The sequence below is a fragment of the Oncorhynchus clarkii genome, chromosome 28 (genome assembly GCF_045791955.1).
Source record: "Oncorhynchus clarkii lewisi isolate Uvic-CL-2024 chromosome 28, UVic_Ocla_1.0, whole genome shotgun sequence".
NCBI lineage: Eukaryota > Metazoa > Chordata > Actinopteri > Salmoniformes > Salmonidae > Oncorhynchus > Oncorhynchus clarkii.
This window is the reverse complement of record NC_092174.1, coordinates 14889036-14961124: the sequence shown is the minus strand read 5'-3', so window position 1 is coordinate 14961124 and position 72089 is coordinate 14889036. Positions and strand designations below refer to the sequence as shown.

General features: G+C 42.7%; 2 protein-coding genes across 2 annotated transcripts; both read right to left on the bottom strand.

Moving 5' to 3' along the window:
- Window positions 1-19749: 19749 nt before the first annotated feature.
- Window positions 19750-24262, bottom strand: LOC139387602 (alpha-tocopherol transfer protein-like). Its single transcript, XM_071133969.1, has 5 exons — window positions 23898-24262; window positions 22875-23028; window positions 21217-21410; window positions 20652-20762; window positions 19750-20421 (listed from the first exon to the last, which is right to left on the bottom strand). The coding sequence occupies exons 1-5, from the start codon at window positions 24114-24116 to the stop codon at window positions 20179-20181; spliced, it is 921 nt and encodes a 306-aa protein (XP_070990070.1). The 5' UTR covers window positions 24117-24262; the 3' UTR covers window positions 19750-20178.
- Window positions 24263-27349: 3087 nt separating this feature from the next.
- LOC139387601 (xenotropic and polytropic retrovirus receptor 1 homolog) lies at window positions 27350-60986 on the bottom strand. Its single transcript, XM_071133968.1, has 14 exons — window positions 60495-60986; window positions 51867-51918; window positions 39370-39471; window positions 38768-38988; window positions 36933-37082; window positions 36602-36767; window positions 36278-36465; window positions 35621-35800; window positions 35121-35283; window positions 34282-34476; window positions 33795-33961; window positions 31768-31904; window positions 31414-31635; window positions 27350-31258 (listed from the first exon to the last, which is right to left on the bottom strand). The coding sequence occupies exons 1-14, from the start codon at window positions 60561-60563 to the stop codon at window positions 31204-31206; spliced, it is 2067 nt and encodes a 688-aa protein (XP_070990069.1). The 5' UTR covers window positions 60564-60986; the 3' UTR covers window positions 27350-31203.
- Window positions 60987-72089: the final 11103 nt, after the last annotated feature.

Below are 72089 nucleotides of genomic sequence, written 5' to 3'. Positions count from 1 at the left end.
CTATGGGATTAAGGTCTGGAGACTGGCTAGGCCACTCCAGGACCTTAATGTGCTTCTTCTTGAGCCACTCCTTTGTTGCCTTGGCCGTGTGTTTTGGGTCATTGTCATGCTGGAATACCCATCCACGACCCATTTTCAATGCCTTGGCTGAGGGAAGGAGGTTCTCACCCAAGATTTGACGGTACATGGCCCCGTCCATCGACCCTTTGATGCGGTGAAGTTGTCATGTCCCCTTATCAGAAAAACACACCAAAAGCATAATGTTTCCACCTCCATGTTTGACGGTGGGGATGGTATTCTTGGGGTCATGGGCAGCATTCCTCCTCCTCCAAACACGGCGAGTTGAATTGATGCCAAAGAGCTCCATTTTGGTCTCATCTGACCACAACACTTTCACCCAGTTGTCCTCTGAATCATTCAGATGTTCATTGGCAAACTTCAGACGGGCATGTACAGGGGGCAAAAAAGTATTTAGTCAGCCACCAATTGTGCAAGTTCTCCCACTTAAAAAGATGAGAGAGGCCTGTAATTTTCATCATAGGTACACTTCAACTATGACAGGCAAAATGAGGGGGACAAAAATCAGAAAATCACATTGTAGGATTTTTAATGAATTTATTTGCAAATTATGGTGGAAAATAAGTATTCCATTTGCAAATAATCGCACCAACTGTTGTCACCTTCTCACCAAACTGCTTGGCGATGGTCTTGTAGCCCATTCCAGCCTTGTGTAGTTTTACAATCTTGTCCCTGACATCGTTGGAGAGCTCTTTGGTCTTGGCCATGGTGGAGAGTTTGGAATCTGATTGATTGATTACTTCTGTGGACAGGTGTCTTTTATACAGGTAACAAACTGAGATTAGGAGCACTCCCCTTAAGAGTGTGCTCATGATCTCAGCTCGTTACCTGTATTAAAGACACCTGGGTGCCAGAAATCTTTCTGATTTAGAGGGGGTCAAATACTTATTTCCCTCATTGTAAACGCAAATCAATTTATAACATTTTTTACATGCGTTTTTCTGGATTTTTTGTTGTTGTTATTCTGTCTCTCACTGTTCAAATAAACCTACCATTAAAATTATAGACTGATAATTTCTTTGTCAGTGGGCAAATGTACAAAATCAGCAGGGGATCAAATACTTTTTTCCCTCACTGTACTTTTGTACCTGTTTCCTCCAGCATCTTCACAAGGTCATTTGCTGTTGTTCTGGGATTGATTTGCACTTTTCGCAACAAAGTACGTTAATCTCTAGGAGACAGAATGTGTCTCCTTCCTGAGCAGTATGATGGCTGCGAGGTCCTAGGGTGTTTATACTAGCGTACTATTGTTTGTACAGATGAACAGGATACCTTCAGGCGTTTGGAAATTGCTCCCAATGATGAACCAGACTTGTGGAGGTCTACCATTTTTTTCTCAGGTCTTGGCTGATTTCTTTTGATTTTCCAATGATGTCAAGCAAAGAGGCACTGTTTGAAGGTAGGCCTTGAAATACATCCACAGATACACCTCCAATTGCCTCAAATTATGTCAATTAGCCTATCAGAAGCTTCTAAAGCCATGACATCATTTTCTGGAATTTTCCAAGCTGTTTCAAGGCAAAGTCAACTTAGTGTATGTAAACTTCTGACCCACTGGAATTGTAATACAGTGAATTATAAGAGGAGTACTCTGTCTGTAAACAATTGTTGGAAAAATGACTTGTGTCATGCACAAAGTAGATGTCCTAACCGACTTGCCAAAACTATAGTTTGTTAACAAGATCATTTGTGGAGTGGTTGAAAAACGAGTTTTAATGACTCCAACCTAAGTGTATGTAAACTTCTGACTTCAACTGTAGTTTGCCCCCGGGGATGCGTTGTGCAAGGGGCAGGTTCATGCATTTGGTGCATTACTGATGTTAGAATGCTTTTCAGTGAATGTTTTCTTTTACTTTCATATTTTAGTCATTTAGCAGACGCTCTTATCCAGAGAGTGCATTCATCTTCAGATAGCTAGGTGGGACAACCACATATTACAGTCATAGTAAGTACATTTAGCCTCTATCAGCAAAGTCAGCGCAACTAAGGGTGTTGAGGTGTAGGGTTTGAATATAGCCTGAAGGTAAGGAGGGGCAGTTCCTCTTGCTGCTCCGTATTTTATTTTTTAATTTTATTTAACCTTTATTTAACTAGGCAAGTCAGTTAAGAACATATTCATATTTACAATGAAGGCCTACCTCGACCAAACCCTAACCCGGACGACTGGGCTAATTGTGTGCCACCCTATGGGACTACCAATCACGGCCGGTTGTGATACAGCCTGGAATTCAACCAGGGTCTGTAGTGGCGCCTCTAGTACTGAGATGCAGTGCCTTAGACCACTGCGCCACTCGGGAGCAAGTACCATGTTCTTGTAGTGGATGTGAGCTTTGACTGTAAGCCAGTGGAGTGTCCTGAGGAGCATGGTGACATGGAAGAACTTGGCAAGGTTTAACGCCAGGCGGGCTGCAGCGTTCTGGATAAGTTGCAGGGGTTTGATGGCACAAGCGGGGAGGTAGTGTCATACTCTACGGATGTTGTAGAGCATGAACCTGCAGGAGCGAGTTACTGCTTTGATGTTTGCAGAGAACTACAGGATGTTGTTCAGGGTCACGCCAAGGTTCTTTGCACTTAGGGAGGGGTCACTGTGGAGTTGGCAACCGTGATGGAGAGGTCTTGGAGCGGGCAATGCAGAGAGCCTCCGTCACATAGAGAAGAGTGGTTGCGGTTGAGTGACCCGTCTTGAAGCCTGACTGGTTAGGGTCAAGAAGAATGTTCTGAGAGAGATAGCGAGAGAGTTGGTCAGAGACAGCACAAGAAAGCAGGGGTACTGGTCTGTAGTTTTTGACGACAGAGGAGTCAAATGTTGGTTTCTTGAGGAGGAGAGCGGCTCGGGCCATTTTGAAGTCAGAAGGGGACGCAGTCAGTGGTCAGGGATGAGTTGATGAGGGTAGTGAAGAATGGGAGAAGGTCTTCAGAGATGGTCTGGAGAAGGGAGGGGGGGTGGGGTCGAGCGGGCAGGTTGTCGGGCAGCCAGACCTCACTAGTTGCAGGATTTCATCTGGAGAGAGAGGTGAGAAAGAGGTCAAAGCGTAGGGTAGTTCAGTGTGAGTGGGATGGACTCAATAGGCAGAGTGAATGAGGAGCAGATGTCGTCAACCTTCCAACCTTCTTTTTAAGGTGGCTGACAGTCGTCCAAGGAGAGGGAGGGGGTGGAGGATTAAAGAGGGAGGAGAAGGTGGACCGTTGGTGCAAAAGCTTGAAATTTAGAGTGATAGAAAGTGGCTTTAGAAGTGGATACAGGGGAAGAGATGGGGGGGGACAAAGTAGTGATCAGAGACCTGGAGAGGGTTGCAGTGAGATTAGTAGGAGAACAGCCTCTAGGAAAGATGAGGTCAAGCGTATTGCCTGCCTTGTGAGTGGGAGGGGTCTGGGGAAGGGTGAGGTCAAAAGAGGCAAGGAGGGGAAAGAAAGAGTTGCAGTCTTATCACTCATATTTTCAATCTTCAAATTATAATTTATTTCTCAACTATTGCAGAAGATGGGATCCCCAAGTGCAACCAGTGAGTACATATTCAGTCAGTTGTGTGTGTCAGGATTTAGGTTCTGTTGTCAATGTAAACCAAGCCCTGGTGTGAATGAAGCTAGTTGAATGTAATGTATTTTGGCACCTCCATGTCAGTTTTCATAAAGACCCCTACCAAACTATCCCAACAGTAGACCCAGTAGTGAGATTCCGCTTGCTTGCCTGCTTATCCAAACAGTCCCCAGATTCACAGATAATGCTGCCCCAGGCAGTGGCCTGGGGGGAGTGGGGTCGGGGTGCGGAGGACAGGGGAGGGGGTCAGGTACGATGTTGGGGAGGGGGCTGATATGGTAGTGGGTGTGGGTTTGTCACATACTGTATGAATGACAGAGACAACAGGAAGGACAAAAGGCTTTGGTATGTCCTGATCACCTCACCCACTTTTGTATTTTGTTGGGGTGTGGACAGGGTGTTGATGAAAGTGCTAGAGGGATGATCCAATCACCTGGATGGAATGTTGGAGGGGGGATAGTGGACTATAGTGGGGACCTCTTTGGCCCTCCCTGCCTGAGTTTTGTAGTCCCGTTTCCAACACCCCTGGCTAAATACTGTACAAATAGGCCAAGTCTATGTCTATTCCTCCCGAGTGGCGCAGCGGGCTAAGGCAATGCATCTCAGTGCTAGAGGCGTCACTACAGACCCTGGTTTGATTCCAGGCTGTATCACAACCGGACATGATTGGGAGTCCCAAAGGGGGGCACACAATTGGCCCAGCATCGTCCAGGTTAGGGTTTGGCTGTGGTAGGCCGTCATTGTAAATAAGAATTTGGTTAAATTAAATAAAAAAATCGAATTGTATGTGTCCTAAGGGGTTTGAGCTGTAAATTAGTATACAGTATCAACAGGTGGATGAGATCTATCAATGGTTTACAGTTGCTGATCAGACTGAAAATGCACATGACAGATTTACATTCTAAGTAATTGAAGCATTCAAGTTCAATGTCCAATTGACTGTATGGACTGGAATCAGTGCCCAACACTGTCTTTACTAGTATTACTGGCACACAATGCTCATCATTGTATCAATGGTTTATTTAATTTGAATTTACAGAACCAAAGGGCTAATCTTAATGCTTTATTTTTTATCTGAACAAAGAAACATCTTTAAACCGGTTTATTAATAAAGATATCCCAGAACCATCAAAGAGGTAACTCCAGGTATTGTGAAATGGGATTATCAACTTTGTGATAACAAAGTAAATGTCTAAAATCACATCATGTCATCTGTGCTGCCAATATTGTATGACTTCATGACGGCAGTTCAACTCACACTGAGTCACTCACTGATACATAGAGCACATGGAGTGTTCCCATATGCATTAGCCTATATGCTGGTATTGACATAGAGGTGGTGTACATTATGCATATATGAAGGTGTACATCAGGTGAAACATGCTATTTCCATTGACAGGACCCTACTGACTACTAGGTAACGTGTCCTTATACGTATGTAAACATATGTGAACCTGTCTGTCTCTTCCTTTCCGAATGGCTGTCTGTCTGGGCCTCCATGTCAATTGTATTTATTTATTTTATTTCACCTTTATTGAACCAGGTAGGCAAGTTGAGAACAAGTTCTCATTTACAATTGCGACCTGGCCAAGATAAAGCAAAGCAGTTCGACACGTCCAACAACAGAGAGTTACACATGGTGTAAAACAAACATACAGTCAATAATACAGTAGAAAAATTAATCTATATACAATGTGAGAAAATGAGGTGAGATAAGGGAGGTAAAGGAAAAAAAGTCCATGGTGACGAAGTAAATACAATATAGTAAGTTTAAAAAATATATATATATATAAAATTAATAATAATAATAAATAAAAAAATGAAAAAAATGATAACAAGACATATTCATCTTTATCCCTCAGAGGCTTGAAATAGTCATTTAAATAATAATTTCTGTCTGTAAAATATTACATTCAATGAAGATGATATCTTGATAGTACGTTTATGGAGGTCTGTACAAATCCTGGGGTTATGTCTAATAGTAGACCTACGAGTCATTTGACAATGATAATTGATAGTCATAAGTATTTTACAGCACAGTAAAGAATGAATGCAGGATATGGATGAGGGACAATGGGATTCATAAAAATACTAACTCATGCACGTTTGGACTCTTATTTTCGCCACTAGATGGAAACACTTGACCGGTTAAGTATCCAGTAAAAACAATTCTGTAACTTTTGTGCTTTATGCTTTTTAGCCGCATCATTTTATGACATTTCATGGAAAACATCATTGAACAGTCACACAACCACATATCTGTGGACACTAGAGTCTATTCCACTGTAAAAGTTATTCCATATCCACATTCTTTCACCTTGGAATGAAGAGTAATTCCATTGGAGAAAAAAAAAGGGTTACACTCCATAACTTGTTGAATATATGGTTGATAGACTCCTGTTGCTTTTCCCCCCTACTTCTATGGATTTCTATTTTTTGGAGCATAGGGCATAGACTGAAATTCAGAAAACCTGGAAGTTAAAATATCATTGGTAAGAACAAGAAAAATTACAAATTAGGAAAATAATATTATTTTGTAGTTTCTTAAAATAAAATATTGACTTGATACAGTCAAATTACCGTTGTACAACTGAATGCATTCTACTGAATGTGTCTTCCGCATTTAACCCAACCGCTCTGAATCAAAGACGTGCGGAGGGCTGCTTTCATCGACACCCACATCGTCTTCCCAGATGACTGTATCAGGAACCACAGAATGACAAAGTTCCTTTGACTTACTGAGATATATATATATACACACACACACACACACACACACACAGTGGGGCAAAAAATAATTTAGTCAGCCACCAATTGTGCAAGTTCTCCCACTTAAAAAGATGAGAGGCCTGTAGTTATCATAGGTACACTTCAACTATGACAGACAAAATGAGAAAAAAAATCCTGAAAAATACATTGTATGATTTTTAATGAATTTATTTGCAAATTATGGTGGAAAATAAGTATTTGGTCATCTACAAACAAGCAAGATTTCTGGCTCTCACAGACCTGTAACTTCTTCTTTAGGAGGCTCCTCTGTCCTCCACTCGTTACCTGTATTAATGGCACCTGTTTGAACTTGTTATCAGTATAAAAGACACCTGTCCACAACCTCAAACAGTCACACTCCAAACTCCACTATGGCCAAGACCAAAGAGCTGTCAAAGGACACCAGAAACAAAAGTGTAGACCTGCACAAGGCTGGGAAGACAATCTGCAATAGGTAAGCAGCTTGGTTTGAAGAAATCAACTGTGGGAGCAATTATTAGGAAATGGAAGACATACAAGACCACTGATAATCTCCCTGGATCTGGGGCTCCACGCAAGATCTCAACTCAACTCGTCGTGTTTGGAGGACAAAGAATGCTGAGTTGCATCCAAAGAACACCATACCTACTACTGTGAAGCATGGGGGTGAAAACATCATGCTTTGGGGCTGTTTTTCTGCAAAGGGACCAGGACGACTGATCCGTGTAAAGAAAAGAATGAATGGGGCCATGTATCGTGAGATTTTGAGTGAAAACCTCCTTCCATCAGCAAGGGCATTGAAGATGAAACGTGGCTGGGTCTTTCGGCATGACAATGATCCCAAACACACTGCCCGGGCAACGAAGGAGTGGCTTCGTAAGAAGCATTTCAAGGTCCTGGAGTGGCCTAGCCAACCCCACAATCTTTGGAGGGAGTTGAAAGTCCATGTTGCCCAGCAACAGCCCCAAAACATCACTGCTCTAGAGGAGATCTGCATGGAGGAATGGGCCAAAATACCAGCAACAGTGTGTGAAAACCTTGTGAACACTTACAGAAAATGTTTGACCTCTTATATACCCTTTGTTGGCAATGACAAAGTATTGAGATAAACTTTTGTTATTGACCAAATACTTATTTTCCACCATAATTTGCAAATAAATTCATTAAAAAAAAATCATACAATGTGATTTTCAGGATTTTTTTTTTCTCAGTGTCTGTCATAGTTGAAGTGTACCTATGATGAAAATTACAGGCCTGTCATCTTTTTAAGTGGGAGAACTTGCACAATTGGTGGCTGACTAAATACTTTTTTGCCCCACTGTATATATATTCATAGAGTGTAGCAAGCAGTGTGTTCCAAACAAGCCTCAACTAAAACGTCAATAGACCACCACAAGAGGCACTTATCTTGCTCCCAAACTCCAAACAAACGGACTCAAATAAAACAAATGATTAAATGAATCCATGGTCCAAAAGTGATAGAATCTCCTCAAACATTGACATAGGACTTATGCACTACAGGTGAGGCCCACATGTACATGTCGACCGTCCAGTGTTTACTGACCAGTTAGAAAAGGGCCGAAGGTTAAGAAGAGGAGAGTACCCAGACAAACAACACAACAGACTGGGAAAGAGTCCAGCCGGGCTCAAAACACTGTTGTGAGAGAACCCAACCAAGCTCAACACCCTGCACACTGTCCACCTGGACAGATTGTCGACCTTTGGACCATTTCATATAAAGACAGGGAATGGACTAGAGCTTCTGTAACAACATACACAGTTCTATTTTGCACTTATCTTCTCATTTGAGATAGAGATGCTACAATGTGAAAGTTTCTGGGGACAAGTTTCGACTCTCTTTCATAACCCTGTATGAGAGAGACGAAACAGCAAAGAACTTAATCAATGTCCTCTGAGTTTTTAACACTGGACAAAGGATGATCAGGCAATTCTACCACTTTTCATCCTCTTATCTCCAGCACCAACCCAGTGTCTACATACTGTACAGTCCCTCCAGAAACCCTTTGACTTTTCCCACATTGTTGTGTTACAGGCAACACTTTAAATTGATTAAAAAATAGATTAGTTTTTTTGTCACTGGCCTACACACAATACCCCATAACGTAAAAGTAGAATTAGGTTTATGGAAATGTTTACAAAAATGAAAAGCTGAAATGTCTTGAGTCGGCAAGTATTCAACCCCTTTGTTATGGCAAGCCTAATTGATTTCAGTAGTAAAAATGTGCTTAACAAGTCACATGATAAGTTGCATCTCTGTACTCCTCACATACAATTATCTGTATGGTCCCCCAGTCAAGCAGTGGATTTCAAACAGATTCAACCACAAAGACCTGGGAGGTTTTCCATTGCCTTGCAAAGAAGGCCACCTATTGGTGGACATTGAATATCCCTTTGAGCATGGTGAAGTAATTCATTACACTTTGGATGGTGTATCAATACACCCAGTCACTACAAAGATAAAGGCGTCCTTCCTAACTCGGTTGCCGGAGAGGAAGGAAACCACTCAGGGATTAAACCATGAGGCCAATGGTGACTTTAAAACAGTTAAAGTTTAATGGCTGTGCTAGAAGAAAAGTGAGGAGGGATCAACAACATTGTAGTTAATCCACAATACTAACCTAATTGACAGAGTGAAAAGAAGGAAGCCTGTAGAGAATATAAAATATTCCAAAACATACATCCTGTCTGCAACAAGGCACTAAAGCAATAATGGAAAAAATGTGGCAAAGCCATTAACATTTTGTCCTGAATATAAAGTGTTATGTTTGGGGCAAATCCAATACAACACATTACTGAGTACCACTCTCCATATTTTCAAGCACAGTGGTGGCTGCATCATGTTATGGGTATCCTGGGGAGTTTTTCAGGATAAAAAATAAACGTAATGGAGCTAAGCACAGGCAAAAATGCTAGAGGAAAACCTGGTTCATTCTGCTTCCACCAGACACTGGGAGATGAATTCACCTTTCAGCAGGACAATAACCTAAAACACAAGGCCAACTAAACACTGGATTTGCTTACCAAGAAGACAGTGAATGTTCCTGAGTGGCCGAGTTACTTAAATTTACTTGAAAATCTATGGCAAGACCTAACCATTCTCAACAACCAATTTGATAGAACTTGAAGAATAAAAAATAATAATGGGCAAGTGTTGTACAATCCAAGTGTGGAAAGCTCAGAGACCGGAAAGACTCACAGCTGTAATCACTGTCACGCTCGTCGTAATGATGAGACCAAGGCGCAGCGTGAGTAGAGTTCCACATTATTTTAATAAACCGAAACTCACTGAACAACCAACAACCAAACGAAACGTGATGATACTGTTGTGCACTCAGACAACTAAATGTAGACAAGATCCCACACAAGAAAGTGGGAAAAAGGGCTGCCTAAACTGTGGAGCGCACTGGAGGCCTGATGTGTGGGACCGGTACAGGTGGCAGCGAGCTGATGACACGCACCTCAGGGCGAGTGCGGGGAGGAGGCACAGGACATACTGGACTGTGGAGGCGCACTGGAGACCTGATGCGTGGGACCGCTACAGGTGGCACCAGGCTGATGACACGCACCTCAGGGCGAGTGCGGAGAGGAGACATAGGATGCACTGGACTGTGGAGGCGCACTGTAGGTCTAGAGCGCAGAGCTGGCACAACCCTTCCTGACTGGATGCTCACTCCAGCCCGGCAAGTGTAAGAAGCTAGCACATGACGCACTGGGCTGTGAAGGCGCACTGGAGACCTGATGCGTGGGACCGGTGCCACCTAATGACACGCACCTCAGCACGCCTGCTCTGCAGCGCTCTCAACGCCAGCACCTCTCTCTGGAATCTTGCGTCGAGCTCCTCACTCGACTCCCTTACTGGCTCTGTTTCACTCCTCGGCTCCGCCGACTGCTCCATGTGCCCCCAATTTTTTTGAATTGGAATTTCTGTGGCCTTCCTCCCCGACATCGTTGCTGTCCTCTCATGCTCCTAGGCGACCCCCGCCAAGGAAGGCAATCCTGTCCTGCCAGGATTTCCTCCCAAGTCCAGGATCCCTTCCCATCCAGGATCTTTTACCAAGTCCAGGATACTTCCTCCTCCTGGGCACGCTACTTGGTCCATTTTTGGTGGGATCTTCTGTCACGCTCGTTGTAATGATGAGACCAAGGCGCAGCGTGAGTAGAGTTCCACATAACTTTAATAAACCGAAACTCACTGAACAAAAACAACAAACAACCAACCAAACGTGACGCTACTGTTGTGTACTCAGGCAACTAAATGTAGACAAGATCCCACACCAGAAAGTGGGAAAAAGGGCTGCCTAAATATGATCCCCAATCAGAGACAACGATAAACAGCTGTCTCTGATTGGGCACCATATCAGACCAACATAGAAATACCCAACAAAGAATGCCCACCCCAAATCCCACCCTGACCTAACCAAATAGAGAAATAAAACAGCTCTCTAAGGTTAGGGCGTGACACACTGCCAAAGTTTATTCTACAAAGTAGCGATTGACTCAGGGGTTGAAGACTTATGTATATAAGATATTTCTGTATTTCATTTTCAATACATTTGCTTACATTTCTGAAAACATGTTTTCACTTTGTCATTATGGGCTATTGTGAGTGAGAAAGAACATATAGTTAATCCATTTTGAATTCCGGCTGTAACACAACAAATGGTGGAATAAGTAAAGGGGTATGAATACTTTCTGAAGGCACTGTATGTGAAAACAGTATGTTTCATGATCTGTGGTTAAAAATATAAGAAAAAGGTCCAAAGAAATGCTTCCCTGCAGGAATTCAACCTTTTTGAAGGAATTGTGCAGGTGTCCTGCAGGACATGTTCCTTATGCTCCAGCAGGACTCCTGTAGGAGTATGTTGAAAATCCTGCTCAAACATGACACTTTCTGCAGGAATACTACGGGACCACACCCTGCAGGATTTTGATATTCCTGCAGGATATGGCAATACCTGCAGGACCAAGTAGATTGCTGCAGGATCCCTGCAGGATTTTGATATTCTAGCAATATATGGCAATTCCTGCAGGACCAAGTAGATTCCTGCAGAATTAATGCAGGACTGAAACCTTTAGGATTTTGATATTTGTACAGGATATGGCAATACCTGCAGGACCAAGTAGATTGCTGCAGGAATCCTGCAGGACCTAAACCTGCAGGATTTTGATATTCCTGCAGGATGTGGCAATTTCAAGTTAACTACAGGATTTGAGATACAGTATGTTGTGACAACAGAGAAAAGATACTTTTGAAATATAGTGCAATGTCAGACATTTCAACTCAGCAGATGAGAAATGTAACAAATGACAATGTCCACATACAATAAATATAATGAATGCTATTTTTATTTGATATCAACACATGTGATAATGGTTTCAGTAGGCCCACAGTTCAGTCAATGTAATAATGTTTATACAGAGCATCTGGAAAGTATTCAGACCCCTTTACTTTTCCCACATTTTGTTACGTTACAGCCTTATTCTAAAATGGATTCAGTAAAAAACGTTCCTCATCAATCTACAATACCCCATAATGACAAAGCGAAAACGGGTTATTAGCTATTTTTGCAAATGTATAAAAAATTAAAACAGAAATACCTTATTTACATAAGTATTCAAACCCTTTGGTATGAGACTCGAAATTGAACTCAGGTGCATCCTGTTTCCATTAATCATCTTTGAGATGTTTCTACAACTTGATTGGACTCTACCTGTGGTACGTTCAATTGATTGAACATGATTTGGAAAGGCACACACCTGTCTATATAAGGTCCCACAGTTGACAGTGCATGTCAGAGCAAAAATCAAGCCATGAGGTCGAAGGAATTGTCTGTAGAGCTCTGAGACAGGATTGTGTCGAGACACAGATCTGGGGAAGGGTACCAAAACAATTCTGCAGCATTGAAGGTGCCCAAGAACACAGTGGCCTCCATCATTCTTAAATGGAAGAAGTTTGGAACCACCAAGACTCTTTCTAGAGCTGGCCACCCGGCCAAACTGAGTGTAACAGTATAACTTTAGACCGTCCCCTCGCCCATACCCGGGCGCGAACCAGGGACCCTCTGCACACATCAACAACAGTCACCCACGAAGCATCGTTACCCATCGCTCCACAAAAGCTGCGGCCCTTGCAGAGCAAGGGGAACCACTACTTCAAGGTCTCAGAGCAAGTGACGTCACCGATTGAAACGCTATTTAGCGCGCACCACCGCTAACCAGCTAGCTGTTTCACATCCGTTACATGAGCAATTGGGGGAGAAGTGCCTTGGTCAGGGAGGTGACCAAGAACCCGATGGTCACTCTGACCGAGCTCCAGAGTTCCTCTGTGGAGATTGGAGAACCTTCTAGAAGGACAACCATCTCTGCAGCACTCCACCAATCAGGCCTTTATGTTAGAGTGGTCAGATGGAAGCCACTCCTCAGTAGAAGGCACATGACAGCCCGCTTGGAGTTTGCCAAAAGGCACCTAAGGACTCTCAGACCATGAGAAACAAGATTCTCTGGTCTGATGAAACCAAGATTGAACACTTTGGCCTGAATGCCAAGCATCACATCTTGAGGAAACCTGACACCATCCCTACAGTCAAGCACGGTGGTGGCAGCCTCATGCTGTGGGGATGTTTTTCAGCGGCAGGGACTGGGAGACTCGTCAGGATCGAGGGAAAGATAAAAGGAGCAAACTACAGAGATTCTTGATGAAAACCTACTCCAGAGCGCTCAGGACCTCCGACTGGGGCGAAGGTTCACATTCCAACAGGACAACAACCCTAAGCACACGGCCAAGACAATGCAGGAGTGGCTTCCGGACAATTCTCTGAATATACTTGAGTGGCCCAGCCAGAGACCGGACTTGAACCAGATCGAACATCTCTGGAGAGACCTAAAAATAGCTGTAGCAGGAAGTGTCAGAACTCTGTGGCTTTCCAATATTTGAGCAAATTAATTGCGCATGGTGGTCTTGTCACATTTACAGGTGGTTTTGTGGCAAGCAATCTTTTGTTTATGCACTCTATTTCTCTACCAATGTACCAGGACTCAGGGTGATATTTGGACTCAGGGTGATATTTGGACTCAAACCACAAACCAACATATGCCATATAAGATGCCATGCTTGTAATCAAAAGCAAACCCTGCAATCATGTTGAAAACAGTAAGAAACATTAAAGGAGATGGGCCCTTAACACCATGTATGATGTTCCCTGACTATCACCAAGGCAACCTCTCTGAGGTGTTTAGTGTCTGTGTGTGGTTCTGGCTCACTCTCAAGCGGATACCAGTGGTGTAAAGTACCTCTTAAATGTAAAGTCCCAATATTTGGGGACCCTACTTGATTTTTTAAACATTTAATGTAGTCTGGTATGAGAACAGAAGCATCTATCTGCAAAAGCATGGTGTCTGCAGAAAGCTGAGTATCTTGGCTATTGATCTGTGCCTTAAAATCTTTGGTGTGAAGTATTAGCATATGGGCATATGAATGTTTAAGGACAGGCCGAGTCGATGACTTCATTTACATACAAGCAGTATTTTACTGGATTACTTTTACTTGAGTCATTTTCTATTAAGGTATTTCTACTTTTACTCAAGTATGACAATTGGGTACTTTTTCCACCACAGGCAGATACACTCTAGTGAACCCATTACCCTTGTTTACCACTTCTCCTTTGTGATAGCACCAGTAGCCCAAACCACAGCCCCACAAGAATGATGTGCTTTGCTCTTAGGTTTGGGGGAACTTAATTAACTATGACTTTTAGGGGCCAGATGTGAAAGGGAGAGGACTTGAATATTGGAACGCCTTCCTCATTCCATGAGAGTGAAAGGTTCATTAAATTAGTGCCATTAAGGGCATATATTGACTTGTATAGTGCACCATCATAAATGTAATCTGTACTATCTGGGCTGCTCTTGGACCAAGAATACTTATATTCTAATGCGTTACAGAATTTGGGATCTGATAACTTTTCCTCTAGTTGTTTTTTTACTGACAATTTCATAAACACTGATCCACTCTTGACAAGAGATGGCATATCCCCAGGGAGGCAAGCACATGATGTGCAATGATCTGGCACTTCACTGCCAAAGAAATACTGGCATGTTGGACAAATATACTGCATTTCAAAAGTGTCATTACAGTCAAAATACTTCATAAACCTGGCTGTTGGGAATGTCGATTTTCCCCTTTGGACAACGGAGATGTATAATGTCCAATAAATTACTGAGAGCTATCTTGGTGGTTGTGTATCTTAGAGCATAACATAGTATTGAGAACAGAGACTCATCTTCCGTCATTTTTCTTTTGGATAGATTTAGCCTTTTCTCCCCCCTCCTTGTCCTCTGACTTGATTTATGATGTCCCTGCCTTGTCCATATGTGTTGTCTCCACCTGCATTGTTTCCCTGCAAAGCACAACGGATACCCAGGTCAGAAGGAGGCTTATAGCCATAGTGTTAACATGAAGGAAGGCAGATCACTCAGAAACAGACAGTGGATAATAATGAAACAGCCAACAAAAAAACTGATGCTTGCACCTGTCAGTCATCAACCTAAACTTTGGTATTATTCCCATATATTGGGCCTACCCTGTAGTCTTGTGGTTCAAGTTTATTTTTTGAAGTCAGAAGGTTGGTTGTTCGATCCTGGCCAAGCCATACCAAGTTTTTAGAACATGTGACCATATGAGTCTCTGTTAGGCACTCCGCATTAAAGATATTGTACGGTGGATATTTTAAACACCATCCCCAAATATCTGACCAGTTGAGGATCTACAATCTCAAATCTGCCAACTTCTAGGATGTCTAAGTGTTCATTGCAGTTATTTTTGCCACTAAGGTTGTGTTTCAAGTCTCTTCTGTGTCCAATTCCCTACTGTTTTGATGGTGTCAGTCTACCTTCTAAGTTCATGCTATTTCAATGGCTATGTTGTTTTACCAGAGTGGATGGACGCTGGCGGTCTTTGGTCGATCGACGTCGCTCTTGGACGAGCTGTCCTGTGTGGAAGAGCCATGCATGTCAGGTAACTGTGGCAACTGTCAGTAACATTTCAGAAAGGAGTGAGTGTATAGTACTGCTGTGCTGTTTCTCTGAGTGGAATACTTACTTGTAGCCATGGCTTGTAAGTCGTTTTCCTCTTCCAATCTAAGGAGGGTAGATGATGAGATGATTAAGGATACCTCAGACAAAATCCAACCAATTGTTATTGTCAGAAGACAGTTTTGATATAGACTGTTTTAACTCCATATAGGTACAATCGATTCGTTATGAATGTCTGAAGAATCATGCAGTAGCTACCTTTCTTGTTGTTGACCTGTGGCTATCTCCTTTCCGTCCGTCTTGGGACTGGCGTGGGTTCTTGGGAGAGGTAGGCCTTCAATTTCAACTAGGCCTATAGGCTAGATGACATGAATGGGCAGAATAGGTAAGAGGGCATTGAAAATGAGTTTAAAATAGTTTACCAAGATACTCAGAATAGTGTTTCCCCTACGATGGCAGTAGGCGTGGCCAATGGCATGGTTTTAGATGCATTTTGCTGTATTAAAGGGGGTTAGAGGCCCATCACAACTACTCTCCTACTACAGTCCTATCTCACATATACACTTCCATGCCCACGAAGGTTCTAGTATCAGGCAGGGCTATGACTACACCAGTGAGAGGAACCATTTAAGTTCCTGCCTAGAAACAGAGATGTATTTGCTGTCTAGATGTGTAAGGAGTTGACACCGCCTATTAGAAGGTTATGAATGTATGTGCTTGTGTAATCAATCGTACCTTGTCTTTGCAGTTGTATGACCCAGTGGGTGAATAAACTTGGTGTGAGCTTTTTCTAGTTGGCCATTTGAGTTCTGAGAGAGAAACTGCAGTTTCCTGCAATTCTACACATTTCCCAATGGCTTATGTTATGTTATTATGCTACTAACATTTTTTGGGAGTTTGCAGGAAATTCTATTTTAATAATGGGCATGGTAAGAATTGACTACCAAAGTGCGGGTCATAATTTCCATGACATCTTCTAGCAAAATCTGAAAAGCGGTTCCTTCATTCATTTATTCCATAGGATACTTTTAGATTCACTTAAAATAAGGTCTGTGTTTCGTGTAGGCCTACACCACCTTGCCAATTTTATAACTGTAGATATCCATAGGACAAGGTAACTCTGATCAATATTGGCTAAATATAAGCAAAGATAATTTTTTGTAGAGTGGATTTATGAAAATATGTTGACAAACGTTACCTTATCCTAGTGAGATTTACACGGGTATCAAAACGCCGAGGCGGTTTAAGCCTGCACGAAACACAGACCTTATTTGAAGTAGATCAAGACATTCTCTATGGAAGACATTAATGGTAAAATAACGAAGGAACCCCTTTCAAGTTCAGCCGCAAGTTATTACAGGAATTATAACGCGTCAACTATTTCTCTCTAAACCATATACCTTTGACTATTACGAGCCTGCTGCTGCCTACCACCACTCAGACTGCTCTATCAAATATCAAATCATAATAAACACACAGAAATACGAGCCTTAGGTCAAATCCGGAAACTATAACCTCGAAAACAAAAAGTTTATTCCGTTCCGTAATTTATCTAACGGGTGGCAAATTAGGCGGCCCAAAATGTTGCATATACACTGACTCTGCGTGCAATGAAGGCAAGAGGTGACACAATTTCACCTGGTTAATATTGCCTGCTAACCTGGATTTCCTTTAGCTAAATATGCAGGTTTAAAAATATAAACTTGTGTATTGATTTTAAGAAAGGCATTGATGTTTATGGTTAAGTACACATTGGAGCAATGACAGTCGTTGATTGATTGTTTTTTTATAAGATAAGTTTAATGCTAGCTAGAAACTTACCTTGGCTTACTGCATTCGCGTAACAGGCAGGCTCCTCATGGAGTGCAATGTAATCAGGTGGTTAGAGCGTTGGACTGGTTAACTGTAAGGTTGCAAGATTGGATTCCCCGAGTTGACAAGGTAAAAATCTGTCGTTCTGCCCCTGAATGAGGCAGTTAACCCACCGTTCCTAGGCCGTCATTGAAAATAAGAACGTGTTCTTGCCTAGTTAAATAAAGGTGTAAAAGAAAATTGGCACCAAAAAAATACAGATTTTTGATTGTTATGAAAACTTGAAATCGGCCCTAATTAATCGCCCATTCCGATTAATCGGTCGACCTCTAGTCTGAACACTTTCCGAATCCACTGTATATTCTGCAGGATTCCTGCTGGATTGTTTTTGTGAAGGGATACCTGCATAATTCCTACATACAGGAATTGTCTTACAGGAAAGTTGCCCCAAAAATCCTGTGGGATATCCTGCAGGACTTCCCTTACAAAAAATTCTGCATGAATCCTGCAGAATATATATTTGGTGCAGGATTCCTGTAGGACTTCTTTGTAAGGGTGTAACCACGTTTCCATCCAATTTTTGTTCGAGTAAAGTCATACCGGTGAAAAAAATCACAACAGCTATGATGGAAGCAAGAAATGTGGTGGGATCTTTATGTGTCAGTAAAATAAATTGTGATTTGCAAATTATGGTGGAAAATAAGTATTTGGTCAATAACAAAAGTGTATCTCAATAATTTGTTAAATACCCTTTGTTGGCAATGACAGAGGTCAAACGTTTTCTGTAAGTCTTCACAAAGTTTTCACACACTGTTGCTGGTATTTTGGCCCATGGCATATTGCTGTAGAATGCTGTGGTAGCCATGCTGGTTAAGTGTGCGTTGAATTCTAAATAAATCACTAACCGTGTCACCAGCAAAGCACCCCCACAACTCCTCCTCCATGCTTCAGTGTGGGAACCACACATGCAGAGATCATCCGTTCACCTACTCTGCATCTCACAAAGACACTGCGGTTGGAACCAAACATCTCCAATTTGGATTCATCAGACCAAAGGACAGATTTCCACCGGTCCAAGGTCCACTGCTCGTGATTCTTGGCCCAAGCAAGTCTTTTCTTATTGGTGTCCTTTAGTAGTGGTTTCTTTGCAGCAATTTGACCACGAAGGCCTGACTCACACAGTCTCCTCTGAACAGTTGATGTTGAGATGTGTCTGTTACTTGAACTCTGTGAAGCATTTATTTGGGCTGCAATCTGAGGCTGTTAACTCTAATGAACTTATCCTCTGCAGCAGAGGTAACTCCGGGTCTTCCTTTCCTGTGGTGGTCCTCATGAGAGCCAGTTTCATCATAGCGCTTGATGTTCTTGAAATGTTCCAGATTGACTGACCTTCATATCTTAAAGTAATGCTGGACTGTCGTTTCTCTTTGCTTATTTGAGCTGTTCTTGCCACCATAATATAGACTTGGTATTTTAGCAAATAGGGCTATCTTCTGTATTCCACCCCTACCTTGTCACAAAACAATTGATTGGCACAAACGCATTAAGAAGGAAAGGAATTCCACAAATTACAGTTTAACAAGGCACACCTGTTAATTTAAATCATGAAGCTGGTTGAGAGAATGCCAAGAGTGTGCAAAGCTGTCATCAAGGCAAAGGGTGGCTACTTTGAAGAATATAAAATATATTTTGATTTGTGTAATACTTTTTTGATACTCAGTGATTCCATATGTGTATTTCAGTTTTGATGTATTCACTATTATTCTACAATGTAGAAAATAGTCAAAATAAAGAAAAACCCTGTAATGAGTAGGTGTGTTGACTGGTACTGTGTATATATACAGTATATTTTGTTTCCACTGTCGGGCTTCGACCCCTTGTAGTGGTATCATATACACATACACACAAGACATGGAAGAAATGTGTACAAGTGCAAGAAATTAGCTTTAAAACATTTCTCTCCACCAACAAGAGGGGTGTGAACAGTTTGGGGTCGCATGGGTTGGGAAGTGTTTTTTAAATTTTTTAGATTGGACAAGTTTGGCATTCATCACAAGTTTGTGTGACAAAACAAAACCATGCATAGAGTGGGAAATGCAATGCAAATACATTGAATGTGTTTTTTTTATCTGATACATGAGATCTTTAGCGCAAAAGTGTTTATGTGCACTACGTCATCACGGACAGCCTTCTCTCTGCAACAAGTCTGTTTTGATGGAAACAAACCTTTGGTGGGAAAATGTGCATATTGGTTTAATGCATATTTTATAACATTTGCATGAACATTTCTTGCAAATTGGATAGAAACCTAGCTTGTGACATCACAGGGTAGAGTAAAAAGTGTTTTTCAAAACTTTTAAAGTATTTCTAGCCAGAGGGAGGGTATTTTCATGCTCCCCACGTCACTGCGGATCTCAGATGTAATCGGCTAGAACTATATATTTTCTTTCTACAAAATGTAGAAATGTGCCGTTTTCACATGTTGGCATTGTGCTGAAGATAATGTAAATGAGGTTGAAAAGTGGTGGAATTGACCTTTAATCTTCATAATTAAAACACCAATTATAGTATAAAAATACAAGTCTCTAATACAGTAGACATTCACAAAATTGAACAAATAGCTAAAACATACATCTTTAACCTTGGTCTTAGTTATAACACATGGTAACAGACAGTTGGCTGTATACTGCTAATATACTTTAACACCCATAAAACAGGAGATTGAGAAAAGTAGTCTAGGTCTAATTCCAAACACAATGTACTCAATTCTTGAGCATTTGGTCCTACCATCATCAACTGACAAACTTAATAACCAGGAAACTTGTAGTAAACTTGCATATAATCTTGGACCTCGAGAGCTGAAGATGTGCACCCCATCCACTTCAGAAGGATGCTATGAGTTTTGTGGTTGGTCATTGAGATGCACTCTGGGATGTGTAGTCCATTTGGAGTCAGGAGCTGTAGGCAGACTGGCTGTCAGGGTCAGGTTCTGTCTCTGGGTCTGGGGTGACCTCATCTCCTGCAGGGCAGATGGAGAGCTGGGTGAGGCGTTCCTCAGACTGCAGAATGTGGGAGGTCCACTCCTGACACACCTCCTCCATGGAGGGGCCGCTGCCCCCGTACTCCTGGGGGAGGATGTCTTTGGAGAAGAAGCCACTCAGCGTCTCTTTGAAATTACTGCCGTGCATGTGGATCTAGGTGTAAGACAGAAGGGAATTGACATGAATTAGTATCACTGTTGTCATGATCAACATTGTCATCAGAGGCAGCATTATCATCATTATCATAATGGGTTATAAGCACCTGCTCTAAACAACATCTGAGGTCACTATCATAATCTCCATCACTCCTGTTGACAATGTATGAAAGATGTATCCAGGTGAAGCAAAAGTCATAGTGCAAGAACATACGAATGGTGACTGACCCGCTGTTTGATCTTATCAGTCAGGAATGGACGGATCATGGTGAAGACGGGTCTGAAGAATATGGGCTCATTGATCAGATGGATCCCTCGCACCTTCAGAGGAAACGAGTCCTGACAAGATCACATTTACACAGAGGCTTATTACAGTATTATTATTACAGGCTTATTCACAGTATAGCTATTGAGTATGTAGCTATATTCTGTAAGATTAACATGAGATGTCTGCAATACAGATTACTCTGGATCCAGACCTAAACCTAACCTTCAAAAGTATTGATCATTCTAAGATTATTTCTGAAAGCAGAGGGGCCCTTTAAAAACAACAGTACTGGGTTCTGTTCATTAGGCACCAAACTAAAGAAAACAGACTGAAACAGGGTGGGACTACTGTGTGTAACAGTGATAACGCCAAGTAAAACTAAAATTATAACTTAAAAACACAAAATATAAATATTCATTAACAAACTTATATAACAAAACCATTTTTGTTTTCAGTAGCAAAACTTTAAAAAACATTTTTCATTGGTTTCCTAATGAACACAACCAAGTTCAACTAATAGCCTACCGTGAGCACAGAGGACATCATCTTTGCCAGGGAGGAGTTGATCTGTAGGGCATGAGCGAAGCACCATCCCTGCATGTCGAAGATGGCCTTCAGTCCATTCCTCTGGGTCTCGGTCTCCTGGACGATCAGCTCAGATGTGATCAGACTGACACGGAACACCTCGTAAGCTGTGAAATCTTTAGGGTTCCACTGACCTGAGGAGACAAGCCAACACATTGCAAATGACATCTCAAAATGACAACTTCTCAAATGGCCCAGTAGAGCAGGGTCCTCCAACCCTGTCCCTGGAGAGCTACCGTCCTGTAAGTGTTCACTCCAACCCTAATCTAGCACACTTGATTCAAACAATTAGCTGGTTGATAAACTGAATAAGGTTAGTTACAACTGGAGTTGGAGCAAAAACCTACAGGAGGGTAGCTCTCCAGGAACAGGGTTGGAGAGCCATTGCTGTAGAGTACCCCAATTCTAATCTTGACATCGAAGCCAGTTCAACTGCATTTTATAAATTATTCCCTTCTATTCAGGGACTGATTTAGACCTGACACCAGATGGGTGCAATTAATGATCAGGTAGAACAGAAAACTAGCAGTGCTCTGGATCTCGTAAGGTAAGATTTGAATACACCTACTATAGAGTATACTATATTAAGCCAAATACAGTAGGTATGCCACCTCACATAGCCCTGTGCCATGGGCCGATGTATCAAAATTAATAACGTTCAAAGTACATTTCAAGGTTGCTGCGTTGACGTTAGGGGAGCATAGCAGGAGTGAAACTTCGGCGCAATTCCATATGATTTAAGAGATTACGTTACCCCATTGTGGGCGGTAACTGTAGATGACAAGGTATCTTTATTCATGTCGGGAATTTAGTGAATTAAGGTAGCTTTATTCACATCAGGGGAATTTAGTGAAGTGCAGACTGCAACTCCATACAATTTAAGGTTGCTGCATTCACATCAGGGGAACACAGAAGGGGTGAACTTATGTGCAACTCCATATGAATTGATATGTGGCTCTGTTCACGCCAGGGGGGATGAGGAGGAGTTAACGACTTTGGTGAAAGTTCCACATGATTATTGCATTTTCATGTGTTCAGTAGCATCTATAAGTCACATGATTATGAACCAATGATACAGATTGTTCCTGATGTTGTGACATTCTCTACATAACTGGTGCTGTGAGATTATAATATCAGGATTCAAGGATGCTGTGATATTAGGATATCAGGATTCAAGGATGCTGTGATATTAGGATATCAGGATTCAAGGATGCTGTGATATTAGGATATCTGGACCTGCTTAAACAAAGCAATTGTAACAGTAGTAGAGCAAAGGATTGCAATACATGAGAAAATGAATGGCTGCAGTATTGCGGTTATGCGTTATGATGCATGGAATGCTAAGGCAAATATATGAAAGTGTGTATTCTTATTTTAAATGTATTTAGTTCTGTCCTTCAGCTGTAATTATCTATTAATGTTATTTATTATGCTATGGTTTGTGTGGAACCCAGGATGAGTGGCTGCTGCTTTAGCAGTAGCTAATGGAGTTCCTAATAAAATACTACAAGTACTAAATACTATATTAGGTGGTTTTATGCAGTGGTGCCATTTGCCTTGCCTGACACCGAGACCACACCATATAGATGAGGACTAACCTATCCTATAGATGAGCACTCTGCTGCCACTGAGGTCCCGGTCCCTCAGCACTCCATGGTAGTTATTCTGGAGGAGTCCCAGGACAGAGGACGGGTGCAGGTTGGCATTGATCTCTGGGCACTCTCTCCTCCAACGCTGGTAATTAATTAGTAGCTATAAGGATGGAGGGAGAGAGGAAGCGAGAGAAAGAAAGATGGGAAAGAAAACATATTTTAGATTGCAACAGAAAAATAGCCAGCGGTCAGCCTGTCAAATCATGTCAAGCTATTGAACCAAGCAGGACAATGAAAATTACATTCTGAAACGGGAGGATGGAGAACGATCTACACCTTTTACTTTTTCTGAGAGATTGCAATCAAAATAAAGAATAAAAATATCCGTCTCATCTACATTTCTTTAAGTCACTAGCTACGATTCGGAGGTAAGTTATTAATATAATATTTGGTCATTTAGAATTAAAAAAATGATATATAGACACACACAGTGACTTCGTTAAGTATTCAGACCCCTTGCCTTTTTCCACATATTGTTACGTTATAGACTTATTCTACAATTGATTAAATAAACATAAAAAATCCTCAGCAATCTACACACAATACCCCATAATGTTTTTAGAAATGTTTGCAAATATAATAAAAATAACTATTCAGACCCTTTGCTATGATACTCGAAATTGAGCTCAGGTGCATCCTGCTCCCATTGATCGTCCTGGCAGTTAACCCAGTACTTGGGAAAAACGCCTCTTTTCTAAAAACATTTCATTAAATAACGTTAACTTAAAAAGTGTTAACTGCGGTCACTTATTTCCCTTCATAGGCAAACAAACTAAGTGTGACCATCGTCCACATACATTTACCAAACTGTTTTTTTGTGTAGGCAATTGGACATTGTTCTTGGGGGCATCGACCCAACTCTCCTTCACTGACAGTTTTGATTCCAAGATCTAAACAACTGCTAAATACATTGAAAACGTGTCCTAAATAGTTTCATTTTACAATAGTTAACCCACCGCGGATACCAACCTTCAGTGACAGCTCAACATCAAAGTCTCTCGCTCTCAGAAACTTTATTAGAAAACTGTCCGACCAATTCAACCTGTCCTGCGGGTCGATGACGTCTTTCTGTGCCCTCTGTCTCAGTTGTAATAAATAACGTTGGACAACATTGGAGTCGTCGGGTAAACTATTTAGGTCTCCTTCGTAATAATTCTCCTTTACAGACATGTCGGAAATGTATGACATTTCCCGCCCACCACACACACAAAAGTAGGCTACTCTATGTCAAGGAGAATGGAGAAACTTCCGTTCATGCAGTCAGAATGCAACTGAAATCATTTCTGCTCTTTAACCCGCATGCGGCTCACCTATGCTAGGCCCTACTCACCGCTGTGCAACTAAGCAAATAATCGAAGCACGTGTCAACAAAGATGATGAAATCAAGGCAACTGTACAGCCTATTGGTGGTGAGGGGTGAACCTTTGTTTTCAAGTACTTCTCGACCTAATGTCTACTGCCATGATACGTTGCAACAAGGCAAGACAGTGGAAAACGTGTGCAGTGACTTGTGGAATAGGCCAACGAGCTGTTATTCATCTAAATAAATTGTTCTGTTATGCTACAATTCAAACACTTAATAACTCGGAGGGGGCGTGGTATATTGCCATTTATACCACTGTTAAAAGCTGTTCTAAGTCACGATGCAACACAGAGGCCCTGGATACAGCCCTTAGCCTTCGTATATTGGCCAATTACCACAAACCCAGTCTTATGAACTGGTTACCAACATAAAATAAATGTTTAGTCATTCCCGTGGTATATGGTCTGATCAGAATTCAGGACTCGAACCACCCAGTTTATCATACACAATACAAAAGTATGTGGACAACTGCTCGTCAACCATCTCATTCCAAAATCATGGGCATTAATATGGAGCTGGTCCCCCCTTTGCTGATATAAGCCTCCACTCTTCTGGAAAGGCTTTCCACTAGACGTTGGAACATTGCTGCGGGGACTTGCTTCCATTCAGCCACGAGCATTAGTGAGGTCGGGCACTGATGTTGGGTGATTAGGCCTGGCTCACAGTCATTGTTCCAATTCATCTCAAAGGTGTTCAATGGGGTTGAGGTCAGGGCTTTGTGCAGGCCAGTCAAGTTCTTCCACAGCGATATCAACAAACTATTTCTGGATGAACCCCGCTTTGTGCGCAGGGTTGTCATGCTGAAACAGGAAAGGGCCTTCCCCAAACTGTTGCCACAAAGTTGGAAGCACAGAATCGGCTAGAATGTCATTGTGCTGTAGCATTAAGATTTCACTTCACTGGAACTAAGGGGCCTAGCCAGAACCATAAAAAACAGCCCCAGAACATTATTCCTCCTCCACCAAACTTTACAGTTGGCACTATGCATTGGGGCAGGTAGCGTTCTCCTGGCATCTGCCAAACCCAGATGGTGAAGTGTGATTCATCACTCCAGAGAAAGTGTTTCCACTGCTCCAGAGTCCAATGGCGGCGAGCTTTACACCATTCCAGCCAATGCTTGGCATTGCATATTGTGATCTTAGGCTTGTGTGTGGCTGCTTGGCCATGGAAACCCATTTCATGAAGCTCCCGACAAAGTTATTGTGCTGACGTTGCTTCCATAGGTAGTTTGGATCTCGGTAGTGAGTGTTGCAACTGAGGACAGATGACTTTTACGTGCTACGCGCATCAGCACTCGTCGGTCCTGTTCTGTGAGCCTGTGTGGCCTACCACTTTGCAGCTGAGCCGTTGTTGCTCCTAGACGTTTTCACTTCACAATAACAGCACTTGCAGCTCTTGACGAACTGACTTGTTGGAAAGATGGCGTCCTATGATGGTGCCACGTTGAAAGTCTTCAGTAAGGTCATTCTACTGCCAATAGTTGTCTATGGAGATTGCATGGCTGTGTGCTCGATTTTTATACACCAATCGTCAACGGGTGCGGCTGAAATAGCCGAATCCACAAATTTGAAGGGGTGTCACACTATATATACAAAAGTATGTGATCTATTTGGTCATGGATCACTCCCCAAACTGAATTAAATACTTCCAGAGAATGAAAAGGCAGAGTGTACGGTTACAAAAGTGCCCGTAAAATGTTACTTTGTCTCTACAATCTGTCAGATAATTGTATCCTTTGGCATTCCACACAAGAGGGCGGTGCCATGTTGATCCGCATTTGCTGTAGCAAATAGGCATGGGCATGTTTTTTGGTGTCAAATCTGTGGCTGGCATTGGCCTATACAATACATTTTCCATTTATAGGAGAAGCATGGGAAGTTTCAGCCTGCCAAGCATGGGCACAAAACTACTACTTTGAGTAGCTATAAGAAGACATTTCATTGACACCTCCCTCTGCAAAAGAAACCAAAATGTATAGGAAAATATTCACAACAGTCTACATTCAAACATTATAGAATGTCCTCACGAGGTCATAGAAACAGCAGCACCTGCTGGACAAAGAAAGTACAGAAGAGAATGAATAAAATAGGAAATAAACAAGTATAGAAGGATGGAAATAAAGAGCTACGAGTCCAGTCATTTTTTTTGTTAGATATTTTTTTTAAACTCAAAAACAGAATTACAGGGTCAGGGAGACGATCCAGACGCCTAAGTTAGCAGAGAATGCCGACGAGTACTCATGACGAGTACTCCTTTAAGGTTGTAGTTACAGTGACCAGAAGTACAGGGTACGATGACAGTACATAGGGCATGTCCAAAAACTGAAACATAAAACAAAGCTCGCGGGGCACATGGGACATGTAATGGTCGTCCGTTTCATATAATCCATACAGGGTCTTTATTTAAGTCTTTATAACGTTCTAGGCATAAGGGAAACATGGTTTACGTTTCACAAAACATTCTAAAGAGCTTTGTTTTGGTCCAGGCTTTTGCTACAGTAGATTCCACTCTTCTTCCATGGGAGGATCCATTTGAGTGACAGCTCTGAGAGATTCAGTGATCCAATGAGAAGAGACAGGGGAATGGGTCCAGTGCCACTCCAATCTTAGCATTCATAGATCAGCTGGATCATACTCCAAGCAAGGTAAGTGTGTGTACAGGGTATGCTTGTAAGCAGGGTGTGTGTAAGCACTTCAGAGTGTGTGTATATTTACAATATCTTTGTGTGTGGGTCCTCCATATCACTCTCTCAGGGGTGTGACGTTACATTAGGAATGTAACAAAAGGGTAAATATTTGCTTATTCCCCCACTAGGTCCATTGGTTGACCTAGAGAGGTGCAGTCTTCAGACCTGTAGAGACCACAATATCTGAAAATGTAACAGAATGGCATCACCATCTTAACAACGGGCGGGGGACCCAAGGTCGCACAGGGTGACTCGTTACTAGTTGTGCCCCATCTTTCTCGTTTTCGTCAGGAAAAAAACAAATGAATCGCTCGCTTATTCGGTGCCTATAATGGTTCTTATATAGCAGCTAAAGTGCACAAGTAGGTACACTTTTATGGCAAATCATTTATTTTTGTCAGAAATTGGACAATCGGATGAGGTGGAATCTAGTTAAATATTGACTCATTGATCTACAAAGCACTGAGGCCCAATGAAAATCAACAGTTTGCCCTGAGACACTGGGGTCCCCTCCTCCCTCGGGTACAAACATTGCTTAACACTTATTAAGACTTATTACAGGGATTACACATGGCCGTTATTGCTCACCAGCTCCATTCAAGTCTATGGACCTCTGTGGAGAATCCCATCTGAGCTGGGCAAGGCCGACAGGAAAGCTCAACCATAAAAAGACTGGGCATATCGCAAATGACACCCTATTCCCTATATAGTCCAATATAGCATGATACTTCTTGTGCACTATATCAGCAATAAGGTGTTACTTGGAACGGAGACACTAATAGATCACCATGTTGTCTTTTCTTGGTTCTCTCCTTCACCACATTATTTAAGACTAGTTCCCCCTAGACCACATTTAAGCTCCATCAGGCTTTCCATAATCACCATTACAGTTGACCTATGAACTACGAAATGCAGCTTGAGAAGTATGGGCCAAAACCTAACCTGAAAAATACTTGGGTTAACTCAAACCTTTGAACATTGTGCATTGATATCAATGGGAGATGAGTTATCTGGGCATATCAAGTTAGGATTCCGCCCTATACGATTGCTTATATCTTTACAGTGTTAGTAAATCTACCTGGTTATACAGAGTGGGGGTTAAAACCCTCAGGTGGCTTTTAGGAAGGGAGGGATTCTGGGAAATGGTTCTTACTCAGTCAGAGCAGAACACTTAAAGCTGAAACGCATGAAATGCATTCTAATATTCAAGTCTCCTTAGGTGAGCCAATGCAGACCCTTCTCTTTGGAGTCTTTATGTGAGCGCATACACATTGCATTTATTGGCTGGAGTTACTAACAGAATGATACATTCAACAAATCCCCCAAAGTGAGAAGTATCCGAGCTAAGAACACATCCAAGGCTAGGAATAAAACGTAAAAATAAAAAACTGTCTGGATGGAATGACTTAGATTTCTGCTACAGAGAAATATGCTGTTTTTCAGCAGAATTCAACAACTACTAATATTAAGGGCAGGTGAAGAGGCCAACCCCTGCACATCCCCAGATACACGTGACTCCTAACTGGCATTGGGTGTTCAGCCCTGCGGTCTAATGGGATGGCAAGGACCAGGAGTTTTCCAAACTGACACCTGAGCAGGAAAAACACTGGGCCCCAATTATAACAGAGTCAGTGGAAACTGACCCTACTGATAGAAGAGAGCTGGGCTTTCAGAAGAGACCTGGGCTGTGGTGCTTAGTGGACGCAAAGCACCACAACATCGCATATAGAACTAGGATGTCTAGAACAGACGTAGGGATCACAGGTGGCTGGTGGCACCTTAGGATGTGATTTTCTCTAGAAAAAAACTGTCACATGGCCAAGAAAAAGTAAGGGCCCTAATAGTGAAATATATTTTCTATAGATTGAATTTCTATCTACTGTGCATTATCAGGAAAAGGTGCTGCAGGATCAATCTGACGTCTGCATTGGCCGTGCAGCATTCTACGGTGACACGGCCTCTGCAGAAGTCCGGGCGTTCATACTTCTTGCGCTCCGCGGCGCAGCGCAGAGCTGTTGTAAAGGAAGTTGTCAAGGAAGTGAGTTTGTGTGTATGTAGCTATACGGAGCCCTCCGCATTGTTACAAAATTTGGGAGGCTCACGGTGAGGCGGTATGGAGCTCAATTTGGCCTCTGCGTGTCTCCGGAGACGCCGCAATTGCATCACACCCTCCATACTCTTGACCACATTTTCAGATCAAGCATAAAATGGGCTTTGAGTGAAGCGTTACACTTTGGAAGCACAGCCCAGCTCTCAATGGAATGTTTCAGATATTTGACTAGCTCTAAGAGCAATAGTCATTCATACACTCTGTCATTCTCACACCTACCAGGGCTTACTGAGAGAGACTGTGTTAGCTCACACTAGTAAATTAAAAGAAGACATCCTAGATTTGGCATGAAAGTAAACAATGCTACAGTTAAACCATATTGGTATAGGGGTTGTTCCATGTGATTTCAATCACTTTCTGACTGCACCCCGTTTGATTTGAACAAAACCTTTCATTCATGTTTGCCCATGGTGGAAGTGGTCAGAAAGTGACTTTTTGGACCTGAATGTCAAAGCATTCAGGAGATGGAGGTGCTCAAAGCTGACCCATTTTGCATACCCCAACCTTCCATGAGACGTCCACATCACTGGGGAAAAATAAACGGTTGAGTGTGATATCATTTGAAAGCTTACAAACAGGGTTGTCAAATGATATGATTTCATTTAAGAAAGTTCTTACATTTTCATTTACGCTATAACGTCTATCTAAAAATGTTGTACCTTAGACCAGTGGTTCCCAAACTGTGGGGTCGGGGGTGGGGGGGGGGGGGGGGGGGGGGGGGGGGACTGTCTGGCTTTCAAATTACTCTTGAATGCACAAGGTGCAATTTTGAAATTGGGTAGTGCATCATCAGTTTTCCTCGTCATTGCAGACCTCAGAGAGCTATTTATAACTTGTCAGAAATGTCCAGATCAACTAGTCTATGTCAGCTAACGTTTTTTTAGCTAGGTCTTTTAGCCCATTGATTTTGTTGTAATGTTTGAGTCACTCAGATATCACATGAACACGCAAAATATGTAGAACTGCAGGAAATTAGCTTAAAAATGGCCCAAAAAATCTTCACCCAATGGCAGAATGTATAGAATTACAGGAAATAAACTGCAAAATCCTCTCCGCCAACAAAAGGGGGTGTGAACAGTTTGTCAAGGAATGTGCTTTTGCCCATAGAAATAGACATGGGGGGGGATGTTCCCCAATGACGGGAGGCCCCCTCCCTATAAAAGGTTCTGAAGACCGGGAAGGGGTGGGCTTGTTTTAAGAGAATTGTCCAATCAGAGCCTCCTGAGGGTTTTTGAACATAATGTCATTTTAAAGGATGAGATGCCCTGAAGCACTGATCAGCCTTATATTCAGACCGACCCATACTAAACCATTAGAACAAACTCCTCTCCCCCTTACCAACAAGTTCTTGGAACAGTTATTTTTGGGCAACATTAGGCAGACACTTTAGCAGCCATTTCAAACCAGAACCTCCCCCATTTCACTACCAAATGTTTTAGGCATCTTTCCCCTCACATAAATAACAATTTAATTAAACAAAATAAAATAAAAACCAAGGTATTCGTGGAAGAACTTATCACACATGGAAAGGACAGCCACATCAATACAGTAATCGTCATCATCATGTTCATCAAAAAAGGTCATAAGAAAGTCTTGGACCAGACTGATTGCAGAGGAGTGTCTGATCACTGTTCAGAGTCCAACGCTCTCAGTCTTTTTTAGATTACATCATTTCTGATTAGCCATCTTGAAATCAACAGTCCGTTCCCCGTTTGTTCTTCCTGATATTTACATCAACATTTACACAGTCTTGGTGTTTTGTCTATGCCCCATGAAATATAAAAAACAACGGGTGACGTCAACTCAGCACTAAATGGTCCATGAACGTAACAAAACAAAGTGGCTTAAAAGTAGCTGTTCCAAGGTGTGTGTGTGTGTGTGTGATATTTGTATTTGTCTCCAATTGTTATCCTCTGTATACGCCTATATTCAAGTCTTTGTACTCTGTGTGTTGACGCAGATAGGCAGCTCTGTGATGGACTGATGAGGGGGCGGGTCATCAAATGATTGATGGACTGATTGATGGGGGAGGAGGGGGTGTATGCCCCTAGGAGGGACGTGGTCCTTTAAAGAGGTTCTGAACCCATGCTATGGATGCAATGGGTCTGGCCTGATGTCAGGTGTCATCGTCTGTGTCCTCCATGAGAACTTTGGTGTCCCGGGTCTTGGTCCTGAGGAGAGGAAGTTAAGTAGAGGGGAAAACACAGCCATACATTATTACCATACTGGGAAGCGAGGCGCGGTTGTCTCAGGGACACGCTGTAGCTTTGTGTGTATGTATGCATGCATGCCATTATATGTGTGTGGAGCAATTGTATAACCTTACTGGGAAGCGAGGCGTGGCCGTCTCAGGGACACGCTGTAGGAGCGTTTCCAGTTCTTCTTGCCCAGGCGGTTCCGGACTCCGTCCTCCTGGTCCATCATCTGCTCTAGCAGCGTCTGGTCGTCAGCGTTCAGCGGAGCCACTGAGATGTCCCTCACGGCACGGAACTCGCCACAGTTATTCAGGTGCTCGTTCTCCAGGCGGAAGAAGTTCCACACAAAACGCCTGCAGTGGAGCGGAAGAGAATCAAGTGAAATGTTGAGGTGTTTCACATTCATTTCATGTATGAAATACCATTGAGGGAGGTATTTAGTGGTTAAATGATCGCCTGTGAATCTTCAGATAATGTAATCTCACCTGAAGACCTCCAGAGGGGCTAGGATGGTAGCCACAATGTCTGCAGCTGACGGTGCACTGGCGGTGCTCAGGGAGAGGGGTATTGTCCAGGCAAAACGCAGCAGCACATCCTCCAGTATGGCACAGTAGTAGTAGGCCTGAACAAACACACACACCCATGTATTATCATCACATAACCACATATCTTCTGACATTACAGAAAAATAGTAGGCCTGAATATATTTGAACGATGATTTATTGCATTAGCAGACATCGTCTTATGGGTGTTATGGCCTAAAAATCATTCTCCATTTCCATTTTTTTCCCTAACTTCTGGACTATTTACGACATACATTTCTAAATAAGCTTTGTTGTACAATTAAGAGGTCAAATACACTGCATTTCAAACAGTCAACAATAATCTAAATGAATTCAGGGCTTGTGAAATTACACCTAGGCCTTCCACAACCATTAAACCAAATAATTATTTAATTATTTGATCAAAATAGTTGAACCTTTTTGTTGTTGTTGTTGCAATAATCACTGATCTGGCTTTCAGGTTTGTCTACAAAAATATTTTGTTACAAATTTAACCAGAACCATGTATAAAGCACATTCACTAATAATGACTAACCTCTTGTAGCAGGCATTAGAAAACCGGTCTCATAATCTCTCTAGCACAAGCCCACGAGCTAGTGAGTAGCCAGCTAATCTTTATGTTTCAAGGATCTATTTGCTAGTTAACAAGGCAGAACAGTTGAATTGTTATGAACACACCCTTCTGTCCTTCTCCAACTGTTTGAACAGCAGGCTAGCCTGTCCACTTTGTTCAGATGTTGAAATCAAGTGGCCTACCTTCTTTCTCAGAATGAGATCGAGCTGCCAATTCCTTATATAAATGATGTTTTATGTTTATTGCACATTTATAAAACACAGATTATAAACTGGGTGGTTCGAGCCCTAAATGCTGACTGGCTGGCAGCAGTGGTATAACAGACCGTATACCACGTGTATGACAAAATGTATTTTTACTGCTCTAATTACATTGGTAACCAGTTTATAATAGCAAAAAGGCACTTCTGGGGTTTGTGGTATATGGCCAATATACCACGGCTAAGGGCTGTGTCCAGGCACTCCGCGATGCAGCGTGCCTAAGAACAGCCCTTAGCCATGGTATATTGGCCATATACCACACCTCCTCATGCCTTATTGCTTAATTAGACAACTAGTATAACAGTCGGTGGCCAAAATGCTGCTAGCGGTACTGCAATGCCGTGCACGACACTGAGAATGAATTGTCCAGAATCAACGTTCATTGATACTCCTGTTTTAGTACTGTCTGCTCTGTGTGAACTTTGAGCAGTTGAGGGTATGATTAGAAAGGTTAACTTGTCCTCTGTTACAGTAAAATAATGTCTCAATGTGTTTGTGTCCATATGACCCATTCTGTTGGACCAAACCTCAAATACAAATAGCAGGTTGAAACCGCTTGTCAGAAAGGAAGACGTGATCTCTCATCTTTGTTGTGCGAGTGTCAGGGGCTTTGTGTGTGAGTGTAAACAGAGGAACAGGCGAAAGCGAGAGGTTTCACAAATTAGCCCAATGCGTTTCTATGGGCTTATTTCGGGCCTAAGCTTGTTGACTACCTTTGCGTCTTTGGGACAACTCCCATTGTTAGGGCGGAGACATGAGCATCTGGTCATTATACTCTGATCGTTGGTGTAAATGGAAAGGTGCGCAGAGCAGAGAAGGAACGAAGGAGACGAGACCAAAAAGACAATATGAGAACAATCGGACATAAACACTCATGAGAACAAAAAAATGATTATTGCGATACAGGCATTTGGAATATTGCACAGAAACATACATTCAAATGAGTTACATATCGACCAGCCCTACATCCTCTCTGTTCCTCTTTGAGGCATATGTTTTTCCCGAACTGTGTGTGTGTGTGTGTGTGTGTGTGTGTATTTCTGTATTTGGACGATTACCTCTACCCAACTTATATTTGTCATTTTGGTCGTTATGACCAAGAGGTGCACACTAACTTTCTGTGGGTAGACGATCTCCTCTCTGAGTATGGTGTTATCTCCTGCATTGCGGTCAAACAGGCCCCAGTCCATCTTCAGGTCCCACACCAGGGTGTAACAGGAACTGACTAATGAACAGCCAATCAGCAGGTAGAAGAAGATCTGGGTGTCATCATGACGCTCAGCTAGGAGGGGAGAGGCATAGGGGTCAAGGGTCATATTCAATCACTCAAATCACTGATCAATCAACAAAGCAACCGCTCAATCAATGATTCAAGCATTTGGTACGTAGTGCATATGTAGAAACTACAAACGTTATATTGCAAATACCATTACTGTACTAATCTCTCCTTGTTTGTTGTTCCATTGTTTGTGGATCCTCTCTCCTCTTATGAGAATCACTGGTATATGCATGTCAACCGGCGTAGTGGCCCAAAACAGTTCTGTACTTACGATATGTCATTTAGATCCCAGTCTAAGATGACTATAAACATTCTCTCCATACCTTTGTGGGTGCTGTAGAGGGCAGCGAAGGTGACCACAAAGAAGGTGGTGGAGTATTTCCCTGCGTTGACCAAGTGTGGGAAGGCCCGTTTGGAGTCGCGGTAACGCCGCAGGCACTGCACAAAGCGGAACCAGGCCGGCAGACACTGGATCACTGCCCGCACGCCATACGAGTACGAGTGACACACGCCTCCACCTATCAGAATACACATTGATTAGGAATTAACCAATACAATTCAGTTATACGAGTAGAAGTGACAAACACCAGCACCTATCACAAAGCACATTATCAGTCAACCAATAAAATCTGCCAAATACATTCCATTTAAATTCCTGTCTGTTAGATCGGACATAGAATTTATTTACAGGAATTTAATATACTCATGAGTTTTAGATGGAGTTGACTCCAAAACTTAACACCCATGCAAATAATAACATCAACGGGATAAAATGTGCTTGAACAAGGATAGGTGGTGGTGTGTATGTTTATTTGGACTGGATAGTGTTTGGAGTGAGCCGTCTGTGGACTTGGTTATGTTTGTTTGGACTCGAGTTCACTTTGTTTGGACAAAAGTCTTGAGGGTATGTTTAGTGTGGGCTTGTTTTGACTGAGATTTGTATGCTTGGATAAGGCTGCGTGTTGTGATGACAGAGAGTGAGAAAGAGAGAGATACAGAGAGAGGAGACAGGGATAAAGGAGAGGAAGAGAGAAATGAAAGTAGCCACCAGAAATGAGAAAAGCCCTGATTGTTGAGCTGACTGATTGATAGTCAAACTAACAAGCTTATTGTCCATTGAGCTTGGAGTGTGTTAGTGTGTGTGTGTGTGTCCGTTGCTTACTGTCGCGCAGTAGCCCGTCTTGTTGCTTCCAGTCGAGCTCAAAGCTGTAGAAACAGATGAGGTACTCCAGGTCCATCAGAACCACCCCTAGAGAGTTGAGCTGGTCGGCCAGCCAGAAGTCTGCAAACTCTACCCTGTGGAACGGGGCTGTCACCACACGGAACTGGAGGAGAGGGAGGGATAGGGAGAAATGTAGAGAGGTGGGGAATGGAGAGAGATCGTGTGAGAGAAAGATATATATATATATATATATATATATATATATATATATATATATATATATATATATATATATATATATATATATATATATATATATATATATATATATATATATACTGACTAAGGATGCATAGGACAACAAAGACAGAGCATTTGGCAACATAAAATGTCTATATTTTACCCCTTTCCCCCGTCATGATGACAGGCACATGTTCAGACATGTTCTGCGGCCATATAACATTTGACAGTGCACTTCTTCGGCATTCTGAGCGTCTCACCAGCAGTTTGAGGAGCCAGAAGCGTGACTTGTAGTAGAGGGTCTTGAAGGGGTTGATGAGGAAGAGGAAGAAGAAGCCGTAGAGGACCAGCGGGTTGGCCTGCATGGGCACCAGGATGGACTTGGAGAACAGACAGGACAGGATGCTCACACACCACAGCACCCCCAGGAAACCAGCAATCTATGTGGAGGAGTGGAGAGGCAGGTTAACTGATGTTGTAATTTGATTGAAAACGCCATCTATTCGTGTCATTCCGTTCTACTGCTTATTGCTTTGGCAACAGCTGATTTGCTCCCTTCATGCCAATAAAGCTAGTTTCAATTTGAGACAGAGAGGGAGAGAATTCAAGCAAATGACTTGATACTAATGCGAAAAGCTAGATTCAGTAACACTACACTAAATGTGACCATAAAAAGCCACATAGATAATATGAACGATAAGTAATAATCAGAACGATATGACTAAAACTCAACCAGTGTCCAACAACAAACTTCTGGGACCAGACTAATATATGCGCCATTCATAAGACGCTTTTATCCAAAGTTAGTTATGAGCGCATACATTTTACTTAAGAGTGGCCCCGGGAATCGAACCCAAAATACTGATGTTGCAAGCGCCATGCTCTCCCAACTGAGCCACACAGGACCAAACTCTTACCTCAAAGAGGTGCTGGTGGGAGAGGTTGTTGCGGGGGTTGAGCTCGAAGATGAGCACATGGTTGACCCCAGCCTGGCGCCAGCCATACGTGTTGATGCCCAGCAGGAAGAGGAACTCGATCAGCAGGAAGCCGCCGCGGTAGATCCTCACCAGTGGCCACACGTTGGCATTCTCTATCACAACCGCAGCTAGAGGGCAGGACGATTAATAACCCATTAATAACACATTAACGCCAGCTTTCCGTCAACAACTGAGCTGTCAAATCCTGAACTAGAGCACTTAGGCCCGTAGAAATGGGGAGGGAGGGAGGGATGACGGGCGTACCAGTGATGACGACGGTGACCATGAGGACGAGGAAGACGCCACAGTACAAGCCGACCCTAAAGGTGGTCCACGCCGGAGCAGGCTGTGCAGCACCCAGTGGGGGCACTCGTAGTCTCTTCATGGCTCTTTGTCTGTCTCCTCCCTCCAACTCTTGTGTTACCAGGGCCTGAGAGAGCGGTGGAGACACAGCGAGAAAGGAAGAGATTGTCACAGCTAAAAGTTCAAGACAAGATGATAAGCGAATAAAACTGAAATTATTATGGTACATTACTGCTAGCCAATGCTTTTCATTGATAAGAGGGGGGAACAAAATGGCTGTCCAATCCAGTACCTCAGTCTCAGAGATGAGCTGGGTAATCTTCTTGCAGGTGTAGAAGGGGGCCACCTCCACGTGGGCCACGCGCCACTCGGCTCCCCGCGACGTCTCCAGGATCTTATCATGCTTCTTCAAGATCTTACGGAAACCTGTGAAGTTCAGATTCTGGGGAAAGGAGAAACAGTTGAAGGATTATAATAGGAGTCTCCCAGAGAATTTTTAGGACGAAAACGTATTGCAATGGATCAGAAGGTGACACAGGACAACAAGGTTAGGGTTTGCGGTAGTGTCTACGGTTTGGTGATTAGGAGCTGGTACCTAACTTGGTAGTTCTGCAGCAGGATGAGGCTGAGGTAGTATCCAGAAGTAGTGTAGTATCTAGGGGTTGGATTGGTTGGTATACTGTATACCGGGGGTATTTGGAAAAAGCCACAGGATTGTTTTTCGATACCGTCAAAACTATTTCTTTGACGTTTTTTCAATATGTTGGACTATTTGTAGCTACCTTTTTAATACCTGGGGTCAACATGTGCAATATGTTAGGAGATAAAGCAGATTGAGTTCTTCATATCACCTGTTTCACATGATCTTACATTATGAAGCTTACTGTAGTTCCCCAGAACAGTTATGCCAGTCACGTGTTTGTTTGTAAATAGCACAATGGGAGAAAGCGAGAGCTGGTGAGTCCATAGCAGTCTATCTATTGTCGAGTCTCTGTTGTGCAGCGCACATGAGGTGATGAAGTTACAATTCAATTCACTACTAAATGTTTGCCATCAGATATCTTATAAAGGCTTTCTGCCAGAAGTCAAAGAGCTCTGGATGAGTTCTGTACAGCTGCCATTTTTTCCCTGTGCTTCCTACTAACGTTTTTTTTTGTCTCCTCCCCTCTGCTCCATGTACACATGCTGCTCTTCCTTCAGAAAAGCATGCATCACAACTTGGCTCATTTGCACAACTTCTCTCGTTCACATTCGCTTGTAAATGTCCACACTCACAGAAAGTTACATTTGGTAGCTACTAGCTATGCTTGTATAGCTTTATGGGCTGGATTTGCCCGTCTTTGCAATTAGTTTGTTCGTTTTTGCAAGTTAGCATTTAGCTAACAGCGTCAATGTGATTTCACTATTAGTTTGTGCTGCTTTTGTTAGTATTCTGGTAATAGAGGCCCAATGGGCTTTTCTCTTGTTTTTAGCACCCCCTTGTGTGCTATGCCGGTAATACCGTAAATTCCAGGATGAGTGAAGCACGGTTTTACAATATGAAAATCTGGATACCGCCCAAGGGTCTAACTTTGTAGTTGTGCAGCAGGATGGGGCAGTGTCAAAGGGGCAGTGTCAAAGGGGCAGTGTCAAAGGGGCAGTGTCAAAGGGGCAGTGTCAATGGGGCAGTGTCAATGGGGCAGTGTCAATGGGGCAGTGTCAAAGGGGCAGTGTCAAAGGGGCAGTGTCAAAGGGGCAGTGTCAAAGGGGCAGTGTCAAAGGGGCAGTGTCAAAGGGGCAGTGTCAAAGGGGCAGTGTCAAAGGGGCAGTGTCAAAGGGGCAGTGTCAAAGGGGCAGTGTCTAAGGGGCAGTGTCTAAGGGGCAGTGTCTAAGGGGCAGTGTCTAAGGGGCAGTGTCTAAGGGGCAGTGTCAAAGGGGCAGTGTCAAAGGGGCAGTGTCAAAGGGGCAGTGTCAAAGGGGCAGTGTCAAAGGGGCAGTGTCAAAGGGGCAGTGTCTAAGGGGCAGTGTCTAAGGGGCAGTGTCTAAGGGGCAGTGTCTAAGGGGCAGTGTCTAAGGGGCAGTGTCTAAGGGGCAGTGTCTAAGGGGCAGTGTCTAAGGGGCAGTGTCTAAGGGGCAGTGTCTACTAACCTGGTAGTTCTGCAACAGGATGAGACTGAGGTAGAACTCTGAGAAGGCCAGTTGCAGGTCTTTGATGTTGCGGTGTTTGCAGCGCTCCTGCTGGGACAGGTGGAAGACGGCCTTGCGGCGGCGACGGAGGCCCTGCATGCTGCTCTCCCGCTGGGCATCCAGTGAAGACTGCAGCTCATTCTGCAGCGTGGCGAAACGGCGCTGGGCCTCGGCTAGCTTTTCTGAGAGAGGGAGAGGAAAGAAGAGCGGGAGATAGACGAGAGAGGGGGGCAGGGTCATGGGAAGAAGGGGAGAGAGAGGGAGATTGAGTAAGAGAGACAGGGAGATTGTGTAAGAGAGAGGCAGTCTGATTCATTCTCTGTTGCCTAACTATTGGTCTTTGGCAGGAAGATTCAGTCCCTAAGGGATTCATGTTTGTCTTCTAACCAGATGGGCTATTAGTGGCCTAGACCTGTGGAGGAGAATGTGACTGTTTGCTAGTAATGCAATGTGAATGTGCTGTTGTTTTTTTGTACAATCATTGAAATAGGCTAGCTAAGTAGAGAAACAAACTGTGGTTTGGTTATATCAGGTGCATGAAATCGAGCATCATGCACAGTTACCAGAGTAGAATGTGTTGATTTTGGCCAGCTCCTTCTCACACGTCTGAAAGAACTTCTCCTCAAACTTGGCGTAGTACCTCTTGACCGTGTCCTCGTCGGTGACTGGAAAGACAGGAGAAGATTTGAAGCACAAGGGAAAAATTAGGTGTTATTCATCTTCTCTCTTTTCCAGACAAGCTGATGTTTGCAAATGTCTTTGAGACCTTGCTATTTTTTGCCACCTGTGATATTGAGCAGTGGTCCTTTCGCCAAAGATAGCCTCAACCCAGTCATTTCACATATTTGATGCATTTAAACACTAGCAGCCCATATTTAACTATCTAGTCAACTTAGAAAGCTTGTTTAGAAGGGAATTTAGAAGGGAATACATCAAAACATGTGAAACGACTGGAGTCTTAAGTAGGGACGTCAAACGTTCATCCTGCTGCACAGACCCTCTGGACGTTCTAGTCTAGAACGCCTTGTTAAAATTGTGCTTAGGAGATTTTTCTAAACTCTCTCCATGGATAAAGTAGAAAGAAATGGATGTCATTATTGTAAACGTGTGTGAATATGCTACATTTACTATCATCATATATTGGGGCGGCAGGGTAGCCTAGTGGTTAGAGCATTGGACTAGTAACCGAAAGGGGGGGGGGGGGCAGTGTCTAAGTGGTTAGAGCATTGGACTAGTAACCGAAAGGGGGGGCAGTGTCTAAGTGGTTAGAGCATTGGACTAGTAACCGAAAGGGGGGGCAGTGTCTAAGTGGTTAGAGCATTGGACTAGTAACCGAAAGGGGGGGGGGGGGGGCAGTGTCTAAGTGGTTAGAGCATTGGACTAGTAACCGAAAGTTTGCTAGATCGAATCCCCAAGCTGACAAGGTAAAAATCTGTCATTCTGCCCCTGGACAAGGCAGTTAACCCACTGTTCCTAGGCCGTTATTGTAAATAAGAATTTGCTCTCAACTGACTTGCCTGGTTAAATAAAAAGGTCAAATAAAAATATGGAAATAATGAATTATATTAAATTACACTAATTTCCTTATAGTGGACAAAACATTACACAAGCTTGCATTTTCACCACAAAATGTAGTGGAATTAAACATCCGTTTTACCTCAGATTGGAGATGTTATTATAAAAAGTGTATAGTCATCACGCCAACACTAAATGGATTGCTTGAATCAGATTAATATATTTGGTTAGGTACTGTTGATTTTGTCATACGCGTCTGTCCGTCGCAGGACTTAGCGCCACTGTCATTTTCAAACTTAAAAATAGCACAGACAATTCGGGACGCTCTCGGTATAAAAGTCGCTGGTCCACAAACTAATACACGGATTTGACCGTCATCACTGAAACGAAAGCAACCCGTCACTATTTAGAACTACGTGTGGAGAGGCGATTCGTTGAAATTATCCAGTCAAAAAGTTGCGTTTTCTATTCCATATTCACCATAAACATTTTCCTACGAGGAAATTAGTTGATAAAAGCCTACTACAGGTTGTCATCTAGCGACAGTTACATGTTGTATACCCAAGTTTGTTGTGGTTTTTCTTTTAAAAGGAGCGCAAACTATATCTGTCCCAGTTCCATTGATTTTAATACAATATCGATGCGAGTGATTCATTTGCACGCTCTATTGATTGCAGTAGAACAAGCTAATCAATTTCAGTCTAGAGTGACCGATTGGTAAATATTGGTGCGTGAGCAGTTTTTAAAAAGGTACTAATTTTGCAAAATACAGTAATCTGAACACAAGTGTGACGTGTGTGTAATTTTTGTCTTCGTCTTCAACAGATCACAACTTATTGCAGCATATTGATTATGAATTGACATTTAAAAACAGTGTTTTGACACAGCTATAATTCCAAATCCATGACAACAGGAAGCAGCAACAGTATTTTCAATTTATGTTTTAGTAATATAAACTATACCTTTTACATTATTTTTCAGGATTCTACTTAAATCAGGTCAGAACTAATGAACTAGCCCAAAAACATGTTATGATATATTGATTTTGATGATATTAGTGTCTTGCCTACCCTAAGTCTGCATTGGCAGAGGCTGTCCTAAGAGATGGTACGGTAGGTTATTGTGAGACTCCGTAGAGAGCAAGGTTTCCGTACATACATTACGCTGTCATTACTTAACCTCTCGAAGTTAACTTATTCAGCACATTCAGGTGGCATGACATGGTGGAGATGACATTGACAGTGTTATGACAACAGACAGCAGTTCTAGTCCGTTCATAATGCTGAGAGCCGCAGAGGTCTTTTAGAATGTAGAACAGCTGGCCATGTTTGAGAGTTCACACACAGTAGAGGGTGAGAATGTTTCGGTAGAGGTGAAAAGCAGTTTTGCAATGTTTTGAAGGAAGAGCGCTAGTGTTTCACAGAAGGCTAATATTTTCATACAGAGAGAACACAGCAGTGGTAGAACACTAGACTGCTGCGAGAGACAAAACGTGTCCAATTTCTACGGGAAGAAAATATATGATGGACAATGTGGTCTTTACTTCTGGTCTTCCTGGACGCCCTGCAGTGTGTGCAGGCTTTTGTCCCAGCTTAGCACTGAAACGTCCGACTTCATATTGTGGATTTAGTTGAATCAGGTGTTTAAAATAGTGTTACACTTCAGACTGAAGCCTGCACACATTTCAGATTTTTAGGAACACTGGTCTAAAGCAGGGGTTTTCAACCGGGGGTCTGGAGGTATTGAATGACATACCTACAGTAGAAAACAGGAGAATATCTTCTATCTAATGACGTCAACTTTATTTCTCAACTCCTAATATTGAGCAAATTGGCTGGTTCCAGGAAATGAGGTTCTTTTGCATCCCTTTGATATTTTAAGTATAAATTGTGCACCAATATTGAATTTTAAAAGCCTGTTATATTCCATGAAGTGCCCTTTAATATAGACCACATGAGAATTCAATAAATCAGATTTTTGTTTTATATGAATAAAGATTTACTAAATTGCCAAAATTCTGCATTTTGACATGCCCTCCGTGCAACCTCTGACTTGTAGGACGATTTCAACAAACATTTCTCCAAGTTTTTACCATCACTGTGAAGACCTAGTTATTTTGTTGCTTTGGCAAAGTCATTTCTGAAGATTATTATTTTCTTGTGATTCAAAATCTGTATCTCATTTTAAGGTCAACCCTGTTACCTTAAAGTGTGGTGTCAGGAAAATAACCTCACACTCAATGTCAACAATACAAAGATGATTGTGGACTTCAGGAAACAGCAGAAGGAGCACTCCCCTATCCACATCGACGGGACAGTAGTGGAGAGGGTGGAAAATTTTAAGTTCCTCGGCGTACACATCACAAACAAGCAGAAATGGTCCACCCACACAGACAGCGTGGTGAAGAAGGCGCAGCAGCGCCTCTTCAACCTCAGGAGGCTGGAAAAATGTGTCTTGTCACCAAAAACACACAAACTTTTACAGATGCACAATCGAGAGCATCCTGTCGGGCTGTATCACTGCCTGGTACGGCAACTGCTCCGCCCATAACCGTAAGGCTCTCCAGAGGGTAGTGAGGTCTGCACAACGCATCACCGGGTGCAAACTACCTGCCCTCCAGGACACCTACACCACCCGATGTCACAGGAAGGCCAAAAAGATCATCAAGGACAACAACCACCCGAGCCACTACCTGTTCACCCCGCTATCATCCAGAAGGCGAGGTCAGTACAGGTGCATCAAAGCGGGGACCGAGAGACTGAGAAACAGCTTCTGTCGCAAGGCCATCAGACTGTTAAACAGCCATCACTAACATTGAGTGGCTGCTGCCAACATACTGACTCATCTCTAGCCACTTTAATAATGAAAAAATTGATGTAATTAAATGTATCACTAGCCACTTTAAAACAGTGCCACTTTATATAATGTTTACATACCCTACATTACTCATCTCATATGTATATACTGTACTCTATACCATCTACTGCATCTGGCCTATGCTGTTCAGCCAACACTCATTCATATATTTTTATGTACATATTCTTATTCATTCCTTTACACTTGTGTGTTTAAGGTAGTTGTTGTGAAATTGTTAGATTACTTGTTAGATATTACTGCATGGTCGGAACTAGAAGCAAAAGCATTTCGCTACACTCGCATTAACATCCGCTAACCATGTATGTGTATGTGACAAATAAAATTTGATTTGACCTATAGGTAAACAGACTAGACATTTTTTTATGTTTAGCTTGCATTCAACTGCCCCTCCCTGTTGCACACAAGCTTCCATTTCCCCTGTCACAAGGGGATTTATGGCTGATGTAAGGTTAAATCTTCAACCCTCTTACTTTATTTGGTACTTATAGTATTTCACCTCGATGGGAACACATATTTTATTAAAGTTGAACATGTGCTCTTAATGACAGAATGTAAACATTAGGTGAAATCAAATTTTTCACTGTCACACATCTCAAAATTCACAGAACGATCCAATTTCACTATCTGGAATATCTGAAAAGGCAAACAGGCTACTATTGTGATATTGCTGCTGGTAAACTTTCTTGACTTGGACATTAACATTTGCCATCACACGACTAACCTTTGTTTAACCAGCTAAACAGCTGCTCTTATCCAAAATGTGTTTTAGAGTTAACCTTCTAGCTAATAGGCTATGTTAGAGTTTACACTTCTACTTCAACAACATTGTGGGGAGGTCAAAATAATGAAAAACGATCTACCAAAGCTATTCATTTTTAAAATTAAAATTCCTTCTCCTTGCCATTTTTCATTCACCTGATGATTTTTTGCTAATGTATGATGGGGCTCCCTGGGCTGCCGGTTTGACTGAGAGGGGGGTCCCTGGTCTAAAGTAATTTAAAGTTTAGTATGTGCCTCGATACAGTGCTGCCACACTCCTGTAATACCTCAGAAGGCCAGCAGGAGGAACCGTTGGCGAGAGGGCAGCAGGTTGGTTCCGAGTAATTCCCAGTGTTACAGTATTAGGTTCACTTACAGTAGAGCTATGGGTAGTCCAGACAGGTGCGTCTGACTCAGTGTCTGAGCACTATCTGAGTCAGAACAACCAGACTGTGGTCTGGAAAAGACTGGGTGGGTGTCAGGGATATTTCAAGGAGTCTACCTTCCTCTTACGTGCTCATGTAGGGTTCCATGTACGTTTTTATCAGGTGCATTTGTGCTTGGATAGATTACAAACTGGCACACACTGTGGCCCCCCACTGGAGTTAAGGAAAATGGTGACCCCTGTATTACGTTCTCGATGACTTGGATTCCTGAAATCGGTTTTTGAAACTATGGTACATAATCTCATATATTTTGTAGGACCAAAGATGCTGAAATGAACTAGAGATGTAATAGGCTAGGAGGATCTGAGAGGAAAGGATTCATTGCCCTAATCGTCTTTTGCCTTAGATGAGAAACGGTGATTCATAACAAAACGCTCATCCTTCCGCTTTCTGCAGAACGAGTCTATCATGAATACATTACACACGCAAGGATACATGCAGCAAAAGATAAATCACTGGAAGGTTTTTTTCTGGATCAAAATGGGGCTTAGATAAAAGGTCAGCCAGTCAGAGCAGCTGAATTCTAGCCGGTCCCTGGGCAGCCCGTCCAAGGATTTTCTATGCAGAAAAATCCCTGCACTGGTCTGCAACAACAACAAAAATGCTATGGGAGAGAGAGAGAGAGAGAGATAGAGAGAGAGAGAGAGAGAGCGAGGTTATCGTTAGAGTCTGAATCCACTGGAGGAAGAGAGGATGGGGAGAATGATGGATGAGTGAATGGATATAATAGCTGAAAGATACAACTCAGAACACTCCCTGTAGAACTGTATGCTGAACAGGATGTTAGCCTGTGGCAGTGCCGTTGGCGGGAAAGTCTCCAAATATCCCTTTTACTGGCCTTTCAGGGTCTCTATGTTTTGTGTCTTCAGTCAAAAGGTCGTAGAGAAATGTAAACATTTTGAGATTTTTTTTATAGAAAGGATCTTCACAGTGCTTTCCCCTACTGTCCTCTAAGCTTCAGTGATGTCTCAGTTCCCTAAATCTAGCGGATGACAAAAACAAGTTCAAAGTTTTGAGGGAGAAATACATTTTACGTAGATGTCGTGACATGATTTTAATTTCTTAATTTCTTTCTTGTGTGTGTTATGACTCCAGTTTCAATATACAGTGACACATGATGACCAAATCTGAGTGGGGACTATCCAAGAGGGGTTGTTGTGAGTCTGCAGATTAAATAGAGCTCATTTTATTAAAAGATATGCTATTTTATCTCAGACAGGGATCCTGACTGTGGCTGAATCATGGACTAAATTGACAGTTTTCTTGTTTTTCCTTCGTCTTAGGCCATATATATATATATATATATATATATATATATAGCAACTGCACAAAGGGGCAGAAGATGTTGCTTGAATACCAATGGGATCTTAATATTATTGAACCCCTCAATAGGCTATGGGCTGCCTCTGCTATATATCACCCAATAAAACCCTTCTCTGGTGTGATGTTAATCAAGTTCAATGTACACAATGTGTACAAAACATTAAGAGCACCTTCCTAATATCGTGTTGCCCCCCCTTTGCCCTCTGAACAGCCTCAATTCATCAGGGCATGGACTCTACAAGGTGGTGAACGCGTTCCACAGGGACGCTGGCTCATGTTGACTCCAATGCTTCCCACAGTTGTGTCAAGTTGTCTCGATGTCCTTTGGGTAGTGGATCATTCTTGATACACACGGGGAAACTGTTAAGTGTGGGAAAAACCCAGCAGCATTGCAGTTCTTGACACAAACTGGTGCGCCTGGCACCTACTACCATACCCCGTTCAAAGGCACTTCAATATTTTGTCTTGCACATTCACCCTCTGAATGGCAAACATAAACAATCAATGTCTCAAGGCTTAAAAACCCTTATTTCACCTGTCTCCCTCCCTTCATCTACACTGATTGAAGTGGATTCAACAAGTTACATCAATAAGGGATCATAACTTTCACCTGGTCAGTCTGTCGTGGAAAGAACATGGTGTTCATTATGTTTTGAACACTCAGTGTATAGTGTAAGAAGTTGAACTCCCGGGTTGATTAAGGTTATCAACTGCCCCAGGGCATGGCAACAGCCACTGTAGTACCGGTAGCCAGCCCCTGTATAACTGGTTTGGGTAACTCTATATACCTCTACAGAACTGGGTCACTGAGGCCGTCTGGGCCCTGAGGAGGGCTGACAAGATTGGAGGTACACAACAACCAATCTATACACAGCTGGGTGACATGGGTGACACACTGCCAAATCACAGGAGAGCCTGAGCACTAGGCACACATTGTTGGCCTATTTGGTTGAAGAAAGACCCTTAAAACAATTTTGACACAGTGGGTAAGATGGTGGTGGCAGTGAAGTCAGACTTGTGAGCGTGCTGGTGAAGTGACATCATGATGTCTGTGTGTGAAAATTAACGGGCGAAACCAACCTCACAAGTCTGCAAACCTCAGCTGTTTTCAAGGACCATCATTAACTTTTCAATTACATTCAATTTCGCCTAAAATGGGCCTGTGATTATCGTTAGTCTGCCATGGCAAATAACAGCTATTTACACCCAGTTCTGGCACACACACGTAATGGCACAAAAACAGCAGCCGAGATAATCAACACACACCCACACACATATTCATAAGCAACAGCCATTCATAACTGTCATTTACCACACGTGGGTAGGTCGCATCCTCGCTCCCGTTCTCTCTGACACACTCACACAACACAGTGACAAACAGCTGCAGCGATCACAACAATACATTCACTCGTAGTTCTATTATCATCTGTTGATTGGAAGAAGAAGAAAAAAAAACGATGCTTTTCGGCCTAATTCATGTAGTGAACGCATCTACGGTGCATCACAGCGATGAAAACAAAGACGACTGCAGTCTGCAGTTGAGAGTTTGGAAAGGGTAGGCCTACTGAACAAAGAGCTAAGGGTATTAACAAAAATCAAAAACTCTTGGTTGGGTAGTTTCACAGTGTGCGAAACTGCGGTGTCTTCTTGGTTATGTAACACCGGTTGGTTACTACATTGCTATTACAGTAAACACACTGGGAGCATAACAGTGTCCCAATACTTTTTTGCCGACGCACTGATGAGTCGAGTTTCAACTTGGGCAACACTCCAGGCCATGCGTCCACTGTCCAGCCATAGCAACCGCACCTACAGACCGAGAGATCGGCTCGCTCCAATCCTATCAGTGGCAGTGATGTTGAACTATGACCTCAGATGAACACAGGAATCTGTGTTTGTTTTTGCGCCGAAGAAACCCAGGGATATACAGTGTCTTCAGAACGTATTCAACCCCCTTGACTTTTTCCACATGTTGTTGTGTTACAGCCTGAAATGAGATTGTGTCACTGTATAGACACAATACCCCATGATGTCAAAGTGGAATTATGTTTTTAAGAAATGTTCACAGATTAATCAAACATTAAAAGCTGAAATGTCTTGAGTCAATAAGTATTCAACCCATTTAGGCTTGCCATAACAAAGTTCAGGAGTAAAAATGCTTAACAAGTCACATAATAGGTTGGATGGACTGTGTGCAATATTAGTGGTTAACATGATTTCTTTTAATGACTAACCCATCTCTAGACCCCACACATACAGATAATTGTAAGGTCCCTCAGTCGAGTAGTGACTTTTAAGCACATATCCAACCACAAAGATAAGGAGGTTTTCCAATTCCGTGCAAAGAAGGGCACATACCTAATGGCACCCACCTACCTTTTTATACATCCCTTTGAGCATGGTGAAGTTATTAATTACGCTTTGGATGGTGTATCAATACACCCAGTCACTACAAAGATACAGACGTCTTCCTAACTCAGTTGCTGGAGAGGAAGGAAACCACTCAGGGATTTCACCATGAGGTCAATGGTGATTTTAAATCAGTTACAGAGTTTACCTGGGGCGGCAGGTAGCCTAGTGGTTAGAGCATTGGACTAGTAACCAAAAGGTTGCAAGATAGAATCCCCGAGCTGACAAGGTAAAAAAAAAAAAAAGCTGTGATGGGAGAAAACTGTGGATGGATCAACAACATTGTAGTTACTCCACAATAGTACTAACCTAAAATATTCCAAAACATGCATCCTGTTTGCAATAAGGCACTAAAGTAAAACTGCAGCTTTGTCCTGAATACAAAGCATTACGTTTGAGGCAAATCCAGAGGACAACCTGATTCAGTCTGCTTTCCAACAGACACTGGGAGACAGCAGGACAATAACCTAAAACACCAGGCCAAATCTACACTGGAGTGGCTTACCAAGACTCAATGTTGTCTTGGTAAGCCACTCCAGTGTAGATTTGGCCTGGTGTTTTAGGTTATTGTCCTGCTGTCTCCCAGTGTCTGTTGGAAAGCAGACTGAATGTTCCTGAGTGGCCTAGTTACAGTTTTGACTTAAATCAACTTGAAAATCTATGGCAAGACTTGAAAATGGCTGTCTAGCAATGATCAACAACCGATTTGACAGAGCTTGAAGAGCTTTAAAAAGGATAATGGCAAAATATTGTACACTCCCCTTGCGCAAAGGGGAGACTTACCTGTTAAAACACCCCTAGGGTAATTTGACGTGACTTCACTTTGAATATTGAATAGCCCCGTGTGTTTTATGCAAGAGACGTAGATTCTTTAAGTGGTGTTCATTTTTACCCTGTTATTTAGAACCTGGCGGACAACTATAAAAGCTCAAATCAAGTGTATTCACCCACTGGCTCAGACAGCTGAACAGACAAAGACATGTTCCCACCAGCACAAGTATATATACCCCAATTTAGGTGAAGTCTCCTCCTTCCCTCTAAACATGACATCTTTATTGCTAGGCAGGAAGCTAAGTGATGTGGCTAATAAACTGTTCCTTCCTTCTCCCGTCATGTGACCTGACCTGACCTCAGCCCCCATTCCTCACTAATCCACAGCTCTCCACACTATCAGTGACCGCAAGCATGTGATTGCCTTTCCCTCACACAGTAACATTCCAAGCCCCTGGCTTATAACCAACCTTAATTGACTCCACCATATACATAACCAATAACTTCTGGTGTAACAATCAGACTGTGGCCAATTCTCCTTTTCCATAGAATACCTGATTATTAACAATATTTCAAGTTTAGAAGTCAGAACCCATCAGTGGCGACAGCTCAATCCTCTCTTTCTGCCGATTCTTATAAAGCTTGCGCCAATTCCATAACATGGGGCGTGTGAAAGGACACGCTCACGGAGGTGTTGTTTGTTTTGCTCTACGACATCCACAGGCTTTACGGCAGTCATCTGAACATTGACGCCCAGGTCCTAATTTCCAAGATGTCTTCTCACAAAACCGACTGTCCAGACTGAACCGTTTGAGCTATAAAGGAATAAGTCAACAACATGGACAGGTAAGACTCTCACGGACGTTTAGCTCTGACGCACACAAGCTTTAGGGGAGTTGCCAGGAAGCTAACCCAGTGCCGGGCCTTAAAAAAAAAAAAGATCACACAACGTGAATAGGGTGCAACAGTGCCATAACCAAAGTGACTAAATATGGGTCTAACGAATAAATCCTAAGTTGACTTATATATCCTAGATATAGGACGGAGAAGTCAACCTTATTCCTTAGGATTCATTTTTTACTCTGTTTTGCCATTTTATGAATGTGTTATTGAATGCGTTTCTATGGGCTATAGCAGTAAAGGCCAAAATTAATATAAAAATTAAATAATAATATAAACTTTTTATTATAAACTGGGTGGTTTGAGCCCTGAAATCTGATTGGCTGAAAGCCATGGTATATCAGACTGTATACCACAGGTATGACAACACATTGGTAACCAGGTTGCAGTATATGGCCAATATACCACGGCTAAGGGCTGAGTCCAGGCACTCCGCGTTGAGTCGTACATAAGAACAGCCCTTAACAGTGGTATATTGGCCATGTACCACACCTCCTCGGGCCCTATTGCTTAAATATACCTACACGATTCCTAAAATTCAAAATCAAATTGCTAAATGATCCATGGTATGACCATTTTAGTAGATATCGCAAACGAAAGGCTTAGACCTATAGGAGTTAGTTATTATTCCAATTAGAGTATTTTGTGTAAATCATTGATTAAAAAAAATACAATTAAATCAATTTTAATCCCACGGTGGGTGGTTAAAGTATTTGAAATGATTTCAAATTGTATTTGAACCCAGGTCTAACACACAGACATGCACGCATTCTGATAGCAAACCATTTCTATCCCTTGAAAGAAGCTACACTGTACAATACTCAACCTACATGTCTTCTCGGGTCCCCTCAATCTTTGACTCGCCTAACGCCTCTAACTTCAGGCACATCTCAGGGTTGATCGATACCAACTATTTTCACCCTAATCAGCTACACTATACAATCCTCCACCTACATGTGTGTACTGCAGTTCCCTCCAGCTTTGACTGTGTTACAGACCTCAGGCTCCTACAAAAGGTGTTGACAGGCGAGTTGAACAAAGTAGCCTCTGTGGCCTGGTCAAACGTAACAAGCTGGATTAAGTCTTCAAGCTCACAATGCCACGCAGGCACCACAGGGAACTCTTAACAAAGGACCATGACGCGTTGCACTGAGAATCACGCTGTAGAAATGGATTAGCCGTCCAATAAACTGAGGACAGCTATGATTACGCCAGCGACAATAGAAAAAGTCTGGAGCAAAGCATTCTGTCATTCTCCTTGCTGTTAGACCAAAGACTGATGGACAGAAACTTCGTTTAAAGAAAGAGGGGTATTTGAGGGATGAAGTTTGCTTATTGTGCACTTTTCTTCCTCTCCCTGGCTCAACACTCTTCCTCTCCCTGGCTCTACACTCTTCCTCTCCCTGGCTCTACACTCTTCCTCTCCCTGGCTCTACACTCTTCCTCTCCCTGGCTCTACACTCTTCCTCTCCCTGGCTCTACACTCTTCCTCTCCCTGGCTCTACACTCTTCCTCTCCCTGGCTCTACACTCTTCCTCTCCCTGGCTCTACACTCTTCCTCTCCCTGGCTCTACACTCTTCCTCTCCCTGGCTCTACACTCTTCCTCTCCCTGGCTCTACACTCTTCCTCTCCCTGGCTCTACACTCTTCCTCTTCCTGGCTCTACACTCTTCCTCTCCCTGGCTCTACACTCTTCCTCTCCCTGGCTCTACACTCTTCCTCTCCCTGGCTCTACACTCTTCCTCTCCCTGGCTCTACACTCTTCCTCTCCCTGGCTCTACACTCTTCCTCTCCCTGGCTCTACACTCTTCCTCTGCTCTGTCTTTCCTTCTCTCCATTTTCCACTTTGCCCAGTGCTTTTCTCTCCTGGTCTATCAAATGCAGGTGATTGACTTTGTTCTTGCATTGATATCTGCAGTTTGATACTGAAAGGCCATGGGCTACCTAATAGTGGTGTGTTGGGGGGGGACGTGGGGGTCAGGGTTGGGCCCTAATAGTGTGTAATATGCACATACACTGTACACACACACACACACACACACACACACAGCTTATTTTACCTTCGATAGAGGGTGCCTGGTCCTGGGCAGAATACAGCATATCCTTGAAAGCCTGCAGAGCAGAAATATAAAATGAAGAAAGGGGTAAATAAAATAATAATCACTAACCTAACTAATCGGATGACACATAAAAAGGCCTAATGCACTGCAGACATTTTGTTTGAGGCGACATTCCTTATGTTTCAACATGTAAACCCTTTAAATGATGCACTTTAGGTGCACACATGTAAGCCTACAGCACAATGTGTTATAACAGCACATGATACAGTGTGACTATTTTACTCGCATATGCGCCTAAATGTTTTGCTGTGCGACCCAGACTTTTTTATTTAGGAGCACCAGTGCGCCTAGAAATATGAAGGATTATTACCTCATAGTTTTCATTCTCCTCAATGTCTTTGTGTCCGCCTACATTTTTTTTTTGTTACTTAGGCGCACACGTCCTCCTTGTAAAAAAGCTCAGCGTAGAGCCCTGTGATGTGCTGTAGAGTATGACTCATGACGCTGCCGCTCCTTAACATGGGCAACCAGATTATTCCACCGCTGACTAGCTAAAACAGCCAGAGAATTTCTGCCCAGTAGCAAGTAAGAAGGCAGGCAGGCACAGAGGTAGACAGACGGAGACCAGAGAGAGAGACCAGAGACAGTACAACCAACCAGCCAGCCAGCGGAAGCAGCCGAGCTGCGTGATAAAAACGGGTCATGCAAATCTAACAATAGAGAAGAAAGGTGAAAAAGGGGAAGTGTTCTGTCCCAGCTTTCCTTGGCATCAGGATGACAAAGGAAACAGTCAAGGTTATGCTGGTGCATCACGGAGCCAATCACACAGAACAGAAGGCGCTTTTTCGAAGCCCAAGCCCCCTAGCCCCCTAGCCAGAGTCCAGACAATGGGTTCAGAATAGACAGAGTCAGCAGCAGATAGCTACTGCAGTCTTTCTACATCTCTGTGTGAGTGTGTCCCAGAGTGCAGAGAACAAGAAGCCCCTCGTTATTGTGGAGAAGCCAGTGAGACAGACGACAATACAAGTCCTCGGTGCCAATAGAGCCGCATGGTCAAGGTCACTCATGCTCTGCTGAATGAGTGGATTCAGTAGATCTACAAACAAGAGCAGCGAATGAAGAGAACAAATGGACAAAGGATTGAGAAAGAAGTCTAGTTCACTGGAAGACAACCTATTGGTTGTTGTACCGACGTGGACAAGTGCAAACAGGAGTTTCAAAGTCTTGCCTGTTTTATTTCTGCCCATGGTGGATGATGAGCACGTGGTGCTGTTTGTGCATGACCTGGGATCAGTCCTTGCGCTTTGGGTTCGTTGGCATACTTGTGTTGTGTGGGAGTGTTTGGAGTTTCTGTGTGTGTATTATCTTACAGTGGGAATCACAAATCAATCATTCCCAATCATTCAGTGTTTGCTGGTTCTTTATCAGGGTTCCATACTGTCACCTTATCCAACTTGTGTGTGTGTGTCCAACACTGCCAACCCCCACTGTTCCCAACAACAATGATGTAAGCAGATCCATTCTCACATGATTGTTTTTTTTTTCTCTCATCATGTGACTCCTTGGAACAACAGCTTCACCATCAGGCTACAATAACAAGCATCCTCAGTTCCTCAGTCCAAGACATGCCTTTTAAAAAGTGTCCAGATAAATGCTACTCCTAGGCAAATAGCCTGGGGTCAGCTTTCGCTGCCTTAAGCCAAGCCTTTAGACACGATTAGAAATAGTGTCCTTAAGAGTCTACCCTACCTAGATGGAGGATAAAAGGACTTGCACTAGTTTCTACCTATTATCTTAGAACTTGGCTAGATCAGATAGAATCTCAGAACCAGTCAATAGCGAGACGGCGTGAGAACCAAAAGACTAGGGGCCCCATCTGTGTAGTCCTCCATCTTAGCTGTGGTCGTCTGTGGGGTTGGTTGTGTTCCAGCCCGTCTCCACACAGTCGGACCGTACGCATCATCAGACTGCTAGCCTACATCATATTAATGTGGTTCTGAAGATGTAAAACGCTTCAAGGCATTGTGAGATCTGATCATTTTGCACAGTGCGGCGGGCTGGAACGCGACCCGGTCTTTCTTACTCTGCCCTGTAGCTGAGCCAGTTGAGGACAGTGATATGACCCCGCCGTGAGCCTGGTCCCTGCTCTGCACCCCACGAAGACGGCCACAGGAATGTCCCTGTGAGGGCGAGGGCTAATATAAAATGGAACAGTCCACCGTTGAACGCTCCAGTAGTTTTATTAGAAACATTCATTTTGACCACACGGGAAGGCCTGAAGATGACCCCTTTGTGGTAAAATCATTGCTAGTAAGTAAAACCACGGGGACATTTCGCTCTTAGGCTTTACCGTGAGAAAGTGTCTTCCTCTTTTTCACATGACATTTTCTACCCTTGTTTTGTACTACTTTCATACTAGCAGTCCAGTTTCCCTAGGGTTGTTCGGTTTTAAAATGGTGACTGTGAGGAACAGATAGATTTTGACTGAGCAGCTAATTGTTTGTGGCACAGATGGTAGGGATGATAACAGCAACAGAGGCAGCGATGGCATGACGTGGTCTCCTTACAAAGCTCACCAACTGTCATGCGATGCTCAGCATGTAGCCTTAAAAAGACAGGGCGCCGTGCTACTAGTGTAGCGAAAGACCACGCTTTCCCACACTACCCACGGTGTGTGGGTGTGTACGTGACAGAGAGAGGGCAACTGCCCCTGCTTGAGCCTGTGTCTGTGCAGTAAGTGTATCAGCGGGTGCTAAAGAGTAAGTTTCTTAAAGAAAGCAGAACACTACAGGCAGGTGATTATCCCTTTAGCCCAACCTCCCTCCATCCTCCCTATTCTCTGACGCTGTACTCCTGTTGGCCTTTCACAGGTCTGTGGTATCTTTGCATATGGCTGTACTCACACAGCATGGACCGTAATACAGGCCAAACAACAACACAAGGCCAGCCAAAATCAAAGAATTGTGGACTGTGGAGGTGTGTGTATTTGGCTACACCAGGAGGAGTCTAGGAGACAGAGTTAGAATGAACAGTCAAGTTGAGTGACTTCTGACTACAACTGACCGCTCACTCTGTCTGCAATCCCACTGCATTCGTCTGCCTAATAGGCTACTAAGCTAAAAGAAACCCAAATATATATATATATCAGTTGTCACATTTATAATAGGATTACATCTACTCTATGACGCACAAGCCAAGATGAAGGTGTAGGTTGTCTATAAACTATTAACTACTGGTGAGTTAGCCACTGCATCTCCAATGTGAGCTTGTAAACCATAATCAGGGTCATATTCATCGAACAGAAAAAAACTGACTGAAAAAGGAAGGGACTACCTGAACGGGTCCAATAAGAAACTTGTTTTTGTTTTCCGTTGCAAACTGTTTTGCCCTAATGAATGCGACCCACCCTTGCTTTCTGCAATGACAACAGCGATAATCATAAACTGTGACTTTAATGGTTCGGCGTAACTCGCATCAGGTGACAGCCAGCAGCCAGAAAAATCGGCTGACACCAGCGTTCCACAAGAGCGAAAGATACAGCAGTGTAGACAACAACAGAGGTCACACAGACAGCACTAAGACTGGCACTGGTTGTTATTCTCAATGACAACCGTAACCACAGTCACACACACACACGAATACAGACAGACATGAATATGGCACGCAAACACATGAATGCGCACACAGTCACACAGGGTCAATCTGACGTCTGCATTCGCCGTGCAGCATTCTACGGTGACACGGCCTCTACAGAAGTCCGGGCCTTCCTACTTCTTGCGCTTCGCAGAGCAGCGCAGAGCTGTTGTGAAGGAAGTTGTCAAGGAAGTGAGTTTGTTTATACAGGACCTCCCGCCCTCACCTACCATCAACCAATCATGTCAATGCAGAGCTATATGTAACCCTCCACGTTGTTACAAAATTTGGGCGGCGCACGGCCATGCGGTACAGAGCTCCATTTGGACTCTGCGTGCTACCGGAGGCTCCGCAATTGCGTCACATTCTTCATACAGAGCCTCCGACCACATTTCAGGTAGAAATTGGCTTTAAGCCTCAGCCCGTTTTCCTGCTGAATCTAATTCAGAGGCAGTACAGTGCTCTGCTCATACAGAATGGTGAGTGCAGAGGCCAGCTTCCCTCTTGCCCTGAGAGAGAGAGAGAGATCAGTGAACAAATACAACACCTATATTCTCAGAGCTGCACATGCATGCACTCACACACATGCATACGTGTGTCTGTGTGTGTGTGTGTGTGTGTGCACACTGTGTGTGTGGTTTGTTTGAGTGTGCACACACACACACACACACACACACACACAGCTAGGCAGAATCTAACAACAGGTTCTCATAAATAGGCAGATTCTCAGAATACACTTCTGAAAACCACTACACAAGTGATAATTCGTCCCTATGTGTTGTGCAACTCTTGCCAACAGCCGGGAGTCTGAAAAGACAAATCATCATTGTGTAAAGAACTGACCCCCGCAATAGCCAGAGAGACATCATTCAGTGTCTGTTCCAGCCCTGCCAATCTCTAATCGGTAGGCTAATCCCACGAAGGAAACCTCCGCAGCACTGATGTTAGATGATTAAATTATATGTACTGCAGATGGAGAGTGCTATTTTCTGAGGGAGAAAAAAAAGGTGGACACATAACTAGACCATATTTCATACATTTTTAAGAATGCCGGCCAGCACACCTGCATGGATCAATATGCCATAAATCTATTTGGTGTGTATGCTTATTTCATAACAAAGAAATGCTTAAGGGACCACTGGTCTGGACCCATTTTGTTCACACACTGTCCAGCAGACTGTGGGAGGGCAAGCTGACCCTTTACAGAGATGTTTTCAGTGCAAGAAGCAGCAATGCGTAGATTAGAACTGGAAGCAGCTGTGGCTCAGTCTGACTGAGGACTGCAGCCGTCGTCACCTCCAAATGCAGGTGCTCATTGAAGAGCTACAGTATGTTGCTGCAGTCCACACCAGTTCCATAGATTGCAGGTCTTCTCAATCATCCCCATTGAACAGAGGCACTGAGTTTGTTAGTAGCTGTGATGTAGGGTTCAGCCAGAATAAGACTAACGTGAAAACAAGATGTGGGAAAAAGTCAAGGGGTCTGAATTAGAGGTCGACCGATTAATCGGAATGGCCGATTAATTAGGGCCGATTTCAAGTTTTCATAACAATGGGAAATCTGCATTTTTGGGCGCCGATTTTTTAAAATATTTTTTATTCCTTTATTTAACTAGGCATGTCAGTTTTTCAATGACGGCCTAGGAACGGTGGGTTAACTGCCTCGTTCAGGGGCAGAACGACAGATTTTCACCTTGTCAGCTCGGGGGATCCAATCTTGCAACCTTACAGTTAACTAGTCCAACGCAATAACAACCTGCCTCTCTCTAGTTGCACTTCACAAGGAGACTGCCTGTTACGCGAATGCAGTAAGCCAAGGTAAGTTGCTAGCTAGCATTAAACTTACCTTATAAAAAACAATCAATCATAATCACTAGTTAACTACACATGGTTGATGATATTACTAGATATTATCTAGTGTGTCCTGCGTTGCATATAATGTGACTGAGCATACAAGCATACAAGTATCTAAGTACCTGACTGAGCGGTGGTAGGCAGAAGCAGGCGCGTAAACATGAATTCAAACAGCACTTTCGTGAGTTTTGCCAGCAGCTCTTCATTGTGCATCAAGCATTGCGCTGTTTATGACTTCAAGCCTATCAACTCCTGAGATGAGGCTGGTGTAACCGAAGGGAAATGGCTAGCTAGTTAGCGCGCACTAATAGCGTTTCAAACGTCACTCGCTCTGAGCCTTCTAGTAGTTGTTCCCCTTGCTTTGCATGGGTAACGCTGCTTCGATGGTGGCCAGAGAGGAGAGAGGGACGAAAGCTATACTGTTACACTGGCAATACTAAAGTGCCTATAAGAACATCCAATAGTCAAAGGTTAATGAAATACAAATGGTATAGAGGGAAATAGTCCTATAATTCCTATAATAAGTACAACCTAAAACTTCTTACCTGGGAATATTGAAGACTCATGTTAAAAGGAACCACCAGCTTTCATATGTTCTCATGTTCTGAGCAAGGAACTTAAACATTAGCTTTCTTACATAGCACATATTGCACTTTTACTTTCTTCTCCAACACTTTGTTTTTGCATTAACATGTTTCATTATTTATTTGAGGCTAAATTGATTTTATTGATGTATTATATTAAGTTAAAATAAGTGTTCATTCAGTATTGTTGTAATTGTCATTATTACAAATTTAAAAAAATTAAAAATCGTCCGATTAATGGGTATCGGCTGTTTTGGTCCTCCAATAATCGGTATCGGCGTTGAAAAATCATAATCGGTCGACCTCTAGTCTGAATACTTTCCGAAATCTTATAGTTAGTCGTTTCATAAATTGATTATACTTTAAAAATATATATATTATTAATTTTAAGCCTTATTCATAGTTTTGTTGAATAGGAAATACATCAAATATTTGTAGTGTACTTGAGCTTGTATCCTCAAAAGTGACTACACCTCAGCAATTTATCAGTTTTAACCAGAAAGGTTAGATTTTAACCAGAAAGGTTAGATTTGAACCTTTCTTGCAGAATGCAGCATTACTAGTTATTGTTTATTGCACTCATGATAAATAATTACTTGGGAGATTACGTAGATTATATTTTCAATTACATATAGTTTTAACGTTTCAGAGGTTAATTCCTCAATCTAAGTTCTGTGCATCCCAGCATGTGACAAAATCAATGGTGCAAAACCAAAGATATTGATCTGTTTTAAGCAATCAATCATGTCATTGTGATGACTAACTTTTACACCAATCGGAGGTAAAAAAAAAAAAAAAAGGATGTGTAATTCAAATCAATTTTATGGGGTGAAAACGCAAGCTTGTGTAAGGTAGTAACACAAACTGTCCACATTAGGGAAGTTAATGCAACATACAATAATTTAATATGGAAAAGTAATTCAACTTGTCAATTTAAAAAGGTGCAATATGCAGAAATCAATCTGCCATTCCCTGGTTGTTAAAATTCTAATAGTTTGGCTAATTTCAGTTTATGTGACAAAACAAGCAATCTAAACCAGGGTTCCCCAAGCCACGAGTTCGCTACACCTGCAATAACATCTGCTAAACATGTGTTCAGTGTGACAGATACATGTTTTTTTTAGCATTTTTATTGTTGGACATGAACTGTAAAAACACCCGGAAATCAACTATTTTAATATGAGAAAACTGTTCCCAATTATTCCCACACATAATAGAGACATTGGTGATTGTAAACAAATAATAGATTGGATTTATATAGCACTTTTCTACTAACTGACGGTCCTCAAAGTGTTTTACGTTCTCACCGTAGCACCCACCTCAGTGATGCACGGTGACCATTTTTGTGCCAGAACTCCCACCACACATCAGCTACCAGGTGGAGAGGTGAGGAGTGATATATGCCAATTAGGAATGAGGGGGATGATTAGGTGGCCATGACAGAATGTGACCAGGTTGGGAATTTAGCCATGACACAGGGGTGAACACCCCTACTCTTACAATAAACGCCATGGGATTTTGATTGACCACAGAGAGTCAGGACACCCGTTTTAACATCCCATCCGAAAGACGGCACCCTATGCAGGACAATGTTACCAAATGTAATCAAGGTTTGAAACAATTATGTTTTAGTCAACAACAAAAAATAATGATTATGTTCTGGCCCCCCTACCACCCGCTGAATAACAAATTGGCCCACGGCTGATTCTAGTTTATGATCCCTGATCTAAACCATGTGAAATATATTTTCAATTGTAATTTCCGCTGTTTGAAGCTGGTGTACAAAACCGAAAGTAAAATATGCTATAACGAAATTTAAGAAGGGAAGCATAGAAATAGCGCACATCTACCGCTTCTTAGATTTGCTTTCAATATGAATGACATTTATAATTCAAATTTCTGTGAATTTCGTCGGTTGCCCAAAAAGTTACATATTGCAGTTAAGATTATAGTACATGTTGCCCACTCACCAACTATTGCAACAATGACATTATTTCTTAACCATTTAGAGGGTTTAAAAATGCTCTCAAACACAATTTAACCGGTCACTCTGGTCTAGACTAACGCATTCATAGCGTCTGTGCAGAAACCTGAACGTCTGAAGTCTCTAATCCTAGCCGATTAAACTCAACACCACGATTTACGATGGAGTTGAGCGGCGACTAATTTAGTGTGGGCGGACTGGAGCTCCGATGTCTCATTAAATTAAGTTTTTATCCAAAACTGCTGATTTCAGCACCCAAATAGCCTGCAATTACAAACGACATTGTCCTGTGTAATTGCAGGCTGTTCATTGGGTGCTGAAATCAGTCGTTTTTCGTAAATCGTGGAGTTGGGTTTAGTCGGCAAGGGTTCAGCCGAAACTATTTTCGATTCTGGCGAGGTGGTTAGCGAGATAATTTAGCAAGCTAACCCGATATTACTAGTTGGGTTGACTTTAAAACAACGAAGCTCCGTTAAGAAAACCCCCTTTTGGGCACCTACTGTAGCTAGCATAATTTAGCTAGCTGCGCAAGCCAACAAGCAATACCGCTAACGTTAGCTAGCTAGCTATTTACCTCATACTGGATGTATTGTTTTCTCCATTCAGGAGTGATGTGCGCCGAAAGGTGCTCCGTGAATTTCATCCTTCCTCAGCGGTTCCCCTCCCGGGGTTTCGACGATGAAATACTAGCTGTCAGATGACTTTCTTTGTGGTGAATGGATATCATACAGCTAGCTTTTTTAAATAAAGCCAGCGTGGATGATGTGACAGAATCACCACTGAGCAATGTTTGTCATCCAGATTATGACTGTGCTGCTCGGTCCAAGATCCCCTTTTTCTCCGTCTCACATTATGGTCGGAGAACGTTGGCGGGACAACCCCGAAACATAACTGCAAGATGATGCTCCTCTCCTCCTTTATCTTAACTATGTTGTCACTATAATACACTGTTATTTCGCTTTTAGTTGTTACTTTGACAATATTGTTTTTGTGGTAACACGGGTCTAGCCTCTTGTGCTGTAAAATCGTTCAGTCGCCATCATTGGATAGAAAGTGACGTACTTGTGTCGTCACCGCTCATAGAACGCACAAAATCATGCGTGTAATCATTACGCCGATTCTGTTGCAAAACGTTTCGTCTGTTGTAGAACGTATTGCAACAGAAACCATTTACTCCAAACATATATATTTTTTTGCAACAGAAACCGTCTACTACAAACGGAAAACGTTTTGCAACGAAAACGAGAGTTTATATTGGCTAAATTCAGGTAGGACCGTCCCCGTTTCTGTTCTGCTCTGTTTGCTTCCGTTTGGTTCTATAACGGTCAACGGTTTCATTTGCGAGACGTAATGAATACACCACAGGTGGATTATTTTCTCCAAACTCTCACCGCTCCCTACATTTGGAAATTGCCACTGCCTTTCCCACAATTTATAGTCTAAACCACTGATTTTGCTGTGACTGTCCAAATCCTTGCCAGATGGTCAGACATCATACATTTGTGTTGTGAACATCAGTGTCTCCCAGAGCAGTGCTATATTTATCAACAGACTATGAGTCGGAGATTGATTGGCCCCAAGTAGGTCTGGCACCAAGGCCATGAACAGAGCTCAGACTGTTCCTTGGTATGCAACCAACAGAATAAGAACCAGCAATCCTGCAATTCCAGGGCAAATGCACAACTACCTTTCAGGTCCAGACTTCTTGGTACAGAGCAGGCTATGCTCACAGTCGACACTGTTCCCGCTCTCTCAAAACGCGGCACGTGAGTTTCTTTTGACAACAGCGCCCTCAAGTGTCAATATCAGATATGCCTAGAGCATAATGTCACCAAGCAGTGCCCATAGGGAGCGCCAAAGTTGGTGGGTAAAGAAGATAAGGCCGTTTACCATAGAACAAGTGTTCACAGTTCTGGTCTACTTAAGAGGTGGCTCTCCCAAAGGTACCAATGCGATAGCAGCTGAGTCTAGTCTAATTAGTTAATTGAACATGTTTAATTGTCTGTGCGTTTGGTCCTTCAACTGATCAACATTTTTGGCTTTTTTTTATATATATATCCAGAGGAAAGTATTATTTATCCAACTTTTTAGAGGTCCAGTACTGCCTTTGAAATGTATATTAATTGGCACATGCGCAAAACCATGTAAACGCCTGCAAGACTTCAGTTAGTATGCATTCATCTCGTGCATGTACTTCCATCTTGTGCACATGCATTAAGTCATAAGCAAACAGATATTGATTGCCACACACAGAGACCCGCATTTTGAAGTGGGTTTATTTATTCTTTCCTGTGGATATGTTGTCTCAAATGTTGACCAGCTGAGAGACCTACCCCATTGGGCAATTGGCAGAGTAAGTTCAAACATAATTGTATTCAACATTTGTGACAGACACGGGACGTTTCGGTTTTTTTCAATGTAAATGTGCGTGGCTATGCTTTTCAGGAAATGTAAAGCATCGCCACAATCGGGATCTCCCTGGATTCCTCTGGCTGCTTGTAAAAGAAGATGAATATCTTCAATAAATGTAAAATATATATATCCTTTGCGGACAGGGATTTTACTCTGTAATTCTCACAAATCATCATTTTTGTGTAAATGTTTAGTTTTTCTTGTAAGGATTCAAAATACTGTTGTGAAAAGGACAGCTAGTACTCACCCCAAAAGAGGGTTGTTTACATGCTAAGTTAACCCTATATTAAAGAGTGATAAGACCCCACAAAGTTAAATCCTCTTGGCCATGAAAATGAATGAAACTTGAATTACTGTAATTGAACTCAGGAAATGAGCTTCGCTGCATGTGTGCTGATTTTTGATTGTGTGAATATGCTGCAAAGTCAGCTCCACCTCTGTAGTATGACACTAGTTCTGTTATATAACTATTTAGTGCTTGAGTGTGTGTGCGCGTGTGTGTGTGCTTGAGTGTGTGTGCGCGTGTGTGTGAGTTTGTGTGTGTGTGAGAGAGAGGGAGAGATCATAAATAAATAAACACAACTTTTTTTCTCAATAAATCTTTATTAGGCATGAAGTTAAAAAACAGTGATTTTCAAAAAAAAATGTGGGCCTAACACACCATGCACAATGGAGGACAGCATTTGAGATGGATTACTCTTGCCTTTCAATTACATAAGAGTTGAGTTTGCTTTGTTTTGATGTCAACATCCGCTCTAGACAGCCAAAGGCAGACTAACAGCATAATGACACTGGCCCCATCGGACTCTGGTCAAATTCAGCACCATGTATCGTGGACAGCGCCTCTGTGCCGCACCACACCACATAATGCTGGCTTGAAATGGCAAACATGTATGTCTCCCTGCAACGATAACGAAGTGAAATCTGTATAGGAAATTATATTTGATGGTAGAATCACTAATTTAAGCGTTATTGATTAGGCTACATATGCAATGCTTTTAAATGAGCCCCCGAGTGGCGCAGCGTTCTAAGGCACTGCATCTCAGTGCTAGAAGCCTCATTACAAACCCCGGTTCGATTCCAGGATGTATCACAACCGGCCTTGACTGGGAGTCCCATAGGGTGTCGCACAATTGGCCCAGCGTCCAGGTATTGCCGGGGTAGGCCGTCATTGTAAATATGAATTTGTTCCTAACTGACTTACCGAGTTAAATAAAAAACAGCGTCCATTTAGTGCTGTAGGCCGAGGGCTCGGCTCTTGGCATTCACCGCGTGCCTTAATTGAATGACTTTAAATCAAGGTCCGCTGTGAACACGGAGAGCCGGAGTCTAAATCATGGATGGAGAGAAAAAGGCGTCACCGGTCTCCATTTTAGGCAAGGCCATATTCTCACCAAAAGAGAAAACCGGTCCTTGTCCCTTCGGATGGGGGTGCATTCCATATAGCGTAGCCTAATTTCCATATAAGATGTTGCAGCCAATTGAGTCGGTCAACAATAACTCAATTGTCTATCCCTAAAACCTGCGTCTCGAATTTGGATAATGTTTGGCCCCTGAAATTTCGTTGACTCAACCTCGGCTATTCATAAGGAGATCACCAATACGCCTACGAGATAATCCACGGCAGCCATTATAAAATAATCAAGTTGGTTAGGGACGGCAGTGCATTTTAGTCCTTGTAGGAAAGGGTATGCATTGCTCTGAATTTGGAGGTTGTAGGCTACCACAATGAAAACGCCTTAAAATGAAAAGCGGTGGCACATTTGATGTCCTTACGCGCCTGTCATACAGCATAAGCAAACATGTTATTTACCATAGTAGTATGACAAGAATAATCCTATAAAAATACCAAGGCCGTTATTCCTCAGACATTCATTCAGAGATGGAGGGGAGATAATCTAGGCCAAACAAACACCATAGCCTGCAACACCACTAATCCGACATCGCATGCAAACATTTGAAAATTCTGCAACGCCCTAATTCACTGAAAAACGCAAAGATGAAAAATACAAAATACAGAAATCACCTAAAGGATGATACTTTTAGCTAGTGTCTGTTTGAAGGGCAACAATGATTAGGGTAAATAAAATAATATACAAATTCTGCCTAATACCAACCGTGCGCACAAATGTTGTCTATTATCTAAAGAGAAATAACTTATTGAAATACAACCCACATAAATAAAACGACACAGGTTTTAACTGCATATAGGCTATTCTGGTCCATGACGCATTCTTTCCTCAGGAATGATCCCCAGTCGCATAGCACTTCTTATCACGTCTGAGGTCGTCTCCAGAATTCGAGGGATTTTGATTCGATGCCGGGAAAAAATCGTTTCAAATCAAATCTAATAGCCTACATCCTCGTTCGGCATTCTTCTTCGGTGAGAATTGTACTATTAAATGTCGTTCCAGACGATAGCAATTTAGCATCCTTTCAGCGCGAGAGGATTACGAGCAGGGTCAGTGACGTCACCATGCAGACAGATGCTCCAAAATCCTTCTCATCCTCATCCAATGCCCTTGAGACTGTTGCTGCGCTTGCAATTTTACCAGCCTTTTCTCAAATAGCTATTTGCAAAAACGTCCATCTATATTTTTTTCCACAAGTCAGCAATATATTCATATGCCGAGTGTGAACATTTGTGTCTAGGCTTGGCCGTGCATGATGACACGTGAATAAACTAATGAGTAAATTATGTATAGGTCTAATTCTAATTGGCCTACTCTCGTCAGATACTCATGCAGCACACACTTTGGGTCTTTTAGCCACAGGCCTATCAGAATATTTACAAACTATATCAAGATTTACAAGATATAGGAGCCATCCAAATAAACTCATAATTCAGCGATGGACATACCGGTCTGAGTTTGCCACTAGAGAGCAGTATAGCCACACAAAGTACCTTGATGCACAGTTCAAAGGATTTCAGCCACACTGATAAAGAATGTTAGATTTATATTGATTAGTCAGGACTGATGAGCTCAGTTTCACAGATGCCTCTGGCCAGCCATGGATGTGCATGTGTCCAGTCTAAACACATGATTCAATGGCTCTATTCTTCAGATTCAGTAGGTCATTCCATTATAAACCTGTCACCATATTCGGTACATTGTGCACTCTGTTCATCAGAACATCTCGCCATATAACATAGCTGAACAGAAATGCTATGGACAGAGAATGACATTCTGCTTAACCTTTTCCTATTTTCCTAGTTTGCACTTTCAGTCATTAGTTCCCTATGATGGAACCACATCTGTTCTGCCTTAACACGGCATCAAACCATGTGACTCTTTGTGGAGCAGCAGGCTATACCACATCCACTTTATCTAGCTGGACAGTGGCCTTGTGATTTCACCAATGAGAAAGGAAATGAACAAAGGATGAATGCTTTGTCTTACAAAACATACTCCACTTGCTTTTAACCCTTGATATTGGGGAAGGGCCAATATTGGATGAAGGTGAAACCCCAGGTTGCATGCGGTCACACACCTTAGTTTTTACTCTAGTTCAATCTTGAATAGCGTTATCAGCTGTTACACAGTACAGACACAGTTTCTGGCATTATTTTTTTTGTTTACTACTTAACATCACAGTAATCCTGCTTTCCCGAATACATGAGCATTATGACCTCGCTCCCTTTCTCTTAACAGTAGCAGAACAGTATGCTCATCCCTTTCAAGAGATTAAAACAGATCCAGATCTCAGTGCTGTTAATGGGCCTCCGTCTTGTCCTTCCCTTATGACCGCTTGAGGCAGAAGTTGCCCTTACACACAGATCTAGGATCAGATTTCTTTGCATACCTGCAATTCTAACATCTGACTCTTCACTGGTGGTTGGGGGAAACTACCTACTCCTATATGACCACTGATACACACAATAGCTGGATAGGTATCCACCATATTGCTCTCAAGTGATCAGTGCTTTCAGATCAGTGTTAGTGATGGAATAAAATGGAAGGAAAGTTATAAAGCTTCAGTCATGGTGCTGAGGTGTCCAGGGATGTAACCAGGCAACCAATTCCTGATAGTGAGATGTGCAATACCTGAAGGTCCCAGCTTTTACCTACTGAGTAGTGTCTCATCTCACCTAGTTCCCACCGGCCATGGGATTAGTATCCATGACTGTGTGCTGGGCCATGTTTCCATGACCCTGTCTAAGCTCTCGCCTAATTGATTAATTAGGGCAGATGGTTCGGAGATAAGAATAGATGGAACCGTCTACATGTCAGGCATGATATAGGGGAAGTTTAGGGTAACCAGTACACTCCAGGGAATGTTGCACAAGTCTACTTTTAGATTTAGACCTCAGCATATTAAGACTGTAGGGCAAATCATCTCAGTCTCGCTGTATAAATTACACTCATCTTGGATCAGGGCCATGCACAGAACATGCCTTTCAGGGGTCAGATGCTCAAAATAAAAAAAAGAGGCACCCTGCTTGAAAAAATTAACTATTTTTGATGTTGTTGCTTTGGCCTATTTCTGCAACAACACCCTCTCTCATCACAAATTGTAAGCAAGGCAGTTAGTTAGTGCCTCCTAAACACATGATTGACATCAGAAAAATATGCTGGGCTATCAGATGATGATTGATGTAGGCAAAATCTGCTAGTTAGCTAAACCAAATTACTTTTACTGAAAGTGCCTTTGAGCAGTCCCAGAAGTACCGATATTTTCAAACATGTTGGATTTTCTCGGTACAAAATATGCAATGCTCGTCTAGTGTGAGATGTGCAACAACAAGTTTTGAGAACGTGTGACCAGCAATAGCCAATGAGAGCTAGATCACCAGAGAAGAAGCCAGTGAGATGATGTTGTTTCGCATCACTCATAATGACTCGAGCAGGAGCGATGACTAGGCAACTACTAGTATACGTTTGTACTTGCCTTAAACCAAAGCATCAAATTGTTACAGCTCTAAAGTTCATAAGCAATGTTATTCAACTTAAAATGTTGGCTAGATATTTCAATTCTGAATAGCAAGCGTGACTGTATGACTAAACTTTTATGAGGCTGCTTTGAGACACCACTAATTCTAGCTACATTAGGGATTACTACAAATAACAATGCCTGTAGCAAACCTGTCGTTATACACGTGAATATCGACTTGACCACTTCAGCATTGTTTTGTGGCACAGTTGATGCAATGCAGGGCTATGGGCCAGAAGGTTAAGTTTTCGCTGACCACTACTGAGGAGCTCATTCTCCCTGCCAGTTTCATCTCATTACACTATGATCAGAGCCGGATGCAGACAATGATCAGCTAGGGGGAAATCAGATTATCAACATTTTGATGCTATATTCAATGGCGATTTTTAGCCTGTGCATCTTGGTGGGGCAAAAAAATAAAAAATAAAGTGGGATGCATGCCCACAAAGCCACTACACAACACAACACTAAACAATACATTAATTGCACTGTAACTAACGGTGACATACGGTGCCCACAAACTGTTAGGGCCTACATAAAGCTGTCCCAACAGCAGTCCCAACATTTTACCACTGCTACAACTGACTATCAGCAGAGCCTTGTCTGGCAGCGAAACAGTTCATTCATCCTCATTTACTGCCTTTAAAAAAACATAGCCGATATGGATGACTTGCTTAAACAAATGTGATTTCTAATGACAATTGAGATGTACAAACTATGGCATGAGAGGCAATCCGTAATTTAGATTAAGATATTAATGAGTGAACTAGGATGGATGTAGTCAATATAATTATTTGTTTAGGACTTTTGAAATGTACAGCGTCAGAATTCAGACAATGGCTCTTTCTTACAGTGTTCTCCCTGTACACCAAGTCAGAACCACAGGATAAATAAAGGGGGCATATAAGCAGACAATGAAAGCTCTTACAAAATTTGATGATTACATTTCTCTAAAACAGGTTATAGGCTACATGTGCACCACCAAATCAAATCAAATCAAATCAAATCAAATTTTATTTGTCACATACACATGGTTAGCAGATGTTAATGCGAGTGTAGCGAAATGCTTGTGCTTCTAGTTCCGACAATGCAGTAATAACCAACAAGTAATCTAACTAACAATTCCAAAACTACTGTCTTGTACACAGTGTGAGGGGATAAAGAATATGTACATAAGGATATATGAATGAGTGATGGTACAGAGCAGCATAGGCAGATACAGTAGATTGTATCGAGTACAGTATATACATATGAGATGAGTATGTAAACAAAGTGGCATAGTTAAAGTGGCTAGTGATACATGTATTACATAAGGATACAGTCGATGATATAGAGTACAGTATATACGTATGCCTATGAGATGAATAATGTAGGGTAAGTAACATTATATAAGGTAGCATTGTTTAAAGTGGCTAGTGATATATTTACATCATTTCCCATCAATTCCCATTATTAAAGTGGCTGGAGTTGAGTCAGTGTCAGTGTGTTGGCAGCAGCCACTCAATGTTAGTGGTGGCTGTTTAACAGTCTGATAGCCTTGAGATATAAGCTGTTTTTCAGTCTCTCGGTCCCAGCTTTGATGCACCTGTACTGACCTCGCCTTCTGGATGATAGCGGGGTGAACAGGCAGTGGCTCGGGTGGTTGATGTCCTTGATGATCTTTATGGCCTTCCTGTGACATCGGGTGGTGTAGGTGTCCTGGAGGGCAGGTAGTTTGCCCCCGGTGATGCGTTGTGCAGACCTCACTACCCTCTGGAGAGCCTTACGGTTGAGGGCGGAGCAGTTGCCGTACCAGGCGGTGATACAGCCCGCCAGGATGCTCTCGATTGTGCATCTGTAGAAGTTTGTGAGTGCTTTTGGTGACAAGCCGAATTTCTTCAGCCTCCTGAGGTTGAAGAGGCGCTGCTGCGCCTTCTTCACAATGCTGTCTGTGTGAGTGGACCAATTCAGTTTGTCTGTGATGTGTATGCCGAGGAACTTAAAACTTGCTACCCTCTCCACTACTGTTCCATCGATGTGGATAGGGGGGTGTTCCCTCTGCTGTTTCCTGAAGTCCACAATCATCTCCTTAGTTTTGTTGACGTTGAGTGTGAGGTTATTTTCCTGACACCACACTCCGAGGGCCCTCACCTCCTCCCTGTAGGCCGTCTCGTCGTTGTTGGTAATCAAGCCTACCACTGTTGTGTCGTCCGCAAACTTGATGATTGAGTTGGAGGCGTGCGTGGCCACGCAGTCGTGGGTGAACAGGGAGTACAGGAGAGGGCTCAGAACGCACCCTTGTGGGGCCCCAGTGTTGAGGATCAGCGGGGAGGAGATGTTGTTGCCTACCCTCACCACCTGGGGGCGGCCCGTCAGGAAGTCCAGTACCCAGTTGCACAGGGCGGGGTCGAGACCCAGGGTCTCGAGCTTGATGACGAGCTTGGAGGGTACTATGGTGTTGAATGCCGAGCTGTAGTCAATGAACAGCATTCTCACATAGGTATTCCTCTTGTCCAGATGGGTTAGGGCAGTGTGCAGTGTGGTTGAGATTGCATCGTCTGTGGACCTATTTGGGCGGTAAGCAAATTGGAGTGGGTCTAGGGTGTCAGGTAGGGTGGAGGTGATATGGTCTTTGACTAGTCTCTCAAAGCACTTCATGATGACGGAAGTGAGTGCTACGGGGCGGTAGTCGTTTAGCTCAGTTACCTTAGCTTTCTTGGGAACAGGAACAATGGTGGCCCTCTTGAAGCATGTGGGAACAGCAGACTGGTATAGGGATTGATTGAATATGTCCGTAAACACACCGGCCAGCTGGTCTGCGCATGCTCTGAGGGCGCGGCTGGGGATGCCGTCTGGGCCTGCAGCCTTGCGAGGGTTAACATGTTTAAATGTCTTACTCACCTCGGCTGCAGTGAAGGAGAGACCGCAAGTTTTCGTTGCAGGCCGTGTCAGTGGCACTGTATTGTCCTCAAAGCGGGCAAAAAAGTTATTTAGTCTGCCTGGGAGCAGGACATCCTGGTCCGTGACTGGGCTGGATTTCTTCCTGTAGTCCGTGATTGACTGTAGACCCTGCCACATGCCTCTTGTGTCTGAGCCGTTGAATTGAGATTCTACTTTGTCTCTGTACTGACGCTTAGCTTGTTTGATAGCCTTGCGGAGGGAATAGCTGCACTGTTTGTATTCGGTCATGTTACCAGACACCTTGCCCTGATTAAAAGCAGTGGTTCGCGCTTTCAGTTTCACACGAATGCTGCCATCAATCCACGGTTTCTGGTTAGGGAATGTTTTAATCGTTGCTATGGGAACGACATCTTCAACGCACGTTCTAATGAACTCGCACACCGAATCAGCGTATTCGTCAATGTTGTTGTCTGACGCAATACGAAACATGTCCCAGTCCACGTGATGGAAGCAGTCTTGGAGTGTGGAGTCAGCTTGGTCGGACCAGCGTTGGACAGACCTCAGCGTGGGAGCCTCTTGTTTTAGTTTCTGTCTGTAGGCAGGGATCAACAAAATGGAGTCGTGGTCAGCTTTTCCGAAAGTCAGAACAGTAGGCAAAATTAAGAGGAGTAAATAGATCAAATTATTAGGGTGAGGCACATGGGCTACTAACAGCTTACTACACAACATACACTTATGTATACTGTAGCTAAGAAAGTAATAATATCTCCCTGGCATATTACATAATTTATGCAGCAGCATACAAGAAATTTTTGGACTCACCTTGTTGTGCTGTGCTCACTTGAACAGGAAGGTGGCACGGCGATCCTTCGTGGGCAAATGTTGTCATCAGTCTGGCATTCTCTGGATTTATGGTGCTTTCAAGACAACTGGGAACTCTGAAAAAACAAGGTCGAATCATGATGATGTCATTGATCTTCAGGTCGTAGCTCTAGAAAGAGGCCAGAGTTCCCGATTTACAATTCCAAGTAGGATGACCGTTCAAAACGTATTTCCCAGTATTTCCCAATCGGTACCCCAGAATTCCAAGTTGTCTTGAACTCACTGAAGTCAAGGTTCCGCAGGTCAGAGTTAACAGTTGTTTTGACCGCGACACAAATCATGCTTCATTGACAGCATGGCCAATGTTGAATGTTTATCATTTTAAACTTGGAAAAGAGACACTCAATCCCAGATTTGGGACCACACAGCCACTCCACTGAATCGCAGGCTAGTGATTTCTTTACAGTGCTTGCAGTTATCCACTGTCACTGATTCCTTCCAAACCACTCATTGTTGAATTTGCGATTTCCAACTTGTTGTGTAATGTTTATGTCCAATGGCTGATGAGCACTGCTAAATTTTGTCTATAATTTCTCTTCATTATTTATCTTCATATGACAAGGATTAAAAAGGATTTGCCAGTGGATTGTTGACTTGATTCATGATGACTGCTAACTAAGATTTTGAAAGTATGATGTTGACATGATCAGTCCAATGAAAGCTACTGTAGATATAACGTGATTTGACATAATTTTATCTGTGGCCAATGACCTTGAGCCTTCTTGGATGAGCACTTCTAATTTAACTCTATGGCACCACCCAAGAGGCTTGGATTTTGGAGGTATATCCTTAGACTTGGCGGTGATGTAGTGTCCCCATGAGTGATAGAACACTGAGCTAATCATGGCACAACTGTATTTTCCGCTGGCTGCCCCACCACCACAGAAAGCACTGAGCTAGGCAAAAAAACCTGCATTTTGGAGCTGCCTTCCTCAAAAAATCAAAAAAAGAGACCATGTTTGTATGTGGATTTATCAACTCAATGATTTATTTTTTTACATTGATATCACACTGATATGTGATACGTATTAATGCCAAAATAACACGTGGGGCTCAAACCCAC

What these genes read in the sequence shown, in the direction of transcription:
- LOC139387602 (XM_071133969.1), bottom strand. Translation starts at nt 24,116, where the DNA reads ATGTCATACATTTCCGACATGTCTGTAAAGGAGAATTATTACGAAGGA. An exon ending in ATGTTGAGCTGTCACTGAAG is followed by an intron (nt 23,029 to 23,897) that starts GTTGGTATCCGC and finishes CCATCCTTATAG; the next exon opens with CTACTAATTAATTACCAGCG. An exon ending in AGTGCTCATCTATAGGATAG is followed by an intron (nt 21,411 to 22,874) that starts GTTAGTCCTCAT and finishes TTGTCTCCTCAG; the next exon opens with GTCAGTGGAACCCTAAAGAT.
- LOC139387601 (XM_071133968.1), bottom strand. Translation starts at nt 60,563, where the DNA reads ATGAAATTCACGGAGCACCTTTCGGCGCACATCACTCCTGAATGGAGA. An exon ending in AACAATACATCCAGTATGAG is followed by an intron (nt 51,919 to 60,494) that starts GTAAATAGCTAG and finishes TCTGCTCTGCAG; the next exon opens with GCTTTCAAGGATATGCTGTA. An exon ending in AGACGGGCTACTGCGCGACA is followed by an intron (nt 34,477 to 35,120) that starts GTAAGCAACGGA and finishes GTATTCTGATAG; the next exon opens with GTGGAGGCGTGTGTCACTCG.